The sequence below is a fragment of the Delphinus delphis genome, chromosome 14 (genome assembly GCF_949987515.2).
Source record: "Delphinus delphis chromosome 14, mDelDel1.2, whole genome shotgun sequence".
NCBI classification, from domain to species: Eukaryota; Metazoa; Chordata; class Mammalia; order Artiodactyla; family Delphinidae; genus Delphinus; species Delphinus delphis.
Genome location: NC_082696.1, coordinates 68,682,031 through 68,754,119, shown reverse-complemented (window position 1 = coordinate 68,754,119; position 72,089 = coordinate 68,682,031). Strand labels below are relative to the sequence as shown.

Below are 72,089 nucleotides of genomic sequence, written 5' to 3'. Positions count from 1 at the left end.
AAGAGAGTTTAAGTGCTGGAAGCTCCTATTTTTAGGATCCAGGCAGGATCTCGGGGAAGGGAAGACGATTACCCTTATACTTACCTATTTTCATTGTCATAATTTTTGTTGTTTGTTTTTTGGTCTGTTAATAGACACATGACCCGAAATCTCACTCAGAAGATCCCAAGAGGTCTTTAGGCATCAGGGAGACAATTAGTACACCTTCAGAAGAGGTTCAAACAGACCTCATATTTTTAGAGGTGTGTTCTTCCTTATCTCTCTGTCTCTATGTCTGTGTGTCCTTGGTCACCCTGTACCTCTGTCTGTTTATATTAATTGTGAGCTTCACTGCCCGTTGCAGCCAGTGACCTATTCCATTTGCCACGAGACCACTGGAGCCCCCCCAACCTAGCACCGGGCTGTCTCTCTCTGGTGTCTGCAGCGCCTTGCCTTGATTTGGTGACAGATCATCCTATTTCAGTTACAGATGCTGTTGATGACATTGCTATAAGAGCACAGGACCTTGTCGTTTCCTGTGCTAGATTTATTTATTCATTTATTTCTACCAGTGAAATGATTTCATTTGTCATTCTGATTGCTTTTGTCTTTAATTTCCTGAAAGGATGATGACTTCTATCTAAATTATTAGAAATATTTCCTCATCTGGAATGAATTACCCTTTTTCAGAACAAACCCTTCCCCTGACAATTTATTATACCCTGTTGTAAATCCGAAGGATGAGCTTTCTTTCCCTGCATGGGGAATAAGCGGGATAGAAAAGATTTCATCTGAAGTGTCAATGTCAAAATTCTGGGTGAACGGGGGAGGCACCATTCCTGAGTGGCTGGGTAGGTAAATTCCTACCCGGCTGATCTCACGTCACTGATTTGATTGTTTAATGCAAAGTTTGGGAGGGGAGGGGAGGGGAGGTTACAGAAGGTTGGAAAGATTCATAGAAATTGTTCTGTGCTGTGTTTGAAGGCAGGACTTCTGATTAGCATATAAACAGTATGCTATCTCCTTACCTAGTGGTTACAGTTTTAGTTCTACTATTCGGTTATCAAAAGAAAATCAGTAAGTATGAAATAACCTAGGACCTGGCCTTTTGGAATTAGAAATATATAAATTGGGAGGAAAGACTGAATTGAGGATCAGTAGAAGCACCTGAGCCCACTTCATGTTGTTGATGCAAAGTCATGGGTGATCGTGGCGTCTGAAATAGAAGATGATCCTTTGTTCACCTGGGCAAATGGAGTAAGGTAAAAGTCGCAGAGCTGAAAAGCGCAGACTATTCTCAGAAACGATTAATGTAAGAAGACCCTAGATGTTAGATGTGTGAACTCGAACGCCCTCAGGATCCAGGCAGGGTTTGGAAATGAATGAGAAATGAATGAGAAAGGAAAGCACAACTGCAAACATCAAAAGACAATGGGGGCTTCCCTGGAGGCACAGTGGTTGAGAGTCCGCCTGCCAATGCAGGGGACACAGGTTCGAGCCCTGGTCCGGGAAGATCCCACATGCCGTGGAGCAACTGGGCCCATGCGCCACAACTACTGGGCCTGCACTCTAGAGCCCACAAGCGACAATTACTGAAGCCCATGTGCCATAACTACTGAAGCCCACGCACCTAAAGCCTGTGTTCCACAACAAGAGAAGCCACTGCAATGAGAAGCCCGCGCACTCGCAACGAAGACCCAATGCAGCCAAAAAATAAAATAAATAAATAAAAATTAAAAAAAAAAAAGACAATGAGAAGGGAATTCCCTGGTGATCCAGTGATTAGGCCTCCGTGCTTTCTCTGCCCGGGTTCGATCCCTGATCAGGGAACTAAGATCCCACAAGCCACCCCATGAGGCTCAAAAAAAAAAAAAAAAAGACAATGGGAAAAAAAGACCATCAGAAAACTCGTGCCTTGTGTGAAGAGACAGTTACTTCTTACTCTCCATTTTTGCTATGTGAGGTTATGAGCCCAGCAGTGCAAGATCTTGCAAGATTTTAAAGAAATTATTCAAAGAATTATTTTATTCTCACTTGAAAAAGTTGTTTAGAGAAGAATTTGTATGAAATCTCTCCATTTCTAAATGCCGTCAACTAATTTAAATTTTTCAAACTTGGTGCAGTTCAGGCGACACATTTCTATCGCTTGAATTTAGCCCATGGGCCACCCAGGCACACTTCTGCTCTCTGATGAGAAGCCAAGGAAGATTTATTGAGCAAAGGGAATGGCATTCATTCTTTTTTCATCCATTTAACATCTATCTGTCAAGTGCCTGTGCTCTGCTCGGTCCTGTGACATGGTACCAGCCTTCATGAAACTTATACTCTAGTTGGGGAGGCAAGTGACAAAATAGGAAAAGAGACTGTGACACACCATTCAGGTAGCGATAAATGTTGTGGAAAATAGAAGTTCAGTTAAAGGGCACAGAGGAGGGTAGAGGGTGCTGTTTTAAATGTCACTGGCAAAGGTCTCTCTGAGTAGACTCTGTTGGAGCAGAGGCCCACACAGAGTAAGGGGCACACTGTGTAGTGGGAGGGGTGGGGTAGGGGAGAGGGGAAGCCCCAGGCTGAGTACAGAGGCCCTGAGGCACGAGGGTGCTTTGCTGTGTTGCATCTGGAGGAAAGAGGCCAGGATGGCCGAAGCAAAATGAGCAAAAGGGAAGTTTCAACAGGCGAGTCAGAGTCTCAGAAGTAGCAAGACTTCGTATCACATGGGGCCAGGTGGGGCTGCTGTTAAATGCTGCCCATCCTTCCAAAGGGGGATAAACAGTAGGGAAAAATACTGATGGTCGTTGGAGCTAAGTGATGGGTGGATGGGTTCCCAGGGGGTTTGTTGTAGCTTCTATTTTTGTGTAAGTTCAGTAGTTTTTATTTTATTTTTTTTAACATCTTTATTGGAGTATAATTGCTTTACAGTGGTGTGTTAGTTTCTGCTGTATAACAAAGTGAATCAGCTTTACATATACATATATCTCCATATCTCCTCCCTCTTGCATCTCCCTCCCACCCTCCCTATCCCACCCCTCTAGGTGAACACAAAGCACCGAGCTAATCTCCCTGTGCTATGCGGCTGCTTCCAACTAGCTGTCTATTTTACCTTTGGTAGTGTATATATGTCCATACAACCACTATGGAGAACAATATGGAGGTTCCTTAAAAACTAAAAATAGAACTAGCATACGACCCAGCAATCCCACTACTCATATACCCTGAGAAAACCATAATTCAAAAAGAGTCATGTACCACAATGTTCATTGCAACTCTATTTACAATCGCCAGGATATGGAAGCAACCTAAGTGTCCATTGACAGATGAATGGATAAAGAAGATGTGGCACATATATACAATGGAATATTACTCAGCCATAAAAAGAAACGACATTGAGTTATTTGTAGTGAGGTGGATGGACCTAGAGTCTGTCATACAGAGTGAAGTAAGTGAGAAAGCGAAAAACAAATACCATATGCCAACACATATATATGGAATCTAAAAAGAAAAAAATATAGTTCTGAAGAACCTAGGGGCAGGACAGGAATAAAGACACAGACGTAGAGAATGGACTTGAGGACATGGGGAGGGGGAAGTGTAAGCTGGGACGAAGTGGGAGAGTTCAGTAGTTTTTAAAACAAAATTTTAAAAAGTTCTGTTCAAGTTTTGTATTTCCCCTTCTTATTCTAGTTGTTTCTCTGAACTTTCAAAATACCTTACTTTTTGAATAACTCAGTCAAAAGGTACCTGGATTTTGTAATTTATCCATCATCCTGTGTGTGTCTTTTCTTCTCAATTAATTTGTAAGTACCTGAAAATCAGGACCTTGATTCACATTTCTTTTCAGTCTTAGCAGTTAGCACATTGCTAGGGACACAGAATTTGCTCATTAGTATTAACTGATGGGTGGATTAAACAAATATGTGAGTGTGTAGTTTATGCCTAGATGTGTGATAGGTAAGGGTGGGAGAAAGGATGCTAAGATATGGTTCTTGTTCTCTAGGACCTTCCAGTATTCTGGTAGACACCGATGTTACAGGGAAGAATGTTGAGCTTGTTACAGAGAATGAGGTAAATGGTAAAAGTCGACTCTAGTGGTCAGATAAGCAGAGAAAATGTTGATTATTTCACATAAAGCTGCTCTGTTTATACTCCCAGGCTTTACTTGCTGGATACCAAGTGAAAGCAAAATGAAACAAATGCAAAAATAACAACTTTTATTCCAATATGGTAATCTTAATTTGACGTGAAACACTTTTAATATTTCCTTTGGGCAACTCTCAATATTGTTAAGGAAAAAAAAAACACTAGTGTTTTGGAGATTTTTTTTTTCCTTTTGCTCTCTCCACTGTCAAAGCAAAACTTGCACTGGACAAAGGTAAACAGGCAAGGAAGGCTTAACTTAAGGCTATTGCAGTAGAGGAAAGAGGTTAGAACTCAGTCTGAACGCAATTCTGCTGAAACAAAGAGTAGGAGGATTTTTAAGCACCTGGGGAAGAGAGAGCACTGGACATCAGTGTTTGCGAATTTGGTTTTACCCAAAGGAAAAGCAGACTTCTTTGTGTGTCTTTATGACAGGAGGTAGTTTTTACACATTGGAGCAAAGTGCCTGCTGAAGTTAGGCTCACAGAAACTAGGAGATAGGGGTGCTATTTCCCTTGAGGCTTACATTTCAAAGAGATGGCTCTAAATCCTTGAGAAAGATATTTCTGGGTTGTAATACTGCCAAGAGGCTTAAAAAAATTGTACATCGGGACTTCCCTGGTGGCAGTGGTTAATAATCCACCTGCCAGTGCAGGGGACATGAGTTCAATCCCTGGCCCAGGAAGATCCCACATGCTGCGGAGAAACTAAGCCCATGCACCACAACTGCTGAGCCCATGTGCCACAACTACTGAAGTCCATGTGCCTAGAGCCCATGCTCCACAACAAGAGAAGTCACCACAATGAGAAGCCTGCACACCATAAGGAAGAGTAGGCCCTGCTAGCCGCAACTAGAGAAAGCCCACATACAGCAACGAAGACCCAACGCAGCCAAAAATAAATAAGTTAAAAAATTAGAAAAATATGTATATATATCTCAAAGAGGCAGAGAAAGAATTTACAATGATGTATTTACTAGAGTAGATGCTATAAGAACAGGGGGTTAGAGTCTGGAGCTGGGGAGAAGCTGGTCTAAAGTTTAGTCAGGCTGAGGGCCATCTTGGCCGCCACCTTCTTCTCTCCAAAATGGCATCTGGGGGTGTGGGCAGTGGTGTGGCTTGCATGATCTCCTGGTGACTGGGAAGATGTGGTCCTCAAATATTGTGGTTTCTCTGTCTCCATGGTGATGTTCCTCGTGTGCCTGGCTGCTGCTCATCCTGGTAGCCCTCATGGCTGAGTGTGCAACATGTGTGATATTGCCCAGTCTCTCTTGGCTTGATAAGAGTCTAAAGCAGTGACTGTCAATCATGGCTGATCCCTCACTTGCCAGTAGGGAGAATGGAGATGAGTAGGCATGGATAGTGTGTGAGATAAAGTCTTCCATGAGTCCAAACATGAAATAGGACAAAATCCTTTGCTTTCAAGATCTTTTTCAATGTATCTAACATTCTCCTTTTTAAAAAAAATTTTATTTTATTATATTTTTATTTATTGTTTCTGGCTGTGTTGGGTCTCTTGCTGCACGTGGGCTTCCTCTGGTTGTGGCGAGTGGGGGCTACTCTTCATTGCAGTGCGCGGGCTTCTCATTGCAGTGGCTTCTTTTGTTGCGGAGCACGGGCTCTAGGCACGTGGGCTTCAGTAGTTTTGGCATGTGGGCTCAGTAGTTGTGACTCGTGGGTTCCAGAGTGCAGGCTCAGCAGCTGTGGCACATGGGCTTAGTTGCTCCATGGCATATCTTCCCGGACCATGGCTTGAACCTGTGTCCCTGCATTGGCAGGTGGACTCTTAACCACTGTGCCACCAGGGAAGCCCTCTCCATTTTTTCTTGGTTGAAATCTGAAAAGGGTGAATGGGAACATACATGACTGACTACCTCTACCACTTCTATTTCCCTTTCTCTGTCCCTCTTCTTGCTACAGGCTGGCTGGACCAGGCTTCTCTTTTTTTTCCCTTAATTGAGGTCCTCATCGTCTCATAGGGCAGGAAGCCTCAGGGTCCAGCTTGCATGGGAGGAAGGCTCAAGGTTCTTAGAAGAGACAACTCAATTATCAAGGCTTAGTACTCAGTAAGCTAAAGGAATTTGGAAAATCTTCTCTCTAGTCTGCTGTTTAAGCTTACAGTTTTGTCCTGGGACATAAACCTCAAGATTTGGCCTCAGAGGGCTTCCCTGGTGGCGCAGTGGTTGAGAGTCTGCCTGCTGATGCAGGGGAAACGGGTTCGTGCCCCGGTCCAGGAAGATCCCACATGCCGCGGAGCGGCTGGGCCCGTGAGCCATGGCCGCTGAGCCTGCGCGTCCGGAGCCTGTGCTCCGCATCGGGAGAGGCCACAACAGTGAGAGGCCCGCGTACCGCAAAAAAAAAAAAAAAAAAAAAAAAAAAAGATTTGGCCTCAGAGGGTAGAAGGCTACAAGGCAATAAGATTTAAGAAGAAAGTTAAAGTTAGTTTAATATTTGCAAAATATTATCCCTCTTGCAAATGGTTTACTTCTATTTAAAAAGTTGTTATGCAAAGTGTGCTGGGGTAGGTGAACTGTGAGCTCAAAGGAAGAGTATAACAAGTGTAAAAAATCAATAAAGAGAAATCTCAATTAAATAGAGTCAGGAGACCAAAAGGGGGAGCACTCACATCCTGCAATGATTGCTGAGCCCAGCAAGAAGAAAGACTCCTCTTCTTTCCTGGCAAGGACTTGGCCAATGAAAAGCCATGGACTCCCTGTTTAATACAGGTCTCCTGACTTCCTTTTCCCCTCTGTAAAAGGGGTCTCTTTCCCTGCCATGCAGGAACTTGCACATGGTTTGCCATGGTTGCAGACCCCAGGTTGCAATTCTCAGCTGGTCCCAAATAACGCCCCCCCCCCTTTTTTTTTTGCTGGGGAAATAACTGGCAGTCTGTTTTCGGTCAACATTTTGGTGGCCCATATGAGGACCACAGAAGACCCCTGAAGGCTCTGGGGCTGGTGAGCAAACAAGTGAGGTACCCACATGGAGCTCATTGTCTCTCTCACCGCTTTTCTTGCTGACCCCAGTGCTTGAAGCTATGTCTTTTCTCCTCAATCTAAGCCTCCGTCTTTGTGTTTGAAGATTTCTAGGTTTTATTCTGGATTTATTTTAAGATTTCGTCCTTGCTGATTAAGGCCTTGTTCTGCATGCAAGTACCGAAGTTTGACACTTTGGTCTGATTTTGAGATCAGACTCTTTCATCTGAAAGTGGCTGATAAGACTTTGGCCCATTCCTTTGGGAACAGGGATTGCTTCACTGAGACTGTGCCTAAATTGTACGATAATTGGGAATAGAGGCTGTTTTATGGGAACTGGCTTAGAAGCCTTCAGCCTGGCTCTTCCAGGACCAAGCTCTTCCCTTAGAACTGGCTGGTATTAAGCCTGCATGTTGTTTGTTTGAGTCACAAGTTGTTTGAGATACTTGAACAGTTTAAGCTGCTTGAATTTAATTGTTTGAGCTGTATTAGCTGTTTGAAAATTATTCTTTTATTCTATAGAATAACATCTGAGAAATGGGATCCCAGTTTTCCAAATATTTTTTGAGGGTGTTCCCCAACCCCCCTTCAGGGACTCTGGAGATTATGTTTAAAGACTGAGGTCCTTCCTCATGTGCAGATGGGATGGGAAACTGTGTCCACTCCAGATCTGGCAAACTGGCTTCCTCAAACTCTAGATGAAGCCATCTCAAAGCAAGACAACCAAAATTCTTAATCTTCAACTCCAGCAAACGAAGGCTTCTAAAGGAAACCAAAATGCTTCTAGTTTCTGCTATTATTGCAAAGAGCCAGGGCACTGGAAAAGAGATTGTTATACATTTAAGTGCTTCAGTGCCTTCAGACCTCTAACCAGCCTTTCCAGTGTCCTCCCAATTCTCAATGACAGAGCTCCAAGGAACTACGGGGGCCCTTCCCAATCCTCCCTCTTAATCAGCTCAGAGAAGCATTTTTCCAGATTGGGGATGAATCTCTTCCAGTCCTAACTGACACTGGAGCCACACTCCCAGTGCTCAGTCCCACTACTGTAAAGCAGCCCCTGCCTCAGAGAGTACTAAAACAGTTCAAATAGTGGGGATCTCCAGGGAACCTCAAGAGGTTCCTGTCTCTGAACCTGTTTCCTTTTGTTTAGGCCCTTTGAGAGATACATACCCTTTTCTCTTTAGTTCCTCCCTCTATCCATTTATTAGGCTGAGATTTCTTAAAGAAGTATCATGCCAGAATTTTTTTTCTCCCAAAAGGGAGAAATAGTCCTAGAACTTGATGGTAATCATCAAAAAAGCTAACCAGGTGAATTAAATGACCCTTTGACATCTTTTACTTGTTCTGTCTCTGATGGTACTAGAGCTGATTCTGGAAACAGTGATCATTTGTCCCTACTGAGTCAGCTATCACTTTCCATATGGGCAAAATCTCCAGCTGATGCTGGCAAAGTTCACAGGGCACCTCCCATCAAGATTCAGATAGATACTTCCAAACCTCTTCCCAGAATTAATCAATACACTTTAAGTGAAGAAGCCCTCCAAGGCATAAATCCCATAATAGGAGATTACAAGGCTTCAGCCCTCATTGGCCCTTGTAACACTCCCATTTTACCAGTGAGAAAACCTAAGGGCTTTGTCCAGGACCTCCAAGCAATAAACCACATCCTGTTTTTCCTAACACTCATACGTTACGAACATTCATTCCATCTGGAACTAAATTCTTTACTGCAATTCATTTATGCATTTCATTCCTTGGTATTCCAGTTGATGAAGCTACCCTATGCCTTTTTGCCTTCACTTGGGAAGAAACAATTCACCTGGATAGTGATGAGTCCAGGTTTTACTGAGACTCCTTATTTCCTCACCAATCCTGAAGGCTGATCTGGATGATGTAAGGTTCCCTAGAGGTTCAGCTTTGTTTCAGTATGTGGATGATTTGCTTCTTTGCTCTGTTTCTCAAGCCTCCTCACAGGAAGACAGCATCGCTTGCTAAAACTTTCAGCCTTAAAGGGACTTAAGATTGCCAAAGGAAAATTGCAGTTTGCCCAAACCCAGGTTTGATATTTAGGGCTTCAACTAGGTCCAGATAGATTTCACGGTGTCCTAAGATTCCCAGAATCCAAAACTAAGTGCCAGCTGTGAGGTTTTCTCATGCTATTTGATCATTACTGAAATTGCCTTCCAAATTTCTCTCTTCTGGGCAAATCTTTGGTACGTTTTTACTCAACAATAACAACCCCAATCCATTTTTATGAGAAGGACTCGATGACATAATCTTCAAGGCCTTAAAGGAAAGTTTAATAGACCTACCTGAACATGGGTGTCCCAAATCAGATTCCCTTTTTCCTTTTTGCCTATGAAAACAAAGGGAGTACCCTTGGGGTACTCACCCCAAAACATGGGGATTACCGTTGACTCATAGGGTATTATAGACAGCAGCTGGACCCTGTGGCATGCAGATACCCCCTTTGCCTTAGAGCCATTATGGCCACTGCCTTTTTGGTTAAGGCCACCAAGAAAATGGCTGTGGGATTCCTTTAACCATTTTTGTACCTCATGCAATAGAAGTCCTCCTGAATTCTCGTCACACTCAATGTTTCTCAGTCAGCTGACTTACCTCCTGTGAAGTCCTTTTGTTAATTGCTCCTCATATAACTCTTATTTTGTAATAACCTTAATCCTGCTGACTCTTCTCCCCTCCATCACTGACAGAGTCCCTCACGACTGCTTAATGATGTTGGATCACCACCTGACTCCTCTGATAATCTGTAGGAAATTGCTTTGGGTAACGTTGACTTCTAATGGTTCACTGATGGTTCTTATTTAAAAGGTAACAATGGCAAATATAGCGCTGGGGATACTATTGCAACTCTTTTTGATGTTGTTCAGGCAGCATCTTTACCTGTAGCTACTATAGCCCAAGAGGCTGAATTACATGCTCTTAAATAAACTTTTTCTTTAACCAAGGACAAAACTGCCAATATTTACACAGATAGTATATATGCTTTCAGAGTAGCAAATGATTTTGGAATGTCATGGAAGCAACATGACTTCCTTACTTCCAGCAAAAATAAAACTTAAAATGACCTCTATGTTCAGGGATTATTGGTGCAATAATTTTACCTGCCGCCTTAGCTACTCTTAATATTCCAGGGCACTCTAAACTTAACTCTCTGGAACTAAGGGATATCACCTTGCTGACATTTCTGCAAGGAATGCTCCCTTAAAGGAACTAGCGGCAGCCAAACCTCTGTCATAGTCTAAAGGAGTCTTTCCCCAAATGATAATTTAGAAAACCTGGCTAAAGAAGCCCAACCTTTGGCACCAGAAAAGGAAAAACAAGATTGGAAATTCAACAATTGTTGGTTTAATTAAAAAGTGCTCTGTTTACCTTGTCATGCAGAGAGTTGCACCGTGGTTCACCATGGTTAGAGACCCCAAATTGCAATCCTCAGCTGATCCCAAAAAAAAAACCATTTTTGCTGGAGAAATACCTAGTAGTCTATTTGCTTTAGATCAACACAAGAGATATGGAAGTTTGACTACAAGCCGGATAAGGAAGGAAAACCTAGAGAGAAATAAAAGTTTCAAGTGAATAGGTCAGATTTAAAAATCTGAAAATAGTACTTACTAAAGAGGGGAGTGGGAGACTCTTCCCAGGAGAATTTAAAATTTTGGGGTTTGAGATCGCATAATTTTTCAGATATATCTCTCAGCTGGAGAATGAATTCTAGTTTTCATTCTGAAGAGCCCATGTATTCCGGACATGGTAATATGCAACGAAACTGGGTAACCAAAACCAGCACCATCTTCAGGCAAAGGAAATTTTGTTGCCCTAAGTTGTAAGTTCCTTCTCCCTCTTCTGTTTCTTCTCCCTCTCCCTCTTCACCCCCTATCCACACCCACACCCATTCTAATTAAGCTCAGCCTGTAGGTTATCAAGGTATACGTAAAACCTCACTGTATGTATAGGAAACTATTTCAGAAACTTGTTTTTGAGAGACTATGAAAATGTCTATGCATCAATGTGTTGACATTTTGTGAGATAGTGTGATGAGAAGCCCCAGGATACAAATTTCCTTAAATAGCTTATAGTCACCATGGATCTCCACACACAGAGCCTGCAAGGTTCTCCATCTGCACAAACAGCCCATGATTCAGTTATTCACACCACACTTCTCTTTGAGATGCCTTTTAATGTACAGGGATCAATTAAAAGTGAAACAGTACTTTTATTTAAATGTCATCTCACAAAGGCAGGCAACACAAATAACCTTTTCCTGGAGCGATTCTATTCTAATGTACTCCTCACAGATGGCAAAGCCTTCTCTTCATCCCAGTCACTTGACCAATTCTGCTCACATTTATTTCCCTAAAAGTTATTTATTGCCAACTGGAAAAAAAAAAAACATGCAGAAAAAATTTTGTAAGAAGAAAAACATTTTGGAATACACAAAAAAATCAACTTGTTTTTTCCCTCAGCTGCCTTCTTTTCGAGAGTTTATCTCTTGGACTTTGAATTTCATGACTAGTGGTCTGTCAGTGGGACAAATAAGGTAGAGCCACATGTACATACTGTGAAGCAAAGTTGAAGACTGAAAGGGGAAAGGGCATTTTCTAGAAAGTCCATTCTTTATTCTCATTTTTTTTCTTATGGCTTTTCAAAAGATAACTGGCCCTGAAAACTAATTTTCTTTCATGCTATTTTGTATTTTTAGACCAGCAGGGTGAGGGACAATGAAGCAAAATAACAAAGGCGACAATCATGAAAATTAGTATCTTCAACACGCTGCTTACCCTTATTTGCCTTTTGAAAACACCTGCCTACAGTGTTTCTTTCCACTCATTATGGGCTTGTCTGATCAGTGTTTTGCATGTCATGCAGACAACTTGATTATCTGAAAACTCACAAAGTATAATTTCTTCTTTTTGTAACTGTTGTCCTAAGGTATGAAAGAGGTGGAATCCTGAAGTCGTGCAAGTTCAAAGAAAGTTTTCAGATTTTTCTCCTTGCCTCCTATACTCTCACTTTCCCTTTCCCTCACCACCACCCCCCTTCCTTCTATGGTTGAAATAAGAAAACTTTGGCATTAGCTTGAGTTAGCTTTAAATGCCTGCTCTCCTAGGCAGAAGCTATTATATTTAGTCTTGAGTAAATCAGTAAATTTCTTAAGAACCTCCGTTTTCATATCGGGAAAGTGAATATGATATTGCTTTCCTTGTATGACTTTTATGAGATTTGGAGATATTTGGGAAATATTGGGTTGGCCAAAAATTTCGTTCGGGTTTTTCTGTAAAATCTTTTTTTAATTTAATTTTTTTAACATCTTTTTTTTCATCTTTATTGGAGTATAATTGCTTTACAATGGTGTGTTAGTTTCTGCTTTATAACAAAGTGAATCAGTTATACATATGTTCCCATATCTCTTCCCTCTTGTGTCTCCCTCCCTCCCACCCTCCCTAACCCACCCCTCCAGGCGGTCATAAAGCACCGAGCTGATCTCCCTGTGCTATGCGGCTGCTTCCCACTAACTATCGACCTTACATTTGGTAGTGTATATATGCCTCTCTCTTGCTTTGTCACAGCTTACCCTTCCCACTCCCCATATCCTCAAGTCCATTCTCTAGTAGGTCTGCGTCTTTATTCCTGTCTTACCCCTAGGTTCTTCATCACATTTTTTTTTCTTAAATTCCATATATATGTGTTAGCATACGGTATTTGTTTTTCTCTTTCTGACTTACTTCGCTCTGTATGACAGACTCTAGGTCTATCCACCTCAGTACAAATAGCTCAATTTCGTTTCTTTTTATGGCTGCATAATATTCCATTGTATATATGTGCCACATCTTCCTTATCCATTCATCCGACGATGGACACTTAGGTTGTTTCCATCTCTGGGCTATTGTAAATAGAGCTGCAATGAACATTTTGGTACATGACTCTTTTTGAATTATGGTTTTCTCAGGGTATATGCCCAGTAGTGGGATTGCTGGGTCATATGGTAGTTCTATTTGTAGTTTTTTAAGGAACCACCATATTGTTCTCCACAGTGGCTGTATCAATTTACATTCCCACCAGCAGTGCAAGACAGTTACCTTTTCTCCACACCCTCTCCAGCATTTATTGTTTCTAGATTTTTTTGATGATGGCCATTCTGACTGGTGTGAGATGATATCTCATTGTAGTTTTGATTTGCATTTCTCTAATGATTAATGATGTTCAGCATTCTTTCATGTGTTTGTTGGCAGTCTGTATATCTTCTTTGGAGAAATGTCTGTTTTAGTCTTCTGCCCATTTTTGGATTGGATGGTTGGTTTTTTGTTATTGAGCTGCATGAGCTGCTTATAAATTTGGAGATTAATCCTTTGTCAGTTGCTTCATTTGTAAGTATTTTCTTCCATTCTGAGGGTTGTCTTTTGGTCTTGTTTATGGTTTCCTTTGCTGTGCAAAAGCTTTGAAGTTTCATTCGGTCCCATTTGTTTATTTTTGTTTTTATTTCCATTACTCTAGGAGGTGGATCAAAAAGGATCTTGCTGTGATTTATGTCATAGAGTGTTCTGCCTATGTTTTCCTCTAAGAGTTTGATAGTGTCTGGCCTGACATTTAGGTCTTTAATCCATTTTGAGCTTATTTCTGTGTATGGTGTTAGGGAGTGATCTAATCTCATACTTTTACATGTACCTGTCCAATTTTCCCAGCACCACTTATTGAAGAGGCTGTCCTTCCTCCACTGTACGTTCCTGCCTCCTTTATCAAAGATAAGGTGACCATATGTGCGTGGGTTTATCTCTGGCCTTTCTATCCTGTTCCATTGATCAGTCTTTCTATTTTTGTGCCAGTACCATACTGTCTTGATTACTGTAGCTTTGTAGTATAGTCTGAAGTCAGGGAGCCTGATTCCTCCAGCTCTGTTTTTCATTCTCAAGATTGCTTTGGCTATTCGGGGTCTTTGGTGTTTCCATACAAATTGTGAAAGTTTTTGTTCTAGTTCTGTGAAAAATGCCATTGGTACTTTGATAGGGATTGCACTGAATCTGTAGATTGCTTTGGGTAGTAGAGTCTTTTTCACAATGTTGATTCTTCCAGTCCAAAAACATAGTATATCTCTCCATCTATTTGTATCATCTTTAATATCTTTCATCAGTGTCTTATAGTTTTCTGCATACAGGTCTTTTCTCTCCTTAGGTAGGTTTATTCCTAGATATTTTGTTCTTTTTGTTGCAATGGTAAATGGGAGTGCTTTCTTGATTTCACTTTCAGATTTTTCATCATTAGTGTATAGGAATGCAAGAGATTTCGGTGCATTAATTTTGTATCCTGCACTTTACCAAATTCATTGATTAGCTCTAGTAGTTTTCTGGTAGCATCTTTAGGATTCTCTATGTATAGTATCATGTCATCTGCAAACAGTGACAGCTTTACTTCTTCTTTTCCGATTTGGATTCCTTTTATTTCCTTTTCTTCATGATTGCTGTGGCTAAAACTCCCAAAACTATGTTGAATAATAGTGGTGAGAGTGGGCAACCTTGTCTTGTTCCTGATCTTAGTGGAAATGCTTTCAGTTTTTCACCACTGAGAACGATGTTGGCTGTGGATGTGTCATATATGGCCTTTATTATGTTGAGGAAAGTTCCCTCTATGCCTACATTCTGCAGGGTTTTTATCATAAATGGGTGTTGAATTTTGTCAAAAGCTTTCTCTGCATCAATTGAGATGATCATATGTTTTTCTCCTTCAATTTGTTAATATGGTGTATCACGTTGATTGATTTGCGTATATTGAAGAATCCTTGCATTCCTGGAATAAACCCCACTTGATCATGGTGTATGATCCTTTTAATGTGCTGTTGGATTCTGTTTGCTAGTATTTTGTTGAGGATTTTTGCATCTATGTTCATCAGTGATATTGGCCTGTAGTTTTCTTTCTTTGTGACATCTTTGTCTGTTTTTGGTATCAGGGTGATGGTGGCCTCATAGAATGAGTTTGGGAGTGTTCTTCCCTCTGCTATATTTTGGAAGAGTTTGAGAAGGATAGGTGTTAGCTCTTCTCTAAATGTTTGATAGAATTCGCCTGTGAAGCCATCTGGTCCTGGGCTTTTGTTTGTTGGAAGATTTTTAATCACAGTTTCAATTTCAGTGCTTGTGATTGGTCTGTTCATATTTTCTATTTCTTCCTGATTCAGTCTTGGCAGGTTGTGCATTTCTAAGAATTTGTCCATTTCTTCCAGGTTGTCCATTTTATTGGCATACAGTTGCTTGTAGTAATCTCTCATGATCCTTTGTATTTCTGCAGCGTCAGTTGTTACTTCTCCTTTTTCATTTCTAATTCTGTTGATTTTGGTGGTGAGTTTTGGGGTGTCTGTGGACTTATTATGATTTTGGGAAGCCTCTCTGCTAATGGGTGGGGTTGTGTTCCTGTCTTGCTAGTTGTTTGACATAGGATGTCCAGCACTGTAGCTTGCTGGTCGTTGAGTGAAGCTGGGTGCTGGTGTTGAGATGGAGATCTCTGGAAGATTTTCGCCGTTTGATATTATGTGGAGCTGGGAGGTCTCCTGTGGATCAGTGTTCTGAAGTCGGCTCTCCCTCCTCAGAGGCACAGCACTGACTCCTGGCTGCTGCATCCAGAGCCTTTCATCCACACGGCTCAGAATAAAAGGGAGAAAAAGTAGAAAGAAAGAATTAGTAGAAGGAGAGGGAGAGAGAGAGAGAGAGAGAGCAAGAGAGAAAGAAAGGAGGGAGGGAGGAAGGAAGGAGGGAAGGAAGGAAAAAAAGAGGAGATAAAGTAAAATAAAATAAAGATAAAATATAATAAAGTTATTAAAATAAAAAAATAATTATTAAGATAAAAAATTAAAAAACAAAACAGACGGATAGAATCCTAGGACAAATGGTGGAAGCAAAGCTATACAGACAAAATCTCACACAGAAGCATACACACACACACTCACAAAAAGAGGAAAAGCGGAAAAAAATCATAAATCTTGCTCTCAAAGTCCACCTCCTCAATTTGGGTTGATTTGTTGTCTAAAGGAGGGAAGGAAGGAAAGAAAAAGAAAGAAAGATAAAGTAAAATAACGTTATTAAAATAAAAAACAATTATTAAGAAAAAAATTTAAAAATAAAGGACGGATAGAACACTCGGACAAATGGTGGAAGCAAAGCTCTACAGATAAAATCTCGCACAGAAGCATACACACTCACAAAAAGAGGAAAGGGGGAAAAATCATAAATCTTCCTCTCAAAGTCCACCTCCTTAATTTGGGATGATTGGTTGTCTACTCAGGTATTCCACAGATGCAGGTTATATCAAGTTGATTGTGGAGCTTTAATCCGCTGCTCCTGAGGCTGCTGGGAGAGATTTCCCTTTCTCTTCTTTGTTCTCACAGCTCCCAGGGGCTCAGCTTTGGATTTGGCCCCGCCTCTGCGTGTAGGTCGCCAGAGGGCGTCTGCACTTCGCTCAGACAGGACGGGTTAAAGGAGCAGCTGCTTCCGGGACTCTGGCTCACTCAGGGCGGGTGGAGGGAGGGGCACGGAGTGTGGGGCGGGCCTGCGGCAGCAGAGGCCGCCAGAACGTTGCAGCAGCCTGAGGTGCGCCGTGTGTTCTCCGGGAGGAGTTGACCCTGGATCCCGGGACCCTGGCAGTGGCGGGCTGCACAGGCTCCCCGGAAGGGGGGTGTGGATAGTGACCTGTGCTCGCACACAGGCTTCTTGGTGGCGGCAGCAGCAGCCTTAGCGTCTCATGCCCGTCTCCGGGGTACACGTTTTAGCCGCGGCTCGCGTCTGTCTCTGGAGCTCCTTTAAGCAGCGCTCTTCATCCCGTCTCCTCGCGCAGCAGGAAACAAAGAGGTAAGGAAAAGTCTCTTGTCTCTTCGGTGGGTGCAGACTTTTCCCCGGACTCCCTCCTGGCTAGCCGTGGCGCACTAATCCCCTGCAGGCTGTGTTCACGCCGCCAACCCCAGTCCTCTCCCTGCGCTCCGACCGAAGCCCGAGCCTCAGCTCCCAGCCCCGCCCGCCCCGGCGGGTGAGCAGACAAGCCTCTCGGGCTGGTGAGTGCTGGTCGGCACCAATGCTTTGTGCGGGAATCTCTCCGCTTTGCCCTCCGCACCCCTCTGGCTGCGCTCTCTGCCGCAGCTCCGAAGCTTTCCGCCTCCGCCACCCGCAGTTTCTGCCCGCGAAGGGGCTTCGTAGTGTGTGGAAACCCTTCCTCCTTCACGGCTCCCTCCCACTGGTGCAGGTCCCATCCCTATCCTTTTGTCTCTGTTTTTTCTTTTGCCTTACCCAGGTACGTGGGGGGTTTCTTGCCTTTTGGGAGGTCTGAGGTCTTCTGCCAGCGTTCAGTAGGTGTTCTGTAGGAGTTATTCCACGTGTAGATGTGTTTCTGGTGTATCTGTGGGGAGGAAGGTGATCTCTGCGTCTTACTCTTCTGCCATCTTCCCGGAAGCCTCGTTAACATCTTTCTTGGAGTATAATTGCTTTACAATGGTGTGTTAGTTTCTGCTTTATAACAAAGTGAATCAGCTATACATATACATATGTCCCCATATCCCCTCCCTCTCGCGTCTCCCTCTCACCCTCCCTATCCCACCCCTCTAGGTGGTCACAAAGCACTGAGCTGATCTCCCTGTGCTATGCAGCTGCTTCCCACTAGCTATCTATTTTACATTTGGTAGTGTGTATATGTCCATGCCACTCTCTCACTTCATCCCGGCTTCCCCTTCCCCTTCCCATGTCCTCAAGTCCATTTTAAGTGTCTGCATCTTTATTCCTTTCCTGCCCCTAGGTTTTTCAGAACCATTTTTTTATTCCATATATATGTGTTAGCATATGGTATTTGTTTTTCTCTTTCTGACCTACTTCACTCTGTATGAGAGACTCTATGGCCATCCACCTCCATACAAATAACTCAATTTTGTTTCTTTCTATGGTTGAGTAATATTCCATTGTATATATGTGCCACATCTTCTTTATCCATTCATCTGTCAGTGGACACTTAGGTTGCTTCCATGTCCTGGCAATTGTAAATAGAGCTGCAGTGAACATTGTGGTGCATGACTCTTTGAATTCTGGTTTTCTCAGGGTATATGCCCAGTAGTGGGATTGCTGGGACGTATGGTAGTTCTATTTTTAGTATTTCTGTAAAATCTTATGGAAAAAACCCGAATGAACTTTTTGGCGAACCCAAATATATGGTACAGTGCACATAGTAGGTGTTCAAGAAGCAGTAGCTACTATCATCATTTATTCAACAATTATTGTTTACCAACCATGTGTAAGAAACCATATTGAGGTACTCATCGTTGTGTTTTGACAAAGGTGTCAAGTGCTATCTAACAAATAGTCTGATTGTTTGGCTTATAAATAGCAGGTTTCATCATAGGCAAGCAAAGCCAAGGCAAGCTGCTGTTTATGACTTGTGATTATATTTCCTGATGTGATAAGGGGGCAGGCCTTATTCAAGTACTGTTGACATATCAGTGTTCATTGTTGTACATGGGAAGGGTATGCCCTCAGATGTGGACACTTTAATCCTGTAACAGTCCAAACACCCTCTCAGTTGTCATAATGCCAGGCCTTTTTGTTTAGACAAGAGGCAATGGCTGACATAATGAACTTCTGTATATGTTTTTATTTAATATGCAAATGTGCATGACCTCTGGTACTATTCCTAGGGAGACAAGAGATGTGGAAAACTTCCTTATCAAAAAGCTGTGCTAAAAAATTAGTGGGATTGACTTAAAAAGACGAAGACCCAACAGCATGCCTTCCTTGTACTTCTTTCTATAGTTATTTCCCATCTGCCCAGTCTTTCCCTCTCCTGTTCCACAGTTAAATTTTAAGATTTCAAAAACATTTATTTTCTTTGGCACAATGGAACTTGCGTATTTTGCAGTTATCAGGCAGTATAACTGATCGGCGTCCTTTTAATGGGCTAAACAAATTATGTATCACCTTTTCTGGGCATAGAATATTTCAGGGGTTAGGGGGTGTGTTGTAATGGTTAAGAGTTCTGGAGTCGGGCTGCTGGCATTCAAATTCCAGCTGCACTATTTCCTGGTGCTTTGTACTTGTACAAGTTATTTAACCTCCCTGAGTCTTGAGTCCTTGTCAGTAAAATAGGGTTTATTGAGAGGCTCAAACAAGATCATGGTCTATAATACTTAATGCATGCCTGCATATAGAAGACACTTTAAAAATTGTAGGTACAGTCATCCATTGACATCTGTGATGGATTGGTTCCAGGACTCCCCTAAGATACCAAAATCCACAGACGCTCAAGTCCTTTATATAAAATGGCGTTAATATTTGCATGTAATCTATGCACATCCTCCTCTATCTTTTAAATCATCTCTTATAACATGTAATACAATGTAAATGCTCTGTAAATAGTTGCCAACCCCCGGCAAATTCAAGTTTTGCTTTTTGGAACTTTCTGGAATTAAAAAAAAAATTTTTGTTCTGGTTGGCTTAATCCATGGATGCAGAACCCACAGATATGGAGGGCCGATCCTATTATTATTAGGATTGCATAGCATTTTAATCGGAATTATAACTAGGTTTGTTGCACTGAGCCGTCACATACGTGAAATTTTTATTGGCCGTTCGTATACTGTACTGATTTACAGGGCCATTTCACTTAAGACAGATTTACAAATGTACAGAGTTCAGGACTGGACTTCTATTGCTGTTTAAATTATCTTCTCTCTGTCCTCGCCCTCCTCCCATTCCTATAAAGATTCATCTTGGATGAGGAAGCCAGCGAACAATTGGCATATTTGATTTCATACAGATTTTATAAAATAAGGCTATGTGGAGGGCCAAATCTTTACTTTCTGACAAATTTTGTAAGAAAAACCCAACAAGAATCTTTGGATCTTTGCTTCTGGATTTCCAGTAAACTAAGCAAATTGTGCTGGTATAGCTATCTGCTCCTGTGATAGTTAATTGAAAGGCACACCGCCTGTGCCGTCATGTCTACCTGGGCGCTAAACACAAACTTTGATTTATATTTTGAAACTCGAGTCATCTGAGAATAAAATAATCTCAGCTGTTAAGTGTACTTCGTTGTTGTTTTGGCTCAGGTGCTGGTACTTTGTATTTGAAAATAAAATCTTAATTCCTTTGCTGACATTCCCCTGTGTAACGCCACAGCTGGTGGCAGTTTGGAATGTATTCTGCGTCCATCTCTGCCGTGAGATCGCTCACGTCTGCGATGAACTGTTGGAGGATTACAAAAATACCACGAGGCAGATTGTCATTTCCCCTGGAGGAATGAATGGGGTGGAGGCGGGTAGCCCAGGAGGCAGCCCTGTTTCCAAGACCCCTGCCGGCCTCCCTGCCGGTCCTCTCTGGCACTTCACCCTCGAGGCTCTCATGCACTTGCCCTCTTGTTCTCTAGCTTTCTATTTCTCGCTCTTCCTGTCTGTCTGTCTCTGTCTCTCTGTCTCTCCCTCCACCCACCCCCCCTTATATGCCTGTGCCATCGCCTGCATCGTTTGGTCTCTTTATTTCTATGGCACTCATCTCCATGGAATCTAACCACTCAGACAAACACATTAGGTTAAATATAGGCCTGTGTAGGAAGAGAGGGAACGTGTCCCTCCTGCTGCCTGCCCTCCGGGATGATCCATGCTGGATTAAGTGAAAGGGACAGAGGCAGATGGCTCCCACCCGTGAGCGCTGCAGAGGGCATCGTAGGACCAATCAGCAGTCATTTCTCCCCAGCTGAAGGGACTGCTCCAAAGACCTATGAATGCCTCCAGGAAGCAGAAGGAATATGGGGGCCTGCGCCTGACGCTGCCACTCACCGGCACTGCAAGGTGGGCAGATCGCCTTTCCTCCAGTTCCGTCAGCTGAAAATGTAGGGGTTGGTCAGGTGACTGCTGAAGATGCCTTTACCCCCAACCCTGAGTGATTTCATGAGCTCCCCCAAATGATCCAGGCTTTCAGGGGGGGCTTTCTTCTAGTCACACACTTAAGGCCAGGGCCTTGATAACTCACCAGCTCAAAAGGCTGTCAGTCACGTAGAGGACAGATTTGTGGTTGCTACAGGGGAGGGGCGTGGGAGAGAAGAATGGCTGGGAGTTTGGGTTTGGTAGATGCAGACTATTACATGTGGAACAGATAAATACCAAGGTCCTACTGTATAGCACAGGGAACTATATTCAGTATCCCGGAATAAACCGTAATGGAAAAGAATTAAAAAAAAAAGTATATGTATAACTGAGTCACCTTGCTGTACAGCAGAGACTGACACAACACTGTAAATCAACTATACTTCAATTAAAAATTTTTTTAATTAAAAAAAAATAAAAACAATTTACCACCCAAAAAAGGCTGTCAATCAAAGGATTGGTGGGCAGGAGTAATGTTCCTGAGCTTCTCCCCTGTCCCCCCCAGCCCCCTGCAGGTATGCTGGTGGGGGCAACCTGGAGATGGTCCATAAGACCCAGGGCCTGATCAGCTTCCCCAGGGCCGTCATCTGGCAAGGAGAGTTGACGTTGAGATAATGCGGTGCTCAGTAAGGAGGTTCTGCAGCAGGAATGACATCAGAAAATGTGGAGAGGGTTCTGAGCAGGTGCCACCAGGTGACACCTCTACAGATCGTGCATAGGAAGTAAAACCACAATTGCTTCAGGAACGGAGTAAGTGTAGGTATGATGGGATGTGGGGTGGGGGAAGCTGCAGAGGGAAAGTGAAAACTGTTTGAGCCTCTGATGCCAAAGTCTTGTTTTTCTGACATTTTTTATGTTTCTCTACTTGATCTTTATCCCTGCCCCTCCAAGAAGGAGTTTAGCAAGTAGTGCTGAGTCAGGGGGATCATCGTGTCCTTGGTTTCCGGAAAGCATACACCAAAGCCAATTCTAGGTTATATTAATATATTGATGTGAATTATTTCAAAACTGAATGATGTGAAATGTTTGACTTAGAATGATAAACTGAATAATGGTCCTTGATATTACAAGAGCTTAATTTATCAGCCAAAAAAACATAAAGGTACTAACTTGTGAAATTGGCTTATGTAGAGAGACTAAAGAAAATTGTTTTAGGCACTTTAGCACTACACAGTAATACTGAAAGCACAGCCATAACAAAGGGTATTTTCTGACTATTAATGGTCCACAGACATGAACAAACCAAGCCTAACAAACAAAACCAACATGTCCTACTTGAGGCAAGTGTGAAGAATGAAAATGTCATTACCAATTGTAGTCCTACTGTGCTTAAAATTATTAATGCCTTTTTTGAAGGTTCCAAAATTAAGTAAAAGTTATTCATATATTCATTTATTCAGCAGAAATATACTGAATGCCTAATTTATGTCAGGAATAGTGCTAGGTGTTAAGGATACAATACTGTTAAGATACCTATGGTCCTTGCTCTCACTTAACCTCCTGTAATCAAAAAGCATGATAAATGCTATTATCATTCATCCATTCATTCAACAAACATTTGTTGAACAGTTACTATCCCAGATTCTGTTCTAGGTTTTTGGGATCCTGTGGGGGAACAAGACAGGCAAAATGCCTGCCCTCAAGGACCTTCTATTCCAGTGGGAAAGTTCAGTACTTTAGGATATTGTAGGGAGTTAAGGAAAGCTTTCTAGAAGACCTGGTTTCCAAATTGAGAGCTGAAAGGTGAGAAGTTAAATAGGGAATATTGTAGGCAGAAGTAATAATGTACACTTAGACCTGAGGGTGACAGTAAACAAGGCAATTTCAGAAAGCTGAAAGGAGTTCAATATGGCTGTCACATCACACGCCACATTTGATGAATGTCCAGAGACGGAGCTGGAGAGGTGGGTCAGGTCAGGTCTCAAGGGGTCATGCCAGCCGTGGTAAGTATTTATGACTTTATTCTAAGGTAAAGGGCAGACATCAAAGGGTATTAAAAGGAGGAGAGAAATAATTAGATCTGTATTTAGAAAAATGTAACTGGCCACAAGGTGGAGAACATATGGCAGGTCAAGATGGGAAGCATGCAGACAAGTTAAGAGACTGTTTCAGTTGTCAAGGTAGTGAACATGGTGACCTGGAAAAGGGAAATAGCAGTGACGGTGGAGAGAGTGAATCTAGACATAGCTTCAATAGGACATAGTGATCGATTAGATGTAAGTGATTAAGAAAAAGGAGGAGGTGATGTTGATCACCAGGTATCTTGCTAAGACAGTGGCATTACCATTAGGGAACACAAAGGAACAGTAGATTTCAGGTGGGTGGTAATGAATTTAGTACAGTTTTGGACAGGTTGGTACCCTGTGTGTTGCCTCCATATGGAGATGCCCAAGTAGTGTGTGAATTGGAAGCTCAGGAGAAAAGTCTGAGCTGCAAAGATGTGTATTTGAATCATCAGCATAAACATGACACTTGAAGCCATGGGATTAGATGGGCTGGCCCGGGAAGAGTATGAGGGGACCCTAACTCTGAAGAAATATGGTTATAACATTTAACATTTAAGTAATAAAGAGAAAGAAATGGCTGAAAAGGAGACTGAGAAACAATGACCAGGGAAGCAAGACAAAAACCATGAGCAGGTGGTAACATAGACACTCATGGCGGCGGGGGATACATTTCAGGGAAGAGTGCCCTCCAATGTCCACACAGCTGCTGAGAATTCAAATAAGAGTAAAGGAGGATGGCTACAACGTGGATGGACTTAAAGAGTATTATGCTTAGTGAAATAAGTCAGGCAGAGAAAGACAAGTACTATATGATATCACTTATACGTGGAATCTAAAATATAAAACAAACACATGAATATAACAAAACAGAAAGAGACTCAAAGGTATAGAGAACAAACTAGTGGTTACCAGTGGGGAGAGGGGAGGGGGAAGGGGAAATATAGGGATAGAGGATTAAGAGGTACAAACTACTATGTTTAAAATAGATAAGCAACAAGGATATATTGTATAGCACAGGGAAATATAGCCATCATTTTATAATAACTTTAATGGAGTATAGTCTATAAAAATATCAAATCACTATGTACACCAAATCACTATGTACACCAGAAACTAATATAATATTGTAAATCAACTATATCTCAATAAACAAAATTTCGAAAGAGTAAAAGAGAATAGTAGCCATTTTGTAGTGAGTAGGAAATAGTAGAAAAGAGAGTGTGGAGACAGCAAGGGAGGATAATGCTTTCAAGAAGTTGGTTATAAATGAGAGGAAAGACTAGGGCAGTCGATGGAGGGGTGGAGAGAAAATTTCTTTTTAAATGGGCACCTGAGCCTGTTTAATTGTAATGGAAAGGAGCCGGAGTAGAGAGTGAGAGATTAAAGGGAAGATGGGGTACTTGAAAAATCCAAGTCCCTGAGAGAGAGGGAGACAAAATTCAAGGCACAGCAGAAGATTAATATGAGCTGGGAGAAGAGATTCATTTTCTGCTGTTTTAGAGGGAAGGAAGAAGGCGTGAGTGTGGGTGCAGGTAAATTTGCAAGAGCTGAGGGAGGTACCGCCTGATGGATTCTATTTTCCCTGAGAATGAGAAGAGAAAATTTGCCGTGAGCAAGGGCAAGGTGGCAGGATCGGAGTCCTGAAAAATGAGGAAGCTCTGAAATCAGCCCAGCAGTGAATGGAGGAGAGGCTGATTAGGGAGAGGTAGAAGTTTGACCTGTAGCACCAAAGGCTCCAGTCAAGCAGGTGCTTGTGATTTTCAAGTGAAGCCCATTTGGGAGGCTGTGTGATTTTTCTCTAGAAGCCTAGTGTGGCTTCAGAGAAATGGGCACGTGAATGCATTGAGGATTTTTTTTTTTTTTTTTTGGCCTAAGTGGGTCAGTGGAAAAAAAATGGAGCAAAGGAGTTGGTAAGACAACAGTTGATGTGACGGAGCATGAGATTTATAATGGGAAGGCGAGTGAAGAGAGAAGGCTGCTGATTGAAAAGGAAAACAATGAGAGGGGAGGTCAAAGAAGCATCTTGGTGAAATCAAACGGCAGCTGGAATACCTGGGTGAAAAAACGGGACAGATAGGGAGTTACGGAAAGAAGAACAATTTCACTGAGGAACTTTCCTGATGACCTTGCTAGATTCTGCCTCTTTCCTTGCTCAGTTTGGCCGTTGCTCTCTAATAGTTATGGTTAGTTTCATAAAATATTCAGAGAAGAGTAAATGTAAACATCAGCATGAGAAAATTGAGTGGAGTGGTTATGAGCTCAAGTTCTAAGGTTGGGTTATTGGGTTAAAATCCTATCTCGTCCACGTATCCGTTATGTGACTTTGAGTAAGTCATCTTCCCTCTCTGAACCTGTTTTCTCACTTATAAAATTGAGAGAAAAAGATATCTACTTAAAAAAAAATAGTTAAATGAGTCCATACCCATAAAGTATTTAGAATAGTTTCTGGCACATAGGAAGGACCCAATAAATGTTAGTGTTGGGCTGTGCCCCACAGTCCTGCAGTCCTTGCGGTTGCTCAGTCATGAGACCGTAGAAAGAGTCTGGAGTCAGTGACGGAGACATCAGTGATTTATTGGACAGGGAACCTTACAAGTCAGAAGCAAAGGTCCCCGAGCGACACCCCACCACGTACACTGACGGCTGACGGTATGCAGGACACGGTAGCAATCCAGCACTCTTCGCTGCCCAGGGGAGAAGGAGGCTACCAGTTATAGGGGCATGAGAAGGGCTCCTTGGCTGCCTGGGGGGGTGGGGGACTGCTGGAGGGTGTCCCCCCATGGCTCTTTGGGTTAGCAACCATCTTGAGGGCCCTTTCCTGCTGATGACCGAACATGCTGGAGCTTTTCTGGGCTGAGGGCTAGAACAATCGTTAGCTGGGGGTCCAGCACAGGTAGTTTCTGATTAAACTTTCAACTTAGGAAGGGGAGGCAATCATGTGCATAAGATGAGGGAGAGGCAGGGCCAGGTTGGGCAGGAGATGTACATGCAGAGAACAAGAGAACAGCCGTCTTATGGGGCCTGACCATACAGTTAGCTATTATTATCATTACCCTTATTATTAGAACTCACATGATGCTAGGTCCAAAAAGGGTCCTAGAGACAATTTTGTCTAATTAGCTCATTTTACAGATAAGGAACCTGAGGGCCATTGAGAAATGTTGACATTCCCAAGTCAGGCAGTAGACCCAGGGCTGGATCACAGTGGAGTGTGTAACACAGGGACGCGAAGCCCAGCAGAGAGTTCCTCCACACGCCTTTCTTGTGCCTTCCCCGTAGCGTGAAGGCATCCTGCACAAGAGGCAGTGCAAGTAGCCCCAGAGGCCTGGGCAAGGTCACCAAACTGCCTCTTCATGGGCTTTGTGCCGCTCCTTGTCATAACAAAGAAAATTGCACTTTCACAGGCTCCAGTGTATTTTCTGTTGTTCTATGAAATACAGGCAGCAGCAGCTCCCATCCAATTTATTGTCCTGTCCAGATGGTGGAAGAAAGGACATAATGAAAGTCATTGATGGTATTGTAAAGCGAGGGCTCCGTAAGCAGCGACACTTTCCAGGCTTTGATTGTTTACGGGCTTCCAGCCAAAACTAAATGCAAACTGATCTGTCCTGCTCTGAAGTAACAGAGCTCATGCTAAGAAAGATTGGTGATTACTTTCTCAATTCCCGTGCCTCAAAAGATAGTGTGCACAGGTATTTTTCTGACTCATGGCCTCTGGGTCTCTGTTGTGACTGAATACCCAGGCAATCCAAGCTGGGATATGTGTCACTTCTAAAATTTGCCTAAGCTAATTACTGAAGAACTTAAACGGAAGCCTTGGAATCATACAGGGTAAATCATGCTGATGAGATTTCCAAACCAGTTTGGGTTCAGGTGGCTCCATTCAGTTCAAACCCCTGTGTGCTCCAAATCAAAATCTTGATTTGTGGTTTCTCAGCTGTGGCACCAGCCTTCCTACACGATGGTCAGGATTTTGTTTCGTTTTGCTTTTTGTGGTGGTTGCTGTTTTTTTTCTTTCTAATTGAGATTAGAAACCAAGGCTATGTGAATTATTTGTAATTGTTACATTTGCCATCATGCTCTGTATTTAGGTCTAGAGAAGTACTCGTTAACCTTCACTGCATGTCAGAATTACTAGGTAAGTTTTTACAAAACAGGGATCTCTGGGTGTTATTTTTCAAGACAGTGTTGAGAACCATTGTTCTAGATCCATGCTTCAGAAACTTTAACGTGCTCATGAATTTCACTGCTACCCAAGTAATAATTCTTATTTCTCAGAGTGTGATCCCCAGATAAGCACCACTGACATCGCTAAGAGCCTGTTAGACATGCACTCTCAGGCCCCACCCCAGACCTACTGAATCAGAATTTGCACTTCAACAGGATCCCAGATTTACCATGTACACATTGCAGATCGAGAAGGACTGCTCTAGAGAGTTTTATTTCTTTCTGAAGACCACGATTTGGGTTTGCTGTCACCAAGTAGATGCAGTGCCTACTGAGTTATGGCATGGAGATCGTAACAACTGGGTTTCCCCAAGTCAAAGATTATCAAAGGCTTTTCCATGTTACTATTAACATATAATATGACTTTTCCAAAGAGTAAGGTAAAACTGTATAAATAGAATGATTCCAATTATACAAAATGCAAATGAAAATAAAAGAAATACATATTATCTCCAAATTGTAAAAATGTGATTGACTTTTACTTCTTCATTTTATATTGCTTTGGGCCTTATCAGTTTTCTATGATGCACGTATATGATACTATAATCAGAAAAAGAAGATATTTCAAGTGAGAAAAAATCCTATTTAAAACGTCTAGCTTTCTCATTATTTTTTACTCTTCTTCGTCACTACAGGGCAAATTTTTATTTCAGTGTTGAAGTAAATCTAGGGATATTACTTAAACATATTTATTCTCAAGGATTTTCTAGCATTAAGCAAATAACCTGATTTTCAAAAAGGGCAAGAAACTAAGTATTTCAGATCATATAGTGATGAACTTCCTGTCAATCTTAAAAAAAAAATTTTTCAAGAAAAAAACCAAACTCACTCTTCGAGTGTAGAGGGGAGGTGACTGTGGAGGCTGCATAAGTAACAAAAAACAGACGATGACAGATTAGTTCTAATTCCTTTTATAGATAAGTCAATAGAATAGTAAATAAAGGGAATCTTTAAATCATGTCTATCTTGATGTTTCCCTCTCAAAACATTTCATGGTATTTTCATTATAACATTAAAAATATCGAGAACTGTGGGATGAATGATATCATAGTTGGTAGTGATCAGTCAGGATCCCAGTAGGAATGGAACATGCAAACAGGTTAATTGAAGAGCATTTAATAAAGGGATTATTTGCAAAGATGGGGCATGTTTTAGGAAAACCAGCATGGGATGGTGCAGTATCTAGGGGTCGGTAACAGTACCTAGGGGTTGGTAACAGTGGAGAATTTTTACCACCCACAGCCTGAAGGGGCCAGGGAAAGGAGAGGTTTCCAGAATGAAGAGAGGGCTCCTGTATGCACTGTTTAATAGAGAAACAGGGCCAAACCATAGGACCTGACAGAGAGAGAGTCGGGGATTAAATGCCTTCCCCTCACTCTTCCCCTCTGAACTTCAGTTGGTGCCACTTATTGGCCAAAACACCCAACTGCCAGAGGCCAGGGAACCCGTCCAAACAGGTTAGCCTCCCAGAGCACAGGGCAAGGTTGTAAGTAGACCCATGAATGCGTGTGGAAAATATCAGCAATAAACCGAAGTAGATCCCTAATGGGCTGAAGGATGGGAGAGAATGCGAAACAACCGGTTAATGGTTTAGAAATCCACCTGTGGTTTTGCTCCATTCAACATTTCATCAGTGATTTGGATGAAGATACAGAGGGCACATGGAAGCAATGTGAAGATGTCACAAAGCTGGGGTAGAGGACACATCAGATGACAGACTCAGTGTTCAAAATAATGATGTTCTCGTTCTAATATGAAATACGTGTTTAATAGATATAACTGAAAGGCTAACATTTGAGTTAAAAACGCCAACTGTTTCTATAATTGTAGGAGAGATATGACTAATATCACTTATCAATAAGGGTTGTAATTGAGAAAATCAGTGTAAATAATCAGTCACGTGAAAAGACTGCCCCCCCCAAACTAATACGATTTTAGTGTGAATTAGAGTCAAAGGGTCCAGAAAAAAGATGGGTGTAGTTTCACTTTCTTCTATGCTGAACAGACAGTAATGATAACCTGAAGTGTGTGCAGGAGATTTACGGTCAGGATGGTAAATATTTAACCTTGGAGAATGAGATGCCATTGAGGAAAGGAGGCAGAGGAAAAAAAATCCTGGAGCTTATTTCCAAATGTCTGAAGGACTCTCCCGTGAAAGAGGGAGATGGCTTTCTACCGGCTCTGGGGGCAGAGGGTTGTAGGCACACGGAGCAGCAATCAGATGACAGGAAGGGTGAACATCTAAATGATCCGTGCCACTGAAAATCCAACTGATCTACTTGTGGATGGTAAACTTTTTTTTTTAATTGAAGTATAGTTGATTTACGATGTTGCGTTAGTTTCAGGTGTACGGCCCAGTGATTCAGTATGTGTGTATATATATATATATATATATATATATATATATATATATATATATATATATATATATATATATATATATATATATATATATAAAATATCTTATACCAATTACTCTTTTTTTTGCGGTACGTGGGCCTCTCACTGTTGTGGCCTCTCCCGTTGCGGAGCACAGGCTCCGGACGCGCAGGCTCAGCGGCCATGGCTCACGGGCCCAGCCGCTCCGCGGCATGTGGGATCTTCCCGGGCTGGGGCACGAACCCGTGTCCCCTACATCGGCAGGTGGACTCTCAACCACTGCGCCACCAGGGAAGCCCACCAATTACTCTTTTAAAGAAAAAGCCAGTCCCGATTCCAAATCTAATAGTTAAAAACAAATTTTAAGTTAGACCTTCATTTAGTTCCTTATTTAATTTTTCTCTTGTAAAAGTTCGAATAAACTAAAAAGGTCTAAAAAAATGAAAGCAAAAATCTCTGGAAATCTTACTACCCTGAAATAATCACAATCAATGTTTTGGTGAACATTCTTCCAGACCTCTCTTTGTGAGTACCACCATATGGCTTTTTGGATCCATAGAAAGATAATTTTATATCGGCAGGTTTATATTATACATACTTCTAGGCCATCTGCTCTTTATATATCATGTTGTTGAAATATTTCCATGTTAGTGAATGTTTTTTAATGCTCTCTATGGATATGAATATAACCTTTGAAAAGCCATTTAAATAGAAGATTATAAAATTTTTAAGACGCATGTACTGGTTCTTTTAAAAATGGACTACTGAGACAATATTGTGTCCAAGCTGATACAGTTTCAGCTCTCTTCCTGGATGACAGCAGTTCTCAAGAGGATAGGTCCACGATGATGTAGCAAGGATGCGTGGGATGCTGGGGAAAGCTGCAGCTCTGGGGCTTCAGTTAAAATTAATTTTCTAACTATTAATTTCAAGAACAAAAAAGTATTTATTGACTCATTGCTGTGGTAAGAAATTTAGTGTTTTTCCCTCCTTTTCTCTCCCTGTTACACATATTGAGTGGCTTTAATCAGATTTATATTAATTTTAACATACTTATTTTTTAGTGTCTAACAGATTATTTTATCTGCCGTTCTTGAAGATCAAAATGTCCTGTTCTTTCTGTCTAAAAGCTCATGATCATGTTGGATTTTTTTTTTCTCCTGTGCTTTGTTGTTTCATATTGTGAGCACACCCTCAGTAGGCCTTTATCTATAGAAATCTTTTGCCCCATGGCCCAGAGATGCATCCCTCCATATAGGTTTTGCATTTGATAATGCTGAATGTCTCAGCGACTGACTTTTAGGGTAATTTGTATTTGAGAGGCTTTTACACCATATAGGTAGTTTAAACTCAAACCATACCTTATATGAGTGCAGGCAGGTGGGGGCTGTAATTTCTTACATTCTACCCAGAATCCTAGCCAGGATGCAGTCTCTTTTGTCACCTCTTTGTGCTGGTGAAAATAATTTTCTTCATTTCCTCTTTCACTGAGGTTCTGGCTTTGACTAAAAGGGTCTCAGAGGGGCAGCTATTACCATACTCAGAGTTAAAATACGAAAGCTTTCCCCCGAAACTGACAACAAGACAAGGATGTTCCCAATCAGCACTTCTATTCTTGTACTAGAGGAACTACTAGGGAAATAATGCAAGGGAAACAGGAGGCATGTGGGTTCAAAAGGAAGAAGTAAAACTTTTTATGCTTAGATAATGTGATTGCTTCATAAAGAATCCAAAAGAATCTATAAACTATTGTAAATAATAAGTGGATTTAGCAGTGTTGCCAAATACAAGGTCAATATGGAAAAATCAATTGTGTTTCTGTATACTTAGCACCCAAGAGTTAGAACAATAAAATTTAAAAACAATAGCATTTATAAAAACATCAAAAACTTTGAATACCTAGGAATTAACTTAATGAACCATGTGTGAAACATCTATCATTAAAATAACAATGAAGAAATTAAGGAAGACCTAAATGGAGATGTATAAATGGAGAGATACTATGTATTAATGTATTGGAAGATTCAATATGGCTGTTGATTCTTCTCAGATTCATCTGTGGACTCAATGTAGCCTCAGTCAAAATCAGAGTAGCTTCCTCGGGGGTGAAAATTGGCAGACATGGTTCCAAACTGTATGTGATGATGCAAAAGCCACAGGTAGCCAAGACAGTCTTGAATAAATCTGGAGGTCTTCTTCCACCAGATCTTGACTTACAGTATAGTTGTAATACCGTAGAAGTTAAGCCATCTTGGCATTGGTGCAAAGCTAGACAAATAGAACAATAAAGCAGAGATGCTAGAAATAGAAACATACATATATGACCATTTGGTTTACCAAATGGTATCACTTCTATTAAGTGAGGAGAAAAGATGATCTTTTCAATGAATAGTGCTGGAGCAATTAGAAACATGGGAAAAAAACAGAACCTTTGACTCCTATATCAAACCATACATAAAAATTAATTTGAAGTGGATCATAGAACTTTAAGCATCTTATTGGAAGATAGAAATAAATTAAGCTCTAGTATAAGAAACTATTTTCACGACTTTCTGGTCAGCCATGATTCTTCCAGAAGACCCAAGAGGTAGTCATCACAAAAGTGACAAAGCAAAGTAGCAACTATTGGACTTTATTAAAATTAAGAACTTCTTTAACAGAAGACTACCTGTGTGACCTCAGATAAATTACTGAATATGTGAACAGGAAATCCATAGACAGAAGTTATTTACAATACAAAGGTCTTATATACAGAATATGTGAAGTTCTAAAACTAATAAGAAAAAGACAAAGTACCAATAAAAAAATAGGCAAAAGATGTGAACAGGCACTTCACAAAAGATACAGCCAATAAGCACATGAAACAGCTCAAAATGATTCGTTATCAGACAAATGCAAGTTAAAACCACAATGAGATATCATCTTATACCCACTGAGAGAGCTACAGTTTTTATTTTGTTTTTTGTTTTGTTTTGTTTTGTAGGTTATAGCTATATATTTTAGTTATTTTTTTAACATCTTTATTGGGGTATAATTGCTTTACAATGGTGTGTTAGTTTCTGCTTTATAACAAAGTGAATCAGTTATACATATACATATGTTCCCATATCTCTTCCCTCTTGCGTCTCCCTCCCTCCCACCCTCCCTATCCCACCCCCCCAGGCGGTCACAAAGCACCGAGCTGATCTCCCTGTGCTATGCGGCTGCTTCCCACTAGCTATCTACCTTACGTTTGGTGGTGTATATATGTCCATGCCTCTCTCTCGCTTTGTCACAGCTCACCCTTCCCCCTCCCCATATCCTCAAGTCCGTTCTCTAGTAGGTCTGTCTTTATTCCTGTCTTACCCCTAGGTTCTTCATGACATATTTTTTTCTTAAATTCCATATATATGTGTTAGCATACGGTATTTGTCTTTCTCTTTCTGACTTACTTCACTCTGTATGACAGACTCTAGGTCTATCCACCTCATTACAAATAGCTCAATTTCGTTTCTTTTTATGGCTGAGTAATATTCCATTGTATATATGTGCCACATCTTCTTTATCCATTCAACCGATGATGGGCACTTAGGTTGTTTCCATCTCCAGGCTATTATAAATAGAGTTGCAATGAACATTTTGGTACATGACTCTTTTTGAATTATGGTTTTCTCAGGGTATATGCCCAGTAGTGGGATTGCTGGGTCATATGGTAGTTCTATGTGTAGTTTTTTAAGGAACCTCCATACTGTTCTCCATAGTGGCTGTACCAATTCACATTCCCACCAGCAGTGCAATAGTGTTCCCTTTTCTCCACACCCTCTCCAGCATTTATTGTTTCTAGATTTTTTTGATGATGGCCATTCTGACTGGTGTGAGATGATATCTCATTGTAGTTTTGATTTGCATTTCTCTAATGATTAATGATGTTGAGCATTCTTTCATGTATTTGTTGGCAGTCAGTATATCTTCTTTTGAGAAATGTCTATTTAGGTCTTCTGCCCATGTTTGGATTGGGTTGTTTGTTTTCTTGTTATTGAATTGCATGAGCTGCTTGTAAATTTTGGAGATTAATCCTTTGTCGGTTGCTTCATTTGCAAATATTTTCTTGCATTCTGAGGGTTGTCTTTTGGTCTTGTTTATGGTTTCCTTTGCTGTGCAAAAGCTTTGAAGTTTCATTAGGTCCCATTTGTTTATTTTTGTTTTTATTTCCATTACTCTAGGAGGTGGGTCAAAAAGGATCTTGCTGTGATTTATATCATAGAGGGTTCTGCCTATGTTTTCCTCTAAGAGTTTGATAGTGTCTGGCCTTACATTTAGGTCTTTAATCCATTTTGAGCTTATTTTTGTGTATGGTGTTAGGGAGTGATCTAATCTCATACTTTTATATGTACCTGTCCAGTTTTCCCAGCACCACTTATTGAAGAGGCTGCCCTTTCTCCACTGTACATTTCTGCCTGCTTTATCAAAGATAAGGTGACCATATGTGCGTGAGTTTATCTCTGGGCTTTCTGTCTTTTCCATTGATCTGTTTTTGTGCCAGTAGCATACTGTCTTGATTACTGTAGCTTTGTAGTATAGTCTGAAGTCAGGGAGCCTGATTCCTCCAGCTCCGTTTTTCGTTCTCAAGATTGCTTTGGCTATTCGGGGTCTTTTGTGTTTCCATACAAATTGTGAAAGTTTTTGTTCTAGTTCTGTGAAAAATGCCAGTGGTAGTTTGATAGGGATTGCATTGAATCTGTAGATTGCTTTGGGTAGTAGAGTCATTTTCACAATGTTGATTCTTCCAATCCAAGAACATGGTATATCTCTCCATCTATTTGTATCATCTTTAATTTCTTTGACAATGTCTAGTGCTGCTGAGGATGTGGAATAACTGGAACTCTCATAATGCTGGTAAACTGGTAAACTGGTTCAGTCACTTTGGAAAACAATTTGGCAGCATCTATTAAAGTTAAATGTATAGTTACCTTATGACCCAATAAGTTCACTTTTAGGTACCAACCAGCTGTGTGGCTTTAGACACCTCTCTTTTCCTCTTAAGGTCTCAATTCCTTCTGTAAGTTAATTTTTTTGGACCAGAAGATTTTTGAAATCTCTTCTATTTCTATAATTTTCCCTTAGTTTATATTATTCATTGCATTGTTATATATTACACATATATTTATATTATATATTACATTATATTATTTGATATTATACATGTAAGTTTCCATTTGATTTCTGTTGGAATAATAAGAGTACCATAGACCAAAATTAGACATGAACTTTAGGGTTTCTTAAGTGTTTTGCCTTGCCCTTGCTCTTATTATGTATATAGAAATGGGTGAGAGAGGAAAACATAGAAGAGCTCAAAATAACCTGGACTCGAAAAACAATTACTATAGGGAAATTATTAAGACAACATTAAGAAGTATTACTTCTTTTTCTGTAACCAAACAAAATTTAAGTTACAGTCATATGTAGCAGGATGTAGATGCTTTCTCGCTTCATAAATTTAATGAAAATTATACCTGATATTTACATCCTGTTTCTAGAGAATTAAAATTACACTATATATATATATATATATATATATTTTTTTTTTTTTTTTTTTTGTGGTACGTGGGCCTCTCACCGCTGTGGCCTCTCCCATTGTGGAGCACAGTCTCCGGACACGCAGGCCCAGTGGCCATGGCTCACAGGCCCAGCCGCTCCGCGGCACGTGGGATCCTCCCGGACCGGGGCACAAACCCGCGTCCCCTGCATCGGCAAGTGGACCCCCAACCACTGCGCCACCAGGGAAGCCCCTACACTATATTTTAATGAATATTTTCATCTTTTCAATTAGAAATAAAATTTAATGAATATATTACTATTTCATTTGTCAGTTAATTAGAACTTTTCAGAGCATATGCAACAGTTGAGAGCTTAAATGCTGTTGATTCTCATCTTTGCTTTTCCAAGCACCTAAAAAGTTTTGGTGTTTGATTTTTCTCATCTAAAAGTATTTATAGGGAAAGAATAACATTTGCTTGGCATATTTATAGGTTTTATTTGTCCCTGTATCTATTACAGACCTTCTGTTTCTAGTTAGAAAGTCACTGGTGATGGGAACTCCCACCTTCACAATGAGAAGCAATATTAACTATATAATCATAGTTAAAAAAGAAAACCTCAGTGATCTAAGGACTCAAAGAAACCCAAATGAACTAAATCCTAATAAGTGATGAGCCCTTCCTGGGGGAGAAGAGACCTTCTCTAGCACAACAGCAGTAGGAGGTGAAGGAGACACTAGCCAAATTTTTAACAAACTTCATGTCTGCGTGTGGGCTGGAGTGAAGGATTAGAAGCTGTAGCCACAGAGCAGCCTTCATCAGCCCATCACAGACCTTCACCAAGTATGCCAAGTAACCAAGGTTGGAGTCATGATGGGAGAGATGAGAGCCAGCTACATGAGGCCTTCCCCTCCTGCAAGGCAGCAGCTGCTGAAGGCTGGGGCAGGGCAGCGGTATGGAGAGGAATTCCTCAGAGTCTCTCAGGTGCCTTGTTAGTCTGAATCACATCGTAGACCCCAGTGGTTATTCAAAGGATGAGAAGAGCCCTCTCTCCCTGACATTAGGAATGATAAAGGTAGTAACTTTATCATTGGATCATGTTTGATCCCTCAAGGCTGTGGCTCTTTGTTTTACAGCCACATGCAGAGCCCCAGCTACCCGAATGTGTGCTCTGTGCCAGAAAGGCTGTGCTCAGAGGCTGTAACAGGGGTCTCAACAAATGTCCTGGGCACTCTAGATTTAAAACTGTGTAATGTTTAACCTAACTCCTTTAGGAGAACTTCATCAAATGCGGGCTATTATTATGGCAGCTGAGTGAGCAGGACAGAGTCTGAAGAGAAACCAGCCATTCATAGGCTTAATTATTGATCTCTGGGTAAGGAAGTAGCTAAAGAAAAGAAAAACTTCTGTAAACTTGCCTGTCATGAAGATAGTTTGCTAAAAAAAAACCATAAGAGGTGATTTTGTGTTCATTTTATTCTTTAACAGGAAAAATCTAGAGTGTGGTTTTATATGAAAATTCTCTGTGTGAACTTGTTAAGAATTAGATCCAAGTGTATAGTCTGTTTCCTGAATGGCTTTGGTAACATATAACTGCATAGATGGACTTCCTGTGTGTGATGCTAGTGAGGCTCTTGGGCCATAGTAGAGACTGAATGGTTGACCATGGGCCACCATCTGCCAGGTGAAGAACCACAACTAGCTGAAGTGCTTGCTGAAGGCAAAGGAAATACAGAATGTGTAGCAGCAGAAGGTAGTTGAAAATACCAGCTATGACCACATGACCAGTTATAGAAACAAGGACTGTAATTGTCATATGAATTTCTTCCTTATTTTGTTATGCATATATTTGTGGGCATATATACATATATCAAGCAAATATCTTTGTTTTCTTCCCTCTCTTATTTCCTTCTTATGTAACATAAAATGTATTGACTTTATATCATTATTTAAATATTGTTAATTTTACATCATAGTATTTAAGTTATAGGGTATCAGGAGAAGAGTAAATATCACTCGAGGATTTTATCTTCTTTTCTTGGGAAGGGATAATGCACTTTTGGTGTTACACAGGATAGCTGTTTCATGTTAGGTGGAATTATGATTTTATTATTGTCTTTATTTGGAGATTAAGAAATTGTGTACGGGTGCCAAGTTGACAAGGGGTAGACTTGTGATGATTCATTTTATGTGACTTGACTGGTATACAGGATGCTCAGATAGCTCGTAAAATCATTTCTGGGTTTGTGAAGGCATCTCCAGAAGAAGTTAGGATTTGAATCAGTAGACTGAGTGAAGAAGATTGCCTTTATTAATGTAGGTGGGCATCAAACAAATCCATTGAGGTCCTGAATAGAACAAAAATGTGGAGGAAGGGCGAATTTGCTCTCTCTGCTTGAGATGAGACATCTATCTTCTCCTGCCCTTAGACATCAGTGTTTCTGTTTCTCAAATTTTTGGATTCAGACTTGGACTTAAAATCCAGTCCCCATCGGACGAGAAATCCATCAAGCTCAAGGGTCTACAGGTATCAGGCAAAAACCTGCCTACATGGGGAAACTGGCCGTGTTCAGATACTCAGTGTTCAGATACTCAATGTTTAGGTACTGTTGCCAACTCATGTGACTGTTTTTTCATTTATTCAAGTATTTACCTCATGCCCTCTATGTACTGGACACTTCTCTAGGAACTAGGAATTCTTCAGTGAAAAAGGTCCAGGGGGTCCTTGACCTCATGGAGCCTGCATCCTAGCTTGAGAGAGAAAGACAACAAACAAATCAACAAGTAAATAATATATAAGATGGTGATAAATGCTATGGAGAAAAATAAGACAGGAAGAAGGGTTAGAGAGGCACAGAGGGAAGATTTAAGGAACTTAAATGAATCAATAAGGAAAAGACTAACACTACACAAATACAGAAAATAAGTCAATGGAAATATAGGTGTAAGTTATAAACAAGCATTTCACAGAAGAGGAGAGCTGAGTGCCTAATAAACATACAAAAATGTATCACTAGTCATCAGGAAAAGAAAAATTAAAATAATGACACCATCTCCTAAAGTTCCATCAGCTCAAATTATAGTTGGAAAATACCAATTTTTGTCAAGGCTGTGCAATAACAGACACTCTCATCAACTTTAGGTAAGTAGTATAAAAATTGGCTCAGTCTTCTTGGAAAGCAGCTGGCATATTTTACTGAAGTTGAATAGATGCATACTAAACAAGTCCACTCCTAGTACCAATTTCTGTATCAGTCGGAAAGCTAGAAAATGCTTTGGGTAACAGACCCAATACATGGCCCATGATACATGGTCATTATGGGTTGGCTGGAGATCAGACTCTATGTCATTGTCACCCCTTCTCAGGGATTCGTGCTGATGGAGCAGCTACTATGTGGAACCCTTCCAGCACTATAGAAGAGAGAAAAGAACATTGCCTGTATTGCTTCTCAAACCTGCCGCCCCAAAATGTCACATATCACTTTAGCTCACACTTCATTAGCCCAACATGGCCATACCTAAACTACGTGGGCAGTGAAGTGTAATCCTGACATGAGCCTTGATGGGAAACAGCAGCAGAATATATGTGATCAGCCTTAATGATGTTTACAGCACATGCCCTAGAGAAACTCTTGCAGACACATACTGGGAGCCACATACAGAAATCCCATGCAGCACTGTTGATAAAAGCACAGAATGTCCATCAACAGTAAAATGGATAAACAAACTGTGTTATATTCACAAATGAAATACTAAACAGCAATGAACAAAATGAACTACTGCTACACTATTGTGGTTAAATCTCAAAATGTTGAGTGTAAGAGAAAGGCATAGAAGCATACTGTGTGATTCATTTATACAAAGTGCGAAATCAGAAAATATAAACAACATATTGTGTTGGGATATGTACATATGTGGTAAAACTATTCGAAAAGCAAGCAAATGAGTAATTAGAAATACAGGGTTTTGTTTACTTCTGGGCAAGCAAGGGTTGGAGGAGGAAGGGGGATCTCAGAGGGGAGCACACACATATGGATTCAAAGATACTGGTTATATTCTATTTTTTTTAAGTTGGCTGGTGGTAGATGAATTTTATTTTATTTTTATTCTTAAAATAGATATATATCTTAGTCTGCTTGGGCTGCTATAACAAAAATGGGTGGATTAAACAATAGAAATTTATTTCTCACAGTTGTGGGGCTGGAGACTGAGAGGAGGACGCTGGAAAATTTGGTTCCTGATGAGAACCTTCTTCTTGGTTTGAATGTAGTTATTTATTGCCATATGGCAGAGAGAAAGATCATCTCTTTCATGTCTCTTCTTTTAAGGGCACTAATCCCATTCATGAGGGCTACACCCTCATGATCTAATTACATCCTAGAGGCCCCACCTCCAAATCAGCTATACATATCTTGCATGTATGATATTTCACAATAAAAATAGAGGTCTTTAAAGTAACCTTTCCTGAACAACAAGTGACTTGATTGTCTGCCTTTAATGGCAACTTCTTGGATTCTCATTCTGCTAAGCACACATACCCAATGCCAATGCCAAGGGACGGACCTCCCTAAATGGTGACATTGAGGGAAGAGGGATTGGGTTCTACTTTGAAGACAGTTGATTTTTACTGGACTGTCCATGTCAACAGAGAAGAACATTTCAGGATCCTGAAAAGACTTTTCTCTCACCTGTTCTGTGGTTCAGTGTGGCTTAATGGATATCCCGTATTACAAATTGTCTGAGAAGAATTGTCTGTACCACAATTGTGTACAATTTACCTGTTTTATATTACTCTCTCCACTGTTCTCTGAACTCTAGAAGGGCAGGGAGATTTCTTTTTCATGATTGCAATTCCAGCAACCACCATAGAGTCTGGTGTATCATAATAGACGCTTGGTGAAAATTTGCTAAATGAAGAAATGAATGGATACAGCATCAATCATAAATACAGAAAACTTTGAAATAATTCCTTGTATATTGATTTGGATAAATGTTGCTGTGACTTGTAACTGAAATTAGTAAAGATACAAATCGGTAACAGGATTAACTACCCAAGAGGTACTTATCTCTTAATTGTTTGAAGAACACCCCCATCCTTTTTGTAATTTTCTCTGTGTCCAGTAGAGGATAAGAGCTCTCTGATACACACACACACACATACACATACACACACACACCACATCATGCATATATGAGAGCTAAGCAAGCCTGTTTGGACTAATGCGTCAGTGAGGCTGCCATCTTCAAGAAAGAAAGGTGTTCACAAATTTAAGTAGTAAAAAATCAAAATAGGAGTCTGTTCACCCAAATGAATGTCTGTTTGAAATGTGAGTTGGAGACATTTTCCCACAGAGGAGGCTTCCTGAGCGCTTACCTCATGAAGGTCACCATAGTGAACATTCTCTCCTCCTAGCCTCCCTCACAACCCCTCCTGCATCTGAATTTCAGGGAAAGAAGTGTGAGGGACCAGCATTGCAGAGGCCCGTCATCTACCCCTCTCAGTCAATAATCCTCCTGAGAAGGATTGTATGATCTCACCTAACAAACACTGAATACTTAAAAGCACCAATTATAAGCTTAAAAAGGTAGAGTCGTCTGTATTTTGTCAGATTTTTTCATATAATATATACAGTATGCTTGTTGCCTTTCTCTTTCTCTCTGTTTGTCTGTCTGTGTCTCTCTTTCTCTGTCACACACACACACTTTTTACATAATTTTGTTTGAAACCTACATCCCAGAAAAACCCACAGACGCTCCCTGGTAAACCAGAGTACATGACAGGATTACCCAGCAGGCCTGCGAGAGGAAGAAAGCTGGGTCACAGCCCCCTTTCCAGCACTGCCTCTCCCTAGAGGAATTAATTTGCCTGCCTCGATAACATTGCATGTGACATGACTGTCCCTTGAAAAGGAAACATGTTCCAAGTCACTACATTATGGTACATTTTTGTGATCAGTTTGAGCAATTTCAGATCCAGGGATTTTGGTCACACACGATGGTCTAATCAAATTAAGGTAAATGAACACATCACGATTAGATAGTAAACTTAATCAAGGGCACAGGGCTGCATGGATGACATATATTTAAATCAGAAGTGGCTATCTCTGTAATTATATAGTCCAGTCATTCCTGGATCCCCAAGCAGGACAGTTGTATATCTTATAATATAATGAAGGGTAGAGAGCCTAAAGAAAGAAGTGGGTAAAAGGGCATTAAGTAAAGGAGGAACAAATGAGGAGAGAGGTAAAGGAGACCAGATGGGGAGGCAGCAGGGGGATGAAAGAGTTAAAAAAAGATTGGGATTGACATGTACACACTACTTTATATAAAATAGATAACTAACAAGGACCTACTGTATAGCACAGGGAACTCTACTCAATACTCTGTAATGGCCTACATGGGAAAAGAATGAAAAAAGAGTGGGTATATGTATACGTATAACACTTTGCTGTACACCTGAAACTTAACACATTGTAAATCAACTATGCTCCAATAAAAATTTTTAGAAGAAGAAAAAAAGAGAAAAACGGGAGAATGGAGAGAACGGCTTCTTCTCAACTCTTGCAAATAGCCTATAATTCAGAGTTGCATATTGCCCTTTACAATATTTCCATTGGATAGGAATTTGTGTTCATCTTCTCATTGATTCAAGAAGCATTTATTTAAAACCTGTTCTGTGTCAGGTCTCGTTCTAGGTTCTGGAAATAAAACAGTGGGAAACAGATGTAGCCTGTTCTATTATATAACTTATACTTTAGTACAGAGAGACAACAACAACAGCGATAAAGCTTAACAAAAGCAAATAAGACAGATTTCAGAGATAAATCTTAGAGCTTATATGAATTTCCTATTGTAGTTCTAAATTGTCACAAATTTAGTGTCCTAAAACAACACAGATTTATCTCTTACACTTGTGATGGTCAGAAATTTAAGTGGGTCGGCAGGGCTGTGTTCCTTCTGAAGGCTCTAGGAGAAAATCCATTTCCTTACCTCTTGCAGCTTCTAGAGGCTGCCTGCATTCCTTAGCTCATGGCCCTGCATTACTCTGTTTCTGTCAGCACATCTCCATCTCTGACTCTGTACCTCCTGCTTTCCCCTTATAGGACCTCTTACACTGGGCCACCTGGATAACCCAGGATTTTATTTCAAGATCCTTAATTTAATGATATCTACCAAGTCTCTTTTTCCATGTAAGGCACCATATTCTAGAAATTAGGACATGGACATCTTTGGGTAGTCATTATTCAGCTTACCACAGAGCGCCTTAAGTGAACTGTTCAACTTCCTGCATCTGGTGCAGACCATCAGTCTTCTGCATCCAAATGCACTGATCTTTCTCCTTTACCAAGGCTGAATCCCCTCACCCTCTGTTCATGTTCAACCTGCTGAAGACACAAGAGTCCATTTTGATGTTCTTTGATGTTTCCTACATTTTTAACTACCCTCCTTCACTCCTGTAGTGTTCTGAAGCTGGTGAGAACAAACCTAACTTATCCAAAGATATCAGTAACTGATAACGGATTAATATGTCTCTCCATTCAACAAATATTTACTGAGCGCTGCATATGTGCTAAATGCAGAACCAGAGTGAAAAACAAAACAGCTGTTGCTCTTGCCTTGCTGGAACTTTTACTCTTGAGGGAGAGATAGCTATTAAATTATCTAACACATAATTATGCATTCCAGTAAGTGTTAAGAAAGAAATGAAAAGGATTTGATGCCATGATAATTAGGGGAGTTAATTAGACAGGGAGGTCAAGGACAGACTTTTTCTGGAGGGAACACTGAAGCACACACTGAAGGATGAGCAGGGGCCTCCCATGGGAAGGAAGGTGGTGGAGAAAGGCCTTTGTGGGCGGTTTCACAGGAAGGGCAAGCTCAAAGGCTCTGAGATAGGGAAGAGCTTGATAACTTGGAAACATATTTAAAAATCTGAAGAATAATGTGTTGGGTGGGGAGGGACATCTGAGATGAGATCAGTCTGACACGTAGGGAGAGTGTAAGTCATGCAGGCCACAGACCATTGGCAAGACTTTGGATTTTATTTTAAAGTGCACTGGAAAGTTATTGAAGGATTTCAAGGTGAGAGGAAAGTGATTTAATTGTATTTATGCTTTCAAAAGATGACTTTGGAATGCCCTGGTGATCCAGTGGTTAGGACTCTGCACTTTCACTGCCGAGGGCTGGGGTTCAATCCATGGTCAGGGAACTAAGATCCCACAAGCTGCACGGCGTGGCCAATAAATAAATAAAAGACGACTTTGGCTGTTGTGAGAATACCTTGGGAAGAGATCCAGGATGGAAGCCCAGAGACTAATAAGAAAGCTGGTGTCATGGAGACGATGAAGGGCTTGGACCAGAGCTGGGCTGCGGAGGAGGTGGGAAGTGGGGGAGGTATGAGATGCTTTCTGGAGTAGCAGCGGCAGGATCTGCTGGTGGATGAGATCCGGGGACTGATGGTATGTGTGAATCACGCCTGATTCCCGGGCCACAAGCTTGAGCATCTAGGTAGATGGTGGGACTGTTTTGTGAGATGGCAAAGACCAGAAGAGGAAAGTCAATAAATTCCTTGTTAGAGCCCTTAAGTTTGAGATTTTTGTGGAATTTCAAGAGAAGATGTCAAGTAGGCAGTTGGATAAATGAGTCTGGAGGTCAGAGGAGAGGCCGGAGTTAGACATAAATTTAGAACCTATCACCATAGAGATTGTATTTGAAACTATGGGAATGGATGAGATCAACTGGGGAGAGAGTGTGGAAGCACAAAAGGAAATTTCTGTGAGATTGGGTCAAGGTCAGAGATATAGAGAAAAATCAGAGAAGTACAGTGTCAACAAAACCAAGAGAAGAGAGTCTTTGGAGAAGAGCAAGTGGTAACAGAGCTCACCACAGTGACCATTGTTTCTGGCAAAATAAAATTACATAAATATATTTTTATAATATATATAATATTATACACTATATTACATAATTATATATAATCTATACTCTATAATTATATAATATTACATAATTATATGTTATATATTATATATAATTATTATAGATGATACATAATATAAAATTTATTGATATAGTTATATATCCTAAAGGAGAGCAGCTTCAAACTCCACACCAGACAAGTACAAGCTCACACAACATGTTAAGAAGAGATATTTTCCTTCATTTGTTTCTGAGAAAGCCAAAAGCAGCCCCTGACTGCTGGAAACTGGTCTGATGCTCACAGCCAGGCCATGCTGTTCTCCTATTGGACAGAAATTCACAGAACATCAGACAAGGTCACTTTGACACCATATGATAAATGAGTCAAAACAAAAACACCATGCAACCCACAAAATAGCAAACATCCCCAGTTCTCAGCTAAAATGAGTGATGGCTACTTCTTTACCAACTACAGTTGTATCCCCATTTTAAGCCTCCCTCCCTATAGATCAGATTTGTTCAGACACCCAGTCATAGACTTGCTCCTGCTTTCTGACAGCACTCAATCTAGAGTGAGCCCCTGCTTCCTTCAACTCTCCCCAAAATTACCCACCCAAAGCCTAAATCCTATAATAGCATCTTTCTAACTTGCCCTCCCTGAAGGGCTTTATAGCACCCCCTCGTGGGCATTCTCCTTTAGTGCAAGAGGTCTGCAGAGCCCTGGCCGTCTTTGGTTGAAGGGCATTAACATTTTTAGATCTTTTATGCACAGCTGAAGTGTTTTTAATGCTCTTTTGTGTTTATGAATGCATTGAAAAATACATACAGATGATCAACTGAGTTTTCCCTTTTCCACAGCCAAAAGATGGATTAACTGTAAGTTCATTTTTATACGATTTCTTCTGTCTTTATAAACTAGTTTTTAATCATGGAAGTATTCCATGGACACAGTAACAAATTTAAAACTGAGAGAAGGCATGCAATATAAAGTATGACTCTTCCTTTAACTATTTTCCTGTGGCAGCTCCTCTGCACCGCCTTCACAGGGGAACCTTCACTAAACTTTTCCTCTGACTTGGTTTTTCTCATAGCTGTCATACTTCTATTTCTAAACTTATAAACTTTAGACATTATCTATTGATCTTCTGCAGTGAAACCTGAAGAAGTTATCACATTAATTTTCCTTCCACCTCTTTTTCTCAGTCTACTTCCCAAACATTTTTAGTTATCTTTATTTTTATACTTCTAGAGTTCACAATAATCTACCAATCTATATCTATCATCTATCTATCATCTATCTATCTATCTTTCAATCTATCTCTATATATTCTCTTAGAATTCTCTATATGCCTTCTTTGTTTCTCCTGTAGGATAATTTTTAAAATGAAACCCCAAATGGGATGTGTCAATACAATATAAACATGTAAACATTATTCCCTGTAGAATCAACTATTATGGCAGAAGCCATAAATGAGAGCTCCATATCAATAAAACTTTGCCACTCATAGGAGAAGCTTCCAAGAATCAAGGCCTGATGAATCTTCTTTAAATTTATTGCCATCTTTCTTCTCTATTCTGAGTGACAGTAGCTATCAATACTTTCACATCCCACACGACCCTCATCCTGAAATGTTTGTTTTGTTTGATCGTACTCCTTTCTTGACAAATTAATATTTAAAGTGTAGGATGTATTCATAGGAAACTTTATAAATCCTTACTTGTCTGCAAATGTGTTTGAAAATAAACTGTGGTATAAAATTTTTGATTCTAAATCTTTTACCTTAAGAATTTTGAAAATGTTGCTCAATTTTTTTAGCATCCACTGTTAGTAATGAGAAATCTCAAGTCAGTCTGGTTCTGTTCTCTTGCAGGTAATTTGGGGCTTTTTTTCCTCTCTGCTTTTATGATTTTCTCTTTATCCTTGGGGCGGTGAATGTTCAGTGGGATATACCTACAAAGGAATATTTTCCAATGCTGTTTGGCACTTGGTAAACGAAGACCCAACACAGCCATAAATAAATAAATAAATAAATTTAAATCATATGGGCTTCTAAGAAGACCTCTGCTTTAAAAAAACAAACAAAAAAAAGAATTACCATATGATCCAGAAATCCCACTACTGGGCATATACCCAGAGAAAACCATAATTCAAAAAGACACATGCACCTCAATGTTAATTTTAGCACTATTTACAATAGCCAGGTCATGGAAGCAACCTAAACGCCCATCGACAGGTGAATGGATAAAGAAGATGTGGTACATATATACAATGGAATATTACTCAGCCATAAAAAGGAACGAAATTGGGTCATTTGGTTGAGATGTGGATGTATCTAGAGACTGTCATACAGAGTGAAGTAAGTCAGAAAGAGAAAAACAAATATCACATATTAATGCATATATGTGGAACCTAGAAAAATGGTACAGATGAACCAGGTTGCAGGGCAGAAATTGAGACACAGATGTAGAGAACAAACCTATGGAAACCAAGGGGGAAAAGCAGCAAGGGGGTGGTGGTGGGATGAATTGGGTGATTGGGATTGACATGTATACACTGATGTGTATAAAATTGATGACTAATAAGAACCTGCTGTATAAAAAAATAAAATTAAAAAATTTTAAAAAAAATCAAAAAATATATAAAATATCTTTGTAGAATGCTACCTTTTGGAAATGCTAATTTTCTTTATTATCTGTCTGGTTTTTCTTTAATTGTTTTCCTCTCTTTATTATTCTCTTTCATTGGATTACTTCAGGTTTACTTTGCACTTCTTTCTCTAGGTTTTTAAGGTTTAAGTTTTTCTAGGTTTTTAAGGGCCATGGATTTTTAGATTTGTTTTCCTTTATGATATAAGAATTTAAAGCCATAAATTTCCCCCTAGGCACTGCTTTAGTTAAATCCCAAGATTTTGATATGTTGTATTTTTATTACCATTTTGCTTACTATGATTTTATTATCATTTAGCTTGCTAAATTGAGTTATGAGGGTTCTTGCTAAAACTGGCATTTTCACGGAAGTGCACAGATGGGCACAGGGGAAGGTTCAGGATAATGACTAAAGTTTTATCAAGCAAAGAATCTTTGTCAGCACATAGGGCTGACAGACCTTAGATCAGAACCAGTCTCCTGACCCCTCATCCTGTGTTATTTGGGTTTTGAAATGGCTTTTCTTATGATTTATTAAAATGTCTTAGCATCTTTCTACCCCACTTGCCCAGTCCCATTAGATGAGAACCTAGGTACTAATACAGGAAGTTGAATTTTCTGCTGATTTTAAAAACAATAATGGTAGCAATAATATATGTAGTCAATTTTTACTGTGGGCCTAGATATTATTTTATATATTTTATACATATTATACTTAATGATGCATTTATTCTATTTATTCATTTAATTTTCACAATAAATTCTATAAGAGAGGTATCTCATATAGTTTCCAAGAATAAATCCTTCCAACCTCATTCTCATTGGTTGCTCTTCTGGAATCATTAACCTCACAGCAGGTTAAAAGATTGATGATTCTCACTTTGTGTTCCATTGCAAATATTATAGGAAAAAACCATAGATCTCAGGTTTTATTTCTAGCATTTAATACTAACTGAACAAATGTTAATTGGCAGAACAAATATGTAGCAGATATTATCCTGGTCACTCAGGGTAACAGTGGTGAGCAGAAAGGGAAGTGGGGGCTGCCCAGCAGTTTGTAGTAGGGGAGATAGACTAGTTCAAATGATCACATGACAATGTAACCATGCAACTATCATAACTGGTATAAAAGAAATATACATAGGCCATAAAAATGGGACTCAAACTGGGGTCAGGAGGACTCGAGAGCCCTTTCCTGAGAAACTGATGTGTTGGCTGAGATATGAAGCATGAGTAAGAGCTGGCTAGGTGAAGGTGAACGTTCAGGTGGAAGAAGGAGGATTAAGGCAGAGGGAAGAGCACTTACAAAGGCCCTGGGGGGAGAAGGAACATGGTTTTTGATGGATTTGATGGCCACAGTGATCAGCATGGCTTGAGGGGCAAATTGTGATGGAGGAAGGAAATTGATGGAATATGAATAGGAGGCTAGAGAGGTACACAGGGAACCATGTGAGGCAAAGCCTCTATATGTATGTAGGATTTTGGTCTTTTAACAACAGTGGGGAACAATAGAGACATTATCAGATTTGCATTTTGAAAAGATTGCTTTGGGTATCTATGTGGAATCTGAATTTTCCTTTCTTATGCAAGGAAGCTTCCTGTTCATCTTCCCAAGTTGCCACAGTTTCTGCTTTCTAAATAACATAAAATTTTTTTAAAGCATTAAGAAAAAACTCTCCTCCTTCCAATGATTATAAACGATTTTCCTTTATTCTCTTCTTGGTCTTCCATATTAAGAATGTTTTCTCATTTCCTTTTATATCTCCTGCAACACAAAACTTGGATTTTATTTTGGTTTTCCTAATTTCATCATCCACATCTTACAAAATCATGTGCCTCTATAATTACATCATCTATTTTTTTTTTTCTATCAGCATATAGTGAAAATTAGACTGACTTCAGTTTAGCCAACAGAAGGCCTAAGAAAAATTAGTAAGTAGGCCAAAATGTGTGTGTACCACTCATCTTCCCTGATGGCATTTTTCTCCCATTCATGCCTCTCTGCCTCTCGTACTTACTGACCTGAATGTCTTCCTATATCTGTGTTTGCCCTGCTTTTGCATCAGCTCACTTGCCTTCCATAAGATACAGAGTCGGGCTTCCCTGGTGGCGCAGTGGTTGAGAGTCCGCCTGCCGATGCAGGGGACACGGGTTCGTGCCCCGGTCCGGGAAGATCCCACATGCCGCGGAGCGGCTGGGCCCGTGAGCCATGGCCGCTGAGCCTGTGCGTCCGGAGCCTGTGCTCCACAACGGGAGAGGCCACAACAGTGAGAGGCCGCATACCGCAAAAAAAAAAAAAAAAAAGATGCAGAGTCATAGCTACTCTCAATGACTGGAGGAAACTCTATACCCTGGGATTCAAACTGACAGGTCAGGTAAAGATTTGGCAGAAGTTTATTAATTTGTTTTTGGAAAAATGTATAAATAAATGGTCAAAGCTCTGAAGAAAAGGAAAACAGTATCTGGGTTTTGATCCTGGCTCCTCTAGAGCTGTGTGACCCCGGGTCAGTCACTTTAACTCAAGGACCCTGTTTCCTCACTTGCTGAACTCTTGATCCCTTCTCAAGTGTGGAACAACTTCTGTGACTGTATAATTCCTTTTTGTTGGCTGATTGGATCTCTTCCTGAAGATCTCTTCCCATGGAATTATTAAAGTTCAGTGGCTAATTCATCTGTAACATCAGGGATACTAGTGAGAATTCATAGTCAGGGTGAAGATATTTGGAAAAGGTCCTAGTACCAACCTAGAGAATGCTTATGTTGGATTAAAACCAGGGAGAGGCTGGAGTTTTACATCTAAAACCATTATTCAGTGTCTGGTGTATGTTAGTTTAAAAGCAGCCATCCTTGTTATCCCCTCAAGATCACATGTTGTGTTTATTTTTACCATGTCTTATCTTCACTGTTGTATTTTTATCCTTTGGCTTCAAGGGTGCCCTTCATAGAGATGTGTGAAGACACAAAAACTCCCATTTGGGAATATGCATTGCTACATCCTTCCTGGTAGTGTTTTCAGTAAAAATAGTTTCTCTTGATAAAAATTATGGATAAAAATGTAAAAACCTAACAGCTGGTGGCCCCTTTAACAAACTGAACATAACAACTTTCTGTGCTGAGAGACAAATGTGAATTATAAGAGCAGAGGGGTCGTGTGCAGGTGCATTTGAAGGTCAGCCTCCATTGAAGGCCAAGGGCCTACTGAGGGGAAACATCAGTTAAGAGCCCCACATGAGAAGAAACATAAAAAATTTAGAGTTTTTCTAGATCAGCTCTTTGCTTGTAGCATACAGAGGGAATTTTCTCAACTTATCTCAGTTAATGAAAATGTTTAACAGAGGGCTGTAGACGGGGCAGAAGTCAAGAGAGATTCTTCATAAGCATCCAGGAATACAGTCACATCCTGGCCTTATAGGAACCAGAACCAGGTCCAAAGGGCTCCTGGGACCACCAGCATGGGTCATGTGGTCCTACAGTTGGGCTCTATAGTTAATGTCTACTTCTCAATCACCTGCTACCACCAATCGCCCTTACCCTCTTCTTTCTTTTGTATAATGTCTGCTTATTTATAGCTTCTCTTCCCCATATCTCTGGTTTGCATGTGGACCCCCATGACTTTTATAAACTACCTTTTATTTCCTGTTTCTATTGATAAAAGTCCTCATTCTCAACTCATTTACCCTAGAGAAAGAATTAAATTGGCCTGGTTCATCTATTCTTACAGGGCCAGGTCATGGACTGCTATTCATGGATTGACTGACTTTGGGTCAACTACCACACTTGGTTCAATGGGCTGTGACCAGAGAAGGAATCATACGAGTCACATAATTCAAATCCCACAATAGCCTAAGGGGTTGTGGGCAGAGGCTACTCCCCTTAGAAGGATAGTGAATATGAGTGATACCATCATGATTGGCGTGTCCAATCCAGAGACATTTTGGGGGACATGAAATGGTCTCCACTTACCTGCCTCTTGAAATTAAAAAGAGAACAAAGCCTATAATTAGTACAATAAATAGTAGCTGTTGAAATGAGATGGAGTCAGGCCAAGGAGCTAATTGAAAAAGAAGGTTCAATGGAAGAGAAGGTTCTAGGAACAATAGTGGGAGGAAAAGAAGAAAGGAAAGGGGGGGAAGAGAAGGAGTGAAGATCGGGACAGAGGGTGGCCCAGCCTGGTAGGAGACAGAGATCAAGTTTGCAAAGGAAACAAGGAGGAGGGAAGGGAGCGTTAGTTTTCTAGAGAGGGTGGAGTGATCTTAGAGGTTAGCATCACACAGCCTTGCTGCTTCAGGGCTACGGTTATCGCAGTGGTTATAACCAGAGCTACAGCCTTTTAAAATTCAAGTTAAAGTCTGATAATACTAAGTCTTGAGGAAACTGTGGAGCAATAGGAACTGTAATACACTGCCGGCAAGAGTTAAAATGGTATAAACACTTAGCAGAACAATTTAGCCTGACCTAGTAAAGTTGAAGATGCACATACTCATGGCCCAGCAATTCCACTTCTGTGTATGTAACCTGGAGAAACTCTGGCATATATACACTAGGATACGTTTTTCAAGAATATGTATAGCAGTATTGTTCCTAAATGCCAAAAGCTAATAACAGCCTAAATGTCTATCCACAGTAGAATGGATAAAATTTTGGTATAGTCACACAATGAACGTAATGAATATAATGAAAATGAATGAACTTCAGTGATGTACACCATACGTGAATCTTATAAAAACAGTGTTAGTAAAAGGAGCCAGAGACAAGAGAATATATGTGTATAACGTCATTTAAATTGGTAAAACCAAGCTACCATGTTTAGGGACCTAGCCTTAACTGGTACCAAGAAAAAAAAGAATATAATTTTATCTTAGAGAATTGCCCTGTTGTGTCAGAATATAACATAGGATGGTAAAAGAGAGTGTCCAGTAAGTTGGAGAAGGGGTCAGGAGGAAGTAAACTTCATTTTTCTTCATTATAATACTTCCAAATAATAAGTTTGAAAGAAGCAATGAAATATTTTAAAATGTTGACAAATCTGATCCAATGTTGATAGGTTTATTTATAAGATGAAGAAAAGATGTGAATTTTTTAAATCAGAAAATGATATGTAGGGAGATTAAAAAAAGAGTAAAACTAGAACTCATTTTTCATTTTGTTAAAATAAGTAATTGATTTCTGAGTGTGCAGAATGTTTTTATTAAGAAATGGTGGAAATCATTCTGGTTGTCTCTGTGTTTGCCCAGCCAAACATTCCTTATACTACCAAAAGCATTTTCAGGATGAATAAAACACAATAGTGGATATTCACAAAGGCTGGCACAATAACAGCCAACAAATTACTAAAAAAAAATTTTCTCTAGGTTTAAAATACTCTTGTCAATTGGTGACATTCAATAATACCCTGAAGTCATAGCACGTCCTTTAAAACCTCAAAGATAATAGTAAATTTGCATGGCTGCCAGCTGAAATGGTAGTCTTCCTGTTTTTATCTCCTTGACCAGCTCCCTACTGGAACACAAAGGGGATTTGAGTGTCAAAGGAAATGATCTTAATAGACAGGGAAGGTTTATGAATCATAATTAATGGAGCAAGAAATTTAATCACTGGGGATGCAACCTACTGAACAAAATGAAAAATTTGTATGGAAAAAAAGTTATGAAAAATAAAATAGACGTGAACAAAAAACCAACTTGTATGGAGCCCCTGTGGACTTCGAGGGATCCTGGCCTGTTATGAAGTGTCTGAACTCTGGGATCTTTGCCTGATAAGGAGAATGTCAGGACCGTAATGATGAGGGAAGCAAGTCGTTGAGGAAAAACGTTGCTTCCTAACAACTGTGACCATTTGCTGGCCAAATGGCAAGATATACATTGTTCCATGGATGAGAACAGTTTGGAATAAAGGTTACGCTGTGAAGAGATGCTAGAAGTCTCTTCTTGAGGAACTAAAATTCAGGGGAAAAATTAGCCAGAATCAAACTTTAAAAATAAGGTTTCAAAAAGGCAACATACAACTCTATGACCAGTAGCTAGCAATAGGATTAGAACAGCACTTCTGAAAGGTTTCCACTGAAATAATCCTAACCACCAAGTCCTGACTCATTTATCGCAATGACTAAGGAAAGTGAAACAGGCTTTAGCAGCAAATAGAAAATTTGTGATGTATATTATGTTATTTTAAAAGTAGATGTCATTTTTGTGCTCTGTTCATAACACATTTTTTTTTTTTTTTTTTACTATACATGATGTTTTGAATCATTTCCCATCAAGTAGAATTTATGCTCTAAAAAGACCATCCAGAAAGTGCCCCATTGTGAAGGAGTGATCCCCACCCCTCCGGGATTCTGAAAAGTCTGGGGTGTCAGCAAGACCTGGACACCCATTCCCCTATTTGCTAAAGGTGGGTTCTGCTTTAAACCCCAGAGAGGACTTTTAAGTCATAAACATTCTAGAGGTAAATAGGACCCAAGCTATAATCTACTCAAATCCTGTTGTTTTAACTGAAAGAAAAACTAAAGTACAAGGTTATCGCATTAATTTGGCCACAAAAGCAGAACTAAAGTTAGGTTTTCTAATTCCTATTCCGTTAGTACAAAGTCCCGACAGTTTCCTTGCATGACAAACCCTCATCCTCTGACAGATCTCACCACACTTCCCTGTACATCGCTGGTCTCCAGCTCCCAGTATAGAAACTGGTACACAGAAAATACTCACTACATATTTACTCAGAGGCTGAATATTCAAGTTCATATTCTTATGTGTGGAGTTGCTAGGCCACAGGAACGTGTCTTTTATATTTTTATGGATCTTGCCAAGGCTTTCTACAAAATGATTCTGCTACTGGCTTCTCCCATCAGCAATGTGTGAAAGTGTCTGGCTGACTGCGTTCTCCCCAGTGACTCTCCTCAGGCTTTTAAGTTTTGCCAGTGAGATATAAAAAATTCTATTTATATGTTCTAATATTCTTTTTGTTTGATTATGGGAGAGGACGAGCACTTTTTCATCTCCTTTTGAGCATTTTATTTCTTTTTTTTAATGAATTGTCTATTCATGCCCCTTGCCCTTTTTATTATTGTTTGTTTTTTTCTTAACCATAATTTAAAGGTATCTTTTATGTTAACAAAATAGCTCTTTTTTCTGTCAGCTGAGTTGCAAATGTTTTTTCCCCATATTTTATTTTTACTGCCTTTACTATAATCTCTTTTGATACATATGTTTAAAATTTGTATATCATTGAATCTTTCAATGCTTCTTTTATGATTCAGAGTTTTATATCATATTTTAAAAGACCTTCCCCTTGCAAGATTATTTTTAGAATCAACATTATTTTTCTAGTGTGCTTATAATTTAAGTTTATATATTGAGTCTCCATAAATATATTTTGATGGCAGAGGTAGAGATCTAGCTAACCAAATGTTTTGGGACTGTTCAATCATTTAAAAGTGCAGTTACCTTAAAAATAGCTATGATTGGGTCCGTGGTGACAACTGAGTGGTGTATGTAGCATAGCTTTGTCTTGGGGAATTCAAGTGTGGTGTTAGTCAATTCAGATATTGGTATAGGCAGCATCACTTGCTTCCTCCCAGCCTCTGACTGTTCTATTTCTTCACGGATCACTTGCCAAGCTGCATGCACACATGCTCTTGAACTTTAATTAGAGTCGGGAAACCTGGGTTCTAATCCAAAATCTGTCTGTTTGCATGACTTTAAGCAAATTACTTCTCAGAGTTGCAATTTCTTTTTTTACGAAATGAGGATATGAGATGAGGATGTCCAAGAGCTTTCCAGAAATAAAATCGTACCATCCTATAATGTCTTCCAGTTTCCACTTCACATCTACAGATATTATAAATAATCCACAGTGAGATAGCCTGTTGGAATCTGAAAATTATGCAAACTGTCTTCATCCCCTATATTCCTCATCCCCAAAAGAGCTTTTATTTTTGATGCTCCCTCTGCCCAGATGTTTTTCTTAAAATTACCTGCATATTTCTTGGCCTCTCTTCTTTCAGGTCTGTGATCAAGTGCAACTCTGAGTTCCCTGGTGGCTTAGTGGTTAGGATTTCGGGCTTTCACTGCTGTGGCCCAGGGTTCAATCCCTGGTTGGGGAACTGAGATCCCGCAAGCCGTGAGGCACGGCCAAAAAAAAAAAAAAAAAAGACAAAATCCCAAATGCAACTCCGGCAGAGAGGCCTTTGCTTACTACCTTAATGCCATATCAAGCTCCACTCCCAAATCTGTTCTTTTCACTTTACTCTGCTGAAGTTTTTTGTATAGAACTTTTTTTTAAAACATCTTTATTGGAGTATAATTGCTTTACAGTGGTGTGTTAACTTCTGCTGTATAACAAAGTGAATCACCAATTGTATAGAACTTTTACTACCTGACATATTACATACGTACATACTGTCGTATCTCCAAAATAGTATGTGTATCAGTCAGGTTTTGCTGCAGCAACAAATGGCCCCAGCACCCCAGTGGTTTGCAACAACAAACATTCATCGCTTGCTTATGTCACACGACGGCTGTGGATAGGCTGCAGCATTTCTTGGTTCTTCTGAGCTCACTCAGGCTCAGCTAGGCTGGCTTCCACTTCAAGACTTGAGTTGAAAAAACATTCTTTCTCTAGGATAAACTGTCCTTATGGTGAAAGGCAGGAATATAAATGGAAGCAGAGCCAAAGCAGGAAATCTCATTTAAAAATTCTGCTCAGACGTGACAGTCACATCTGCTCATATTCCATTAGCCAAAGCATGTCATGTAACCAAGCACAAAGTCAAAAAGGCAAGTAGAATATATGCTCCTCTCACAGGATCAAGGCCAAGTCACCTGACAATCAATGGGGATCTAATTAGATGCAATAATCCTATTGTTAAGGACAATAATCCAATCTATCAAAAAATATAAATTTCACAATTTGGTTCTTTTTCTGTAGTGTCCCTAAGGCCTAGAAGAGTAGGCATTCAACAAATATTATTTGATGGATAAAAACACAATCCTTTCATCCCTCCTAGCTCCACTCTCAACAAACCCCCACTTGGCTTTACCCTCACCACCATGGCCTTGGTGTGGCAAAGAGAGATGAGATGGACGGAATAATCTTTTATAGGCCTTGTGGGCGAGTGATTATGGGATAATGAAAGGCACTTTCAGCTTTGAAATGAAATGCCTGTGTTTTATGGGGACTCCTTAAACAATGTGCTTTTCTCACAAATTTCAGCATCAGTATTGACATGCTGCTCATTTCATGTCGGATATATGGTGGCACCTGGGGCCAGCAGCATCACTGCCACGGCCAGTTCTACCACCCTCATCCTGCTCCTTTCCTGCTCGCTTGGCATTGGTCTCTCCTGAGACGGAGTGGAAAGCAGACACTGTCGGGCTGGGCAGACAAAGCCTCGCTCTTCTTTTCCCCAGTGACGCAGAACAGCTTTTCGGATAAGTGATTTCATGATGGCATTTCAAAGTGAAATATATGGAATACCTAAGTAATTATGTTGCCTCTTGATTAAGCCACTAAGCCTGGGTATCAGTAGTGGCTAGGGCTTGTGTTCTGGAGTCCAACAGACTGGTTTTAAATGCCTGGTGTATTTTTTAGCTGCTTGATTTTGGGTTTGTTACTTCCTTCTCTAAGCCTCAGTTTTAAAATTTATAAACTTATGTCAATAATGGGGCATTATGAGAATTTAAAAAGTGATGTTTTAAAGTGTTTAGCATAATACTGGCACACAGCAAGCACTTAATAAATGACATCTGTTATTTCCCAGAGTACTTGAATATGTAGTGACTCGTAGTCTCAACATTACCCCGTCCTATCCACGAAGAGGAAAAGAGGTGTAAAATACGAAATACGCTCAATGCTACATATTCAGGGCTGAAACCCAGGCTTCTTATTCCTCTGTTCTATGGATACAAACGGTAGACTGTATTAAAACGTTTATCCAGTTCTTTTTATAAATGTGTGATGTGAGGCTTCCATCCTCCACCCACCCTCTAGGGCTATTTCCCAGAGTAGATTCACTGGACTCTAGCTTCTGAGGCTGTTAATAGTTGTTCCAGAAGAAAGGGTCTATGGTCAGACAAGTTTAATGGTAGATTTAAAAGGCTGAGCAGTTTTCTTTTTTTGCAGAGCCTTTACTATGCTAGTGTTCATCCTGAATCTCCAAGAGGGAAATGCAGAATAGAAAATTTCCCATTTTTTAAAATTAATTAATTGTATCTACTTTTGGATGTGTTGGGTCTTCGTTGCTGCATGCTGGCTTTCTCTAGTTGCGGCGAGTGGGGGCTACTCTTCGTTGTGGTTCGTGGGCTTCTTATCGCGGTGGCTTCTCTTGTTGTGGAGCATGGGCTCTAGGTGCGCAGGCTTCAGTAGTTGTGGTGCGCGGGCTCAGTAGTTGTGGTGCAGGGGCTTAGCTGCTCCACAGCATGTGGGATCTGCCCGGACCAGGGATCAAACCCGTGTCCCCTGCGTTGGCAGGCCAATTCCTAACCACTGCGCCACCATGGAAGCCCTCCCATTTTTATTTGACCACAAAATCCTGTCTCAGCCATTCTTGCTCCACAAGGAGAGAGCCTTCTGCAGGACACCCCTTGTGAAACACTCCAAGGGCAGCTTAAGTGTCATGTCATGCTAACACGACACAGATGTAGAAAGACATAGAAGGCACACTAGGAACTGGATGTATTAAACAAGTGCAAAAATGAAATAGGTAAATAAAAACTCTATAGACGCCGATTAAAACTAGATTAGTGAGGTCATTTTGTAGAGTGGCAAGTTGGGTGATGATGTGCATGATGAGATCGAGTGAAACCAAGGGACAGTGACTTCATTCCATGTGGCTTTAACTTTGGACAACAATGTCGTCAGATTTCCCAATGGCGAAGGGCGTTTTTTCTAGGTTTGCATCCCTCGTATTCTCAGCCATAACGATTGTTCATATTTAAGTCTTGCAGCTTATCTAATTATGCTTTTCCCTATCCTTCAAATCCTCCTAGCTCCTGGCATTTTGCCCTTAAAATTGAATTAGTTCAGTGCTCTGATGTTACAGAAACCAGATCTATTTGGAGTTGTAGAGCCAGTGTCACCAATGACTTAATGGAGATCCGATACATTCACTGCCTAATGAAGCATAGGCCTCTGTATACATAAAAATAAAACTGCTATGGATTTCTTTCTTTTTCTAGTTTCGGTTTCTTTCATATAATATTCTCATGTTGTCTCTGAAAGAAATTAAGGATGTATAAGTAGCCAGATGCCCAAGTCAAAAATAAGAAACTTTTGGGACTTCCCTGGTGGTCCAGTGGTTAAGACCGTAGCCTTCCAATGCAGGGGGTGTGGGTTTGATCCCTGGTCAGGGAGCTAAGACCCCACATGCCTCACAGCCAAAAAACCAAAAAATAAAAACACAGAAGCAATATTGTAACAATTTAAAAATTTTTTTAAAAAGAAACTTCTTAGTATTTTTTAAGTCTATCAACAGCAAAAGCCTTTTTACTGTTTGGGATTATTCAAAACACAATATTCAGCTTGATTCTGTCGATAACCAGCTACGTAGTCAGTACGTATAGGCATTATTAGCCCCACCTGACATTGAGTTTTAGAGAAACAAAGGCAGTTCCGTGGAAACTGCATCCTTAGGGTCTCTTCTTCTCACGAGTACATGAGAAATTAATTGCTTTTTTTAAAATAGGTGTTTCTTTTAGAGTTTATGTTCTTTAAAATTATCACAGTGTCACAAACCCTGAGAGAAATAAGTATAATGTCAACGTGAGCCAGTCATATGTCATTTTTCAACTAAGAGAGTGAGTTTGCACAGCATTTGCAAGCAGGATATTTTAAGTGGGTCACAAGCAGAAGTGGTTAACTGACTCCCAAATTATAGCTCTAGAATCTATCTCAAACTTCACATCCATTTAGTCAACTGTCTGCTGGATATTTCCACTCAGATGTTCCAGAGGCACCTCAGACACATGCCAAATATTTAACTCAACAGCTCTGTCCCCGTCCTGTGCTCCTCTCTTGTAGCCTTGGTTGTAGCATCCCCCTTGAAATCTTGATCTTTCCCTCTTCCTTAGCTTAATAACAGGGTTAATCACCAATTTCCACTGCTTTCCCTTAAACTTTTCTCCAGTCTCCTGTCCATCCCTTTACTCATGTGGAGCTTCAACCACTACCTAGAGGCTAACCTCGCTGCTTTCGTTCTAGCCCCCTTCGAACTTTCCACACACTGATAATTGCTAGAAGGACTCGTTCAAAACCAAACTGGATCATATCATTAATCTGATTGCAAGTCTTCATTGACTCCCTGTCCACTCCTAATAGGAGAAGGTCCCGGCTTCTTAGCACAGCTCACAGGATCCTCTGTGTGTGGCTTCACTTGACTCTTCGTCCTTTTCCCTGTCCAATAATTATTGTTCCAGGAACCCTGAAATACTTGTACTTTGGCACAGAAGCCGTGTTGTTTCTTACCTCTATGCTGTTCTTTGTTTATGATCTTCTCTTTCATGTAATACAACTCCACTCTTATCTCTTCCTTTCATTTTTTCCTAAAAAAAAAAAAAAAATTCCACCATTTTAAAGATCTGTTCAGGACTCAAGAGTTCTAGAAATCTTGCATGGCCTCCTGTCTTCCCCAAGCCACCTAGATCACATTAGGCTTTTCCCCTGATTACGCTTATGATTATCTGTGAAGATCGAAAATGCTGTGCTTGCTACGTTATGGAATAGTTAACCTGATGTGTGCCTGTCTCCCCCACTGAACTGGGAATTACTTGTAAGGAAGGACTGAGTCTTAAAATATTTTTGTTTCTCAACACCTGGCACAGGACTTGGCATAAAGTAGGCACCCCATGAATATTCCTGAATTGAATAATTATTCAAAGGCATCAGTCACTTTTAGAAATGTTTCTGTAAACCTATATGAGAAATCGTTTATTGGCAACGACATGACTTACAAAAAATAATGTCCAACTGAAAGACAGTTGATAAGTGGGCATTTTGGGGAAGGAATCTAAAAGTTATGTGACACTGGAAAAGCTCCAGATCGGTGTGATGATTCTCTCTACAAGAAACTGGATCATAGTATTTCTACCCTTGCAGAGGAAGTTTCTGAGCACTGGGGAGAGACAACTGTGCATCTGCAATGAGGCTGGGAATGTCTGCTTCTCTCTGCCTCGATCAGCTTGGGTACCATGTAAAGAAGAAAAAGAAGTCTTACTCTCTTCTACTCTTTTTCTCTTTCTCTCCCCTGCCCCCTTCCTACTCCTCAAGTGTACCTCTGTTGGAAAGGGGAGCAGGGAATTTGCAGTTTTCTCACAGGTCCAATCCATTAAATGGTCTTACCTCTGAATACCCTCATTGTGCGTAAGTGAGAATCTTTGGACATTTTTCTGGCAAGAAGAGAGTAAGACCCTTTCATGTAAATGTTACTCATGCTCTAAAATGTCATACTGTCCATTTAGCTGTTCCCTTCTTTTTTGTCTGTGTGGTTTGCTTTCCCCTTTAAAGAAGCATTTATGAAGCCTGTGCTGTGCCTCCAGCCCTGTGGAGGATATGAAGGAAATACAGGGCTCTGGCTCTGTCCACAAGGACCCCAGACGCTCTGGGTGGGGAGAAAACACAAACAAGCCTGTGTATCAAATGTGCTACATAAAATCAAGCTTGTGGGCCTCTCCCTGGGTCCCTGTCATCAGGATGCAATCTTTTCCTTTGCTCTGTTAAACTGATGAAACTCAAATGCTGACCCATGTACAAAAATAGAATAAGGAGCCAATTGTTATTGCTATGTTTCTGTTTCTAAATAAAAATTATAGAAAATTCTAGTTCTTGGGCTCCCCTGACCTCCATTTGTCTACACCAAGGTAGGGCTGCCATTCCCAAAGACATATATGTATGTCACAGTCCCACCTTAGATACACAGCGAGTATTTATTATTCTGCAGCTTCTGATTTAGCCCTAGGGATGCCTATTGCCTCTGTCAAATGCTACATCTTTATAATGTATTTATCCTTTGCCTTTAGTCTTTGCACAGCTTAACGATTACTGAGATGCTGCAGCTTTTCAATTTTTTTAACCAGTGTTCATTATAAGAACTGGGCTGTGGGAGTAGCCTCCTCTGTGCCTCCTTCTTCCCCTTTTTCCAGTCAAGTCTCCACCTTATCCCATTTACTTCTTCTGGCTGCACGTTGCCTCCCTGCCCATACAGCTTCAGTGATACCCCGTAGCTCGCCACGTCAAGTCCTCAGTCTGGTGGCCACAGGATGCCTCTGTCCGGACCCTCCTACCTGTTGGACTTCCTCTCCTTCTTCCTGTTCCCAAACTCAATGCATTCTCATCCCCAACGTCCTGAAAGCCTGCTCATCCCTTACTGTTGCCCTTACGTTGCTCTTGCTGTTCTCCTCCACTAAGATGGCCTCCCTCCTGCCCACAGTGCAGCAAGCAGAGAAAGAGATGGGACATTGCATGGATGCAGGGAGAATCTCAGTTCTGCTTCCTCAAAACTCCTGTCAGCTCGGGCAAGTTATTAAGCAATCTTGTTTCCAAATCCTCATAGAAAATGAGGATCATAATAGCTTCCTTGCGTTCTGAAGATTAAAGGAAATATATATGTATTCCTCTCACCCTTAGTGCTCTGCTGATTCTCTTCATTGTACTTATAAAATCTTATACTACAGTGGGAATCAAGGTACATCTTCCCTTTCTTATCCATATCTGACCCTCAGTTCAACCCTAAGTTCTTTGAGGACTGAGGCTTGGTATCTTACCCATCTTTGTATTCCTCCAGAAAACTGATCAGAGTGTCGTAAGCTCTGGAACTACTGGCTGAAACTTGGAGATTTCTGTTTACTGAACTTTTCATAGCTGTAGACAATTCCTGGAAAGATTTAAAAACAAATGAAATGATAATCAAGTTACTTCAACCTCAAAGAGCCACAGCATTAGAGTCATTATTAATAGCAGTCTTTGAGGCCTGACTGCCTGGTTTAAAATCTTAGCTCTGACATTTGCTTGCTGTATAACCTGGTGCAACTTACTTTCTGTCTCTGTGACTCAGTTTCCTCATCTGTCAAGTGGGAGGTGGGATAGTTACGATGCCCACCTCACAGGGCTGCTATGAGGGTTAAATAAAGTAGAACATGCAAATTCACTTAGAGAAATGCCTGGCACGAAATCAAAACTCTCTAAGCGTTAGTTATGACTATTATTAACATTTGGGTTGCTTTTTCTATGTTGCTAGTTAAAATACAAAGGACTTTTGAGGCTGCGTTGTGAACAGTTGAATTAGTTTGAGAGTATAATTCCTCTTTGGTTTCGCCTCCTCCGCTCTTCTTTTGTGGGAATCTGGATCTCTCCATAGGCTTTCTCCATGTCTTCCTTGGATGACCTACACCTCCACAACTTGTTCTGATGCAAAGACAATTGATTGGTCTTCTTTAGAACTGTGCCACTTATGATTAGGAAATTCTATCCCCTACTTAAGTGTTAGCTCTTAACTTCCTCTTTTACTATGGTCCAGATTTCATAGTGTTTGCCCAGCGTGCTTGGTACTCTGTTTATTTCCTTGGTTATGTTGATCTCCTTATATAAGAGAGTGCACTGAAGGACCTACTTAAGTCTCAGTTTCGGCTAAGAGCCCAAGGCAAATGATAGCACACTACAAAGTGAGGTGCACGGTCCTCACCTGCAGGACCCACAAAGGAGGATGTGGTCAAAAACCAGTATTTTACAACTCTTAGCTGAACATCTATCGTTAGCCTTTAAAAAATTAGGACAACAATCCCACATGTGCTGGGATGCCCAGTTTTGCCCCTACTCCCCGCAATAAGCATGAAGAAGGAGGACCTATCCTTCATGCTAAGCCTAGGGCAAGGAGAGTCTCCAGGTCTACTCAGATTCTCTGGACCTTAAGTAGCCCAGGGGATTGGTGTCTGGCTCAGACCTTAAGAAATCTAAAGGGTGCGTGACTCTGGCAGGCTGCTCTGAGAGCAGCGTGAATGAACGAGAGAAATGCATCGTTACAACATAAGCTACCAGAGCTTATTGGAGGCAAGATGTATGACTGTTTCCATGGGCCAGATGTGGGCATAAATGAGAGACAGCGAGTGACTTTTATTAGATAAAGTTCAAGACAGCTGCCGATAGGGTGAGGAGGCCTTGGCAGGTAGGAGCTGGAAGGGTACTATAAGATGCCCAGTGCTGAGGAAGGACATGAGCAACCAGAGTAGAGAGGCAGTGTTTAATCAAGGGGGTGGCAGACAAGAGATCTTCAGAAATATTGTGTCCCCAAACTGGATCCCTAAAAGTGCCCTCTGAGATTAATGAGTCAGGTCCAGAGAGCACCTGTCCCAGACAGGGCCAGTCTAGTCATATTTTTGTTGACCAATTATCCTTTGCCCCAACCAACCCATAGGCTCAGGAAGCATGGAGGGTGAGAAGAGGAAAGAGGGGAAATACTAAGGCAGAGATGGAAAGAAGAAAAAAACGTTCCTACCCTTTACTATTGTACGTGCTCCCTGTAGCTGGTTTAAGTTTGCCAGAGAGGAGAAAATTTAACTTTGGATGAAGACCAACTTTTCACTACACTGAGCTGGAGAAGTTAATTATTGAAATGAGACAGTTTTTTTTTTTTTAAGTTTTACTAAAGGTGTCAGAGGACTTCTAATTATCTGAGAATGACCATAAGACCCCTGGAATCGGTCTGAATTTTCATCCAAAGAGACAGGGAAGAACTTGGCTTCAGGAGTGAACAGCAAAGACACCAGCAGAGTTGGTTTTGGATGAAACACTTGAGCTCTACTTGTCAAATGTTAAGATTACATTTGCTTCCTTGAAGATGGATTTTTTTTCCTCTTTTTTATTCTGTCTTCTTTTTGATGACTTTTGAGGTAAAGGATTGAAATTAAAATGTCTTTACCAACTTCAGGGAGCTAGATCAGTATGTAAAAGCATACTGTGATTAAAACATCTCTTTAGTTATTTTCAGCAAAGGGAAAGCATAAAAGAATTTTAATAAAACGCTTTTGAGTTTTTACGTTAAGAATGAGAGACAGCTATTTACTACCAGTTGAATTCTGTAAAGAAATAAAAAATTAACTTAGTTCTTAAAAAAAATTTAGAATAGATTTAAATTTACAGAAAAGTTGCTAAATAGTACAGGGAGTACCTTTATACCCCACACCCAGTTTTATCTATTATTAACATTTTATATTAGTGGGGTATATTGGTCACAATTAATGAACCATTATTAATGAACCACAATTAATGAACACATTATTATTAGCTAAAGCCCGTATTTTTAATATTTGAACAAAATCTTTAGTTTTTATCTAATATTCTTTTTGTGTTCCATGATCCCACCCAGGATATCACATTACATTTCATAGTCATGTCTGCTTAGGATACTCTTAGGTTTGACAGTTTCACAGATTTTCCTTGTTTTTGATGACCTTGACACTTTTGAGGAATACTGGTCAGGTAGTTTGTGGAATGTCCCTCTACTGGGATTTTTCTGATATTTCTCTTATGGTTAGATTGGCGTTACAAGTTTCTGGGAGGAAGACCACAGAGATACAGTGTCATTCTCATCATATTATAACAATGATCTATATTGTCAATATGACTTATCACGTTGATGTGAACTTTGATCACCTGGCTGAGGTACTGTTTTTCAGGTTTCTCCACTTCAGTTTAGTCTTTCCCCACCCTCTGCATATACTGTACTCTTTGGAAGAAAGTCATTATGTACAGCCCACACCTAAAAGAGTGGGGCGTTATTCTCCACCTCCTTGAGTGTGACAGTAAACTCTGCACTGGAAGTTTATCCACTCTCCTCATTTATTGTTATTAAGCCAATCATTTATTTATATTGATATGAACTCATGGATATTGATTTTATACTTTGGGTTACAATCCAGTACTATATTGTTTATTTTGTTGTAAACTGTTCCAGCTTTGACCATTAAGAACTCTTTCAGTTGGCTCACATGTCCCTTTGAAATACCCCCATCATTGTGGGCTTTTTATTTTCGAGAACTTTCTCACTTTCCTGTACTATAGATTCTCCAGGCTCATATATATATTACCTGCCCCAATCCTAGAATCAGCCATTCCTCCCAGGAGCTCTGGTTGCTTTAATTGGAGGATGGTATTAGAGACCAAGATCTGGGCGATAGCTGTGCTTGTTGCTACTGGGATAATATTTTTTCAAGTATGTTTGATATTATTCAATAAATATTTATTGAATACCTTCTAGTGTGAAATATAGTATTATGCAGTGGAGAAGTGGAATTTGAGATTTCTTGACCACTGCCTACACAGCTGGAATTAAAATCAGCAAAGCCCACCTGTTTAACCATTGTTATTTTCCAGGGGAAAAGCGTTATGTGATAGGAAAGAAGTTGAAAAGGAAAAAATACACAGAGTCCCCACCGAAGAAGGTGGAGGCGTATGACCCAGCAATCCCACCACTGGGCATACACCCTGAGCAAACCATAATTCAAAAAGAGTCATGTACCAAAATGTTCATTGCAGCTCTATTTACAATAGCCCGGAGATGGAAACAACCTAAGTGTCCATCATCGGATGAATAGATAAAGAAGATGTGGCACATACATACAGTGGAATATTACTCAGCCATAAAAAGAAACAAAATCGAGTTATTTGTACTGAGGTGGATGGACCTAGAGTCTGTCATACAGAGTGAAGTAAGTCAGAAAGAGAAAGACAAATACTGTATGCTAACACATATATATGGAATCTAAGGAAAAAAAAGAAAATGTCATGAAGAACCTAGAGGTAAGATGGGAATAAAGGCACAGACCTACTAGAGAATGGACTTGAGGATACGGGGACGGGGAAGGGTAAGCTGTGACAAAGTGAGAGAGTGGCATGGACATATATACACTACCAAACGTAAGGTAGATAGCTAGTGGGAAGCAGCCACATAGCACAGGGAGATCAGCTCGGTGCTTTGTGACCGCCTGGATGGGTGGGATAGGGAGGGTGGGAGGGAGGGAGACACAAGAGGGAGGAGATATGGGAACATATGTATAACTGATTCACTTTGTTATAAAGCAGAAACTAACACACCATTGCAAAGCAATTATACTCCAATAAAGATGTAAAAAAAAAAAAAGGGTTGGGAAGGCCTTGTCTGTGGAGGGTGGGGCCTAAGCAAGGGTGAGGACTGGGTGGTGGGCGGGGCCAATGCTCAGGACCCACAGGGCTGGAAAAGGCCTTGGGGGCTGTGAGGGATGGGGCTTAGGCTCAAGGAACAGAAGGGGCCCAGAAGGGGCCCACCCTTTTCCACCCCCCACCCCTGGTCTCAGAGGGCAGGGGACCTCACCTGCAAGCCCAGCAGGCTTCCTGGGCTCAAGTGGGCCAGGCAAATGCCCTCCTCTCAGAAGGCCCCTCCCATCTGCCTCTCCTGATCTTCCTGGCCTCCCTCCTATGCCCCCAGGACCAATGCAGCCGGGGTGGGGGGTGGAAAAGGGTGGCCTTGGCGGGCAGGGGACTGGCCTGGGAGCTCAGCAAACTCCCCGGGCCCAAGTGGGCAGGGAAAACGCCCTCTTCTCCTCCCAAAGTGCCTCTCCCACCTGCCTCTCCTGATCTCCCCGACCGCAGGGTCTCCCATCCTGTCTGGCCTCTCCTTCTCCTCCCCCCTCAGTCCCCCCATGTCCTACTGGTTCACTTGTGGTTCCTCCCATCTCATTGGGCATCAGGGTCCCCCGCCAGTGGCCAGCAGGTGCCCTAGTTGTGGGGAGATGCTAACTTGGCATCTTCCCACACCGCCATCTTGACTCCACCCCCTACATTTACTTATGATAACATGTGTATGATAAAGTAAGACTCATGCACATTTCCTTTAAAAATGTGTATTCCTTGGAATGTACCTGCATTCAGAGTTCTAGGAACTAAAGGTCAGGTAGCCAAATAACCTTCAAATAAAGTAGTTTGTTTAGGTCATTCTGACTTTTAAAAACATTTTTATTGAAGTATAGCTGATTTACCATGTTGTGTTAATTTTTGCTGTACAGCAAAGTGACTCAGTTGTTATATATATATTCTTTTTTATATTATTTTCATTCTGGTTTATCACAGGATAATGAATGTAGTTCGCTGTGCTATACAGTAGGACCTTGTTGTTTATCCATCCTATATATACTAGTTTGTATTTGCTAATCCCAAGTCCAAATCCTTCCCTCCCCCCACCCCCACCCTGCTTCTTGGCAACCACAAGTCTATTCTCTTCATTTGTGAGTCTGTTTCTGCTTTGTAGAAATGTTTATTTGTGTCATATTTTAGATTCCATATATAAGTAGTATCATATGGTATTTGTCTTTTTTGTTCTGACTTACTTTGCTTAGTATGATAATCTCTAGATCCACCCGTGTTGCTGCAGATGGCATTATTTCATTCTTTTTTATGGCTAATATTCCATTTTATATACACACACACACATCACATCTTCTTTATCGATTCATCTGTCAATGGACATTTAGATTGCTTCCATGTCTCGGCTATTGTATATAGTGCTGCTATGAACACAGGAGTGCATGTATCTTTTCAAATTATGGTTTTCTCTGGGTATATGCCCAGTAGTGGGATTGCTGGATCATATGGCAACTCTAGTTTTTTGAGGGTCCTCCATACTGTTTTCCATAGTGACTGTGCCAACTTACATTCCCATTAGCAATGTGGGAGGGTTCCCTTTTCCCTCTCCAACATTTATTATTTGTAGACTTTTTGATGATGGCCATTCTGACCAGTGTGAGGTGGTACCTGCTTGTAGTTTTGACTTGCATTTCTCTAATAATTAGCGATGATCAGCATCTTTTAATGTGCCTGTTGGCCATCTGTATGTCTTCTTTGGAGAAATGTCTATTGAGGTCTTCTGCTCACTTTTCGATTCTGTTGTTTGTTTTTTTCTTATCGAGTTGTATGAGCTGCTTGTATATTTTGGAAATTAAGCCCTTGTCGGTTACATCATTTGCAAATATTTTCTCCCTGTCCGTAGGTTGTTTTTTCATTTTGTTTATGGTTTCCTTTGTTGCACAGGAGCTTGTAAGTTTGATTAGGTCCCATTTGTTTATTTTTGCTTTGATTTCTATTGCCTTGGGAGACTGACCCAAGAAGACATTGGTACGGTCATTGTGAATTTAAGGTGGGAGGATTGATATGACATTTATGCTATCACTTCTCCATCCTGCCAGATATGGCTAATCAACCATGGCACTCTTTTTATTTATTTATTTTTTTATTTTTTTCAGCATCCCCCTGGGAACTTTTTTTCTTTTTATTGGAGTATAATTGCTTTACAATGGTGTGTTAGTTTCTGCTTTACAACAAAATGAATAAGTTATATATATACATGTGTTCCCATATCTCTTGCCTCTTGCGTCTCCCTCCCTCCCACCCTCCCTATCCCACCCCTACAGGCGGTCACAAAGCACCGAGCTGATCTCCCTGTGCTATGCAGCTGCTTCCCACTAGCTGTCTACCTTACGTTTGGTAGTGTATATATGTCCAAGCCTCTTTCTCGCTTTGTCACAGCTTACCCTTCCCCCTCCCCATATCCTCAAGTCCATTCTCTAGTAGGTCTGTGTCTTTAGGTTCTTCATGACATTTTTTTTTTCTTAAATTCCATATATATGTGTTAGCATACAGTATTTGTCTCTCTCTTTCTGACTTACTTCACTCTGTATGACAGACTCTAGGTCTATCCACCTCAGTACAAATAGCTCAATTTCGTTTCTTTTTATGGTTAATATTCCACTGTATATATGTGCCACTTCTTCTTTATCCATTCATCCGATGATGGACACTTAGGTTGTTTCCATCTCCAGGCTATTGTAAATAGAGCTTCAATGAACATTTTGGTACATGACTCTTTTTGAATTTTGGTTTTCTCAGGGTATATGCCCAGTAATGGGATTGCTGGGTCATATGGTAGTTCTATTTGTAGTTTTTTAAGGAACCTCCATACTGTTCTCCATAGTGGCTGTACCAATTCACATTTCCACCAGCAGTGCAGGAGTGTTCCCTTTTCTCCACACCCTCTCCAGCATTTATTGTTTCTAGATTTTTTGATGATGGCCATTCTGACTGGTGTGAGATGATATCTCATTGTAGTTTTGATTTGCATTTCTCTAATGATTAATGATGTTGAGCATTCTTTCATGTGTTTGTTGGCAGTCTGTATATCTTCTTTGGAGAAATGTCTATTTAGGTCTTCTGCCCATTTTTGGATTGGGTTGTTTGGTTTTTTGTTATTGAGCTGTATGAGCTGCTTGTAAATTTTGGAGATTAATCCTTTGTCAGTTGCTTCATTTGCAAATATTTTCTCCCATTCTGAGGGTTGTCTTTTGGTCTTGTTTATGGTTTCCTTTGCTGTGCAAAAGCTTTGAAGTTTCATTAGGTCCCATTTGTTTATTTTTGCTTTTATTTCCATTACTCTAGGAGGTGGGTCAGAAAGGATCTTGCTGTGATTTATGTCATAGAGTGTTCTGCCTATGTTTTCCTCTAAGAGTTTGATAGTTTGTGGCCTTACATTTAGGTCTTTAATCCATTTTGAGCTTATTTTTGTGTATGGTGTTAGGGAGTGATCTAATCTCATACTTTTACACGTACCTGTCCAGTTTTCCCAGCACCACTCATTGAACAGGCTGTCCTTTCTCCACTGTATATTCCTGCCACCTTTATCAAAGATAAGGTGTCCATATGTGTGTGGGTTTATCTCTGGGCTTTCTATCCTGTTCCATTGATCTATCTTTCTGTTTTTGTGCCAGTACCATACCATCTTGATAACTGTAGCTTTGTAGTATAGTCTGAAGTCAGGGAGCCTGATTCCTCCAGCTCCGTTTTTTGTTCTCAAGATTGCTTTGGCTATTCGGGGTCTTTTGTGTTTCCATACAAATTGCGAAATTTTTTGTTCTAGTTCTGTGAAAAATGCCAGTGGTAGTTTGATAGGGATTGCATTGAATCTATAGATTGCTTTGGGTAGTAGAGTCATTTTCACAATGTTGATTCTTCCAATCCAAGAACATGGTATATCTCTCCATCTATTTGTATCATCTTTAATTTCTTTCATCAGTGTCTTATAATTTTCTGCATACAGGTCTTTTGTCTCCTTAGGTAGGTTTATTCCTAGATATTTTATTCTTTTTGTTGCAGTGGTAAATGGGAGTGTTTTCTTGATTTCACTTTCAGATTTTTCATCATTGGTATATAGGAATGCCAGAGATTTCTGTGCATTAATTTTGTATCCGGCCACTTTACCAAATTCATTGATTAGCTCTAGTAGTTTTCTGGTAGCATCCTTAGGATTCTCTATGTATAGGATCATGTCATCTGCAAACAGTGACAGCTTTACTTCTTCTTTTCCAATTTGGATTCCTTTTATTTCCTTTTCTTCTCTGATTGCTGTGGCTAAAACTTCCAAAACTATGTTGAATAAGAGTGGTGAGAGTGGGCAACCTTGTCTTGTTCCTGATCTTAGTGGAAATGCTTTCAGTTTTTGACCATTGAGGATGATGTTGGCTGTGGGCATGTCATATATGGCCTTTATTATGTTGAAGAAAGTTCCCTCTATGCCTACTTTCTGCAGGCCTTTATCATAAATGGGTGTTGAATTTTGTCAAAAGCTTTCTCTGCATCTATTGAGATGATCATATGTTTTTTCTCCTTCAATTTGTTAATATGGTTTATCACATTGATAGATTTGCGTATACTGAAGAATCCTTGCATTCCTGGAATAAACCCCACTTGATCATGGTGTATGATCCTTTTAATGTGCTGTTGGATTCTTTTTGCTAGTATTTTGTTGAGGATTTTTGCATCTATGTTCATCAGTGATATTGGCCTGTGGTTTTCTTTCTTTGTGACATCCTTGTCTGGTTTTGGTATCAAGGTGATGGTGGCCTCGTAGAATGAGTTTGGGAGTGTTCCTCCCTCTGCTATATTTTGGAAGAGTTTGAGAAGGATAGGTGTTAGCTCTTCTCTAGATGTTTGATAGAATTCGCCTGTGAAGCCATCTGGTCCTGGGCTTTTGTTTGTTGGAAGATTTTTAATCACAGTTTCAATTTCAGTGCTTGTGATTGGTCTGTTCATATTTTCTATTTCTTCCTGATTCAGTCTTGACACGTTATGCATTTCTAAGAATTTGTCCATTTCTTCCAGATTGTCCATTTTATTGGCATAGAGTTCCTTGTAGTAATCTCTCATGATCTCTCTTATTTCTGCAGTGTCAGTTGTTACCTCTCCTTTCTCATTTCTAATTCTATTGATTTGAGTCTTCTCCCTTTTTTTCTTCATGAGTCTGGCTAGTGGTTTATCTATTTTGTTTATCTTCTCAAAGAACCAGCTTTTAGTTTTTTTGATCTTTGCTATCATTTCCTTCATTTCTTTTTCATTTATTTCTGATCTGATTTTTATGATTTCTTTCCTTCTGCTAGCTTTGGGGTTTTTTTGTTCTTCTTTCTCTAATTGCTTTAGGTGCAAGGTTAGGTTGTTCATTCGAGATGTTTCCTGCTTCTTAAGGTGGGCTTGTATTGCTATAAACTTCCCCCTTAGAACTGCTTTTGCTGCATCCCATAGGTTTTGGGTCGTTGTGTCTCCATTGTCATTTGTTTCTAGGTATTTTTTGATTTCCTCTTTGATTTTTTCAGTGATCACTTCATTATTTAGTAGTGTATTGTTTAGCCTCCATGTGTTTGTATTTTTTACAGATCTTTTCCCATAATTTATATGTAGTCTCATAGCGTTGCGGTCGGAAAAGATACTTGATACAATTTCAATTTTCTTAAATTTACCAAGGCTTGATTTGTGACCCAAGATATGATCTATCCTGGAGAATGTTCCGTGAGCACTTGAGAAAAATGTGTATTATGTTGTTTTTGGATGGAGTGTCCTATAAATATCAATTAAGTCCATCTTGTTTAATGTATCATTTAAAGCTTGTGTTTCCTTATTTATTTTCATTTTGGATGATCTGTCCATGGGTGAAAGTGGGGTGTTAAAGTCCCCTACTATGAATGTGTTGCTGTCGATTTCCCCTTTTATGGCTGTTAGTATTTGCCTTATGTATTGAGGTGCTCCTATGTTGGGTGCATAAATATTTACAATTGTTATATTTTCTTGTTGGATCGATCCCTTGATCATTATGTAGTGTCCTTCTTTGTCTCTAAAATAATAGTCCTTATTTTAAAGTCTATTTTGTCTGATATGAGAATTGCTACTCCAGCTTTCTTTTGGTTTCCATTTGCATGGAATATCTTTTTCCATCCCCTTACTTTCAGTCTGTATGTGTCTCTCGGTCTGAAGAGGGTCTCTTGTAGACAGCATATATAAGGGTCTTGATTTTCTATCCATTCAGCTAATCTGTGTCTTTTGGTGAGAGCATTTAGTCCATTTACATTTAAGGTAATTATCGA

The 72,089-nt window shown here is 40.3% G+C and overlaps 1 long non-coding RNA gene across 1 annotated transcript; it reads right to left on the bottom strand.

Annotated features, from left to right (window-relative positions):
* Positions 1–31,696: 31,696 nt before the first annotated feature.
* On the bottom strand, positions 31,697–61,589 carry LOC132437362 (uncharacterized). Its single transcript, XR_009522009.1, has 3 exons — positions 61,425–61,589; positions 59,131–59,207; positions 31,697–31,858 (listed from the first exon to the last, which is right to left on the bottom strand). It is a non-coding gene; the product is annotated as an uncharacterized lncRNA (long non-coding RNA).
* Positions 61,590–72,089: the final 10,500 nt, after the last annotated feature.